We start from the raw sequence: 72,089 nt of genomic DNA, 5'->3' as shown, positions 1-72,089 counted from the left end.
AGCTAACCCATGGGCTGGGGGTTTTTCTCCTAACCCTAATGTTGGGAATCTTCTGTTTAAAACAGACTTGCACCTGAGATTTGAGGATCTGTGTTAAAGGTATCTTTTCTATCACAGAAAATAAAGTTATGGAAGAAAAGAGTGCTAGGCTTGGTCTGCAGAGAAGCCAATAAGAGATACTATGCCAAATATGGCTGTAACACCAATAGCTGCCAATGAGGACTGAGTCAGACACTACGCCAAGCACTTGTCATGGATGGTCTCAGTTCATCCTTAATAGCTCTGTGAGGAGGTACTGTTGTGATCACATCACAGATGGTTTAGAAAGGTTAAGTTACTTGCCCAAGTCTTTTTTTTATTTTAATTTTTTAAATTGAGGTATAATTGACAAAAAATAAAATTGTATATATTTAAAGTATACATATGATGATTTGATACATACATTGTGAAATGATTATCACAATCAAGTTAATTAACACATCCATCACCTCATACAGTTATCTTTTTTGTGGAGGGGGGCAGTGGTGAGAATGCTTAAGATCTACTCTCTCAGCAAATTTCAAGTATACAGTATAGTATTATTAACTATAGTCACCAAGCTGTACATTACATCCACAGAATTTATTCATCTTATAACTAAATGTGTGTACTCTTTAACCAATATCTCTGTTTCCCCCATCCCCAGCCTCTAGCAACTGCCATTCTACTCTGTTTCTATGAGTTCCACTTTTTTTTTCAGATTCCACATAAGTGATACCATACAGTATTTGTCTTTCTCTGTCTTTGCCTAAGTCTAATGGTAAAGAGGGGATGGGATTTGAATCCAGCTTATTCTATACAATAACTTGTGTTCCTACAACCAACGCTGTATTCTCTAGAAGGAGGTAGGGAGGAGGCATTTGACAATTAACCCATCCTCTTAAGAAATTATCCTCTGAGTTAGAAGAACCGTTTCCTGTCTCTAACCCAACTCCTTCCTCAGTTCCGGGTATAGAGGCCACACTCAGAGGTCTAGATGATCTTTTACTCTCTTTGCACTGTGGCTTATTGATGTTAACAGAGCTTATTTGCTTAAAGGGCTGAGGAGTCTCCTGCCAGAGAATTTATCCTGAGAGAAAGAACAGCCAGCAGAGGGGCACCTCTAAGTACAGCGTGGTGTCGGTCACTAGGATTTGTCCCCTAATCCCGTATGTGAGTACTCTGGAAAACAAGGAAAGAGCTGATTATATGGTATATTTCCAGTCTTCTCTTGACATCACTATTGTGTCCGTGTGGCTTGTTAGAGAAGCTTCTTAGAGCATCATAGTAGAAGATACCTTTAGGGTTGTTTGCCCAACTAGCACATTTCTCTGCCACTCACAGCCACTGGGGTGACTCTTGGCAGGCATGGTCCAGCTTTGTAGTGCTGCCCACTCCTTGCCTCACCCCACCCCTACTACACATGAGTGGTGCAGAGGTGGGCTCTTGACTGAAGCTAGGCCAATCAGAGTCCCTTCCGGGCACTTAGGATTGGCACTGAGGGAAGGTTAATGGCCGGACCTGTAACGTGTGAACTTGGGGACCATTTCCACCAAGTAGACTGATGCTCTAAGAGAGCTGGTCTTCAGGTAGAAACAAGCAAGTCAGTTGCTGAGAAGCGGGGACAAAGATGGAGAGCAAATACACATGGCTTTCCTGACTCTGCTTCCAGTCTCCTTCCTCTGGCCCTTGGCTCTGGACACATCCTAGGGTGTTTTTTTTTTTTTAAATAATAAATTTGTTTTTGTTCTTTTTTTTAAACCAACTTGAGATGGCTTCTAAACTTACAACAGATAATTCCAGCTTTTCTGGGTTTTATGAGTTGGGATACCACATAATCTATTAATGGAAGCCATGGTGATAGCTTCATTTCCCCTGTAGGTAAGTTAATTTTGCTCAGTCCTGAAGCAAGAGTTTATATCTTTATCTGTTTTCCCAAGATGGGGAAGGAGGTATGGGTCAGCACCACTGGGAAAGAAACAGCTTAAAAGCAAACACACTTTTGATAGTGAGCATCTATTATCTTGGAATATGGTTGACAGCAAATTATCTAGCTTTTTTTCTCTTCATGTAGCCTGCAACCCCAAAAATGCTAGGAGAACATCTTGTTCACAAAAGCACTTGCTTCTCCTTATGTTCCTAAGATGTGAGCCAGGAAGATTTAGGTTTTGGTACAAATCAGATATGCTGGGAAGCCGGCAAGGGTCTCTGCCACTGGTCATGGGAAAGGGAATGAGCAGGAGTGAGGGTCAGGGGGCTCTGGGGATAAACAGCCCAGCTGTGGCATCAAAGGACTAAAGTCTGATGCAAAATTTCATGGTAGAGCGGCACTTAGTCTCCCTCCTTCCTTTGAATCCCCTGGAGGGATGGTCAAGAAGGTAACTTGGCATCTGTATTAGTTTCCTAAAGCTGCCGTGACAAAGTGCCACACACTGGGTGGCTTACAACAACAGAAACTTATTATCTCACAGTTCTGAAGGTTAGAAGTCCAAAATCAAGGTGTTGGCAGGGCCATGCTCCCTCTGAAACCTGTAGGAAAGGATCCTTCCATGCCTGATCCAGATTCTGGTAGCCCCAGGTGTTCCTTGGCTTGTGGCAGCATCACTCCAATCTCTGCCTCTGTCATCACATGGTGTCCTCCCTGTATGTCTTCACATTGTCTTCCATCTGTGCGTGGTTGAATCCACTTTTGTTTTTCATATAAGGAATCAGTTATATTGGACCAGGGGCCCATGCTACTCCAATGTGACTTCATCTTAACTAATTTCATCTGCAACAACCCTATTTCCAAATAAAGTCACATTCTGAAGTGCTGGAGGTTAAGACTTCAAAATATCTTTTTGGGATATTCAAACCATAGCAGCATCCATGGGGGTTCAGCAAATTTTAGCTTGACTTGAGGCAATGTAAATGTCCCAAGGGGCCTGATGCAGTTGGTCTGTTAAGGTAGCTGATCAGCCTCAGTCCACTTGGTGAATTGATTGGGCAGCTTGTCAGAAGATAATTTTCATGAGGAGTCAAGGATGAGAATTTATCCTAAGAGAAGAAATAGCCAGGCATGTGACTCTGGGAAAAAGTCTTGCTCAAAAAGGAAGAGGGGCAATTCTGAAGACAGTATCTGGTCAGTTTCTTACGTTGCCTCCAGGTCCAGCAATTATCCCAGTGCAGGAGATCCAAGAGTGAAAATTGAATATGTTAAAAACTCCGTGACACATATTGGAACCCATACCTATAACTGTAAATAATACAAAAAATGAGTTATTATGGTTGCTATGATTCCACCTATACCCTCAGATTGGTGAGACCTAGAAAACCCTACTTACATCAAAATCAGACAGGTGGCAGCATGGAGTGGAGAGGAGGAGAAAGCAAGAAGCCATCTCTGTTGGATCCTGGTATAAAGTTTGGCCACAGGAGAATAGTGGGACCTCTTAGTAAGATTTCAATCAAGTGAGATGGAGTTCAAGGCAGGTCTGCAATCCCAGCACAGGGACCGGAGTGTGACTGAGAAATGGAAGAAGAAATCCCATTAAATGGCTTGGGTGTGTGTGGTTGAGATTAAGGAAAGGCTGATACAAAAGAGTGCTCATAATGAGACATTGGATTTAGGGAAGCTTGATGGCTGGAATCCCCTATTTGTCTCTCTACCCAAAGGAGTAGAGATTACGTCCTTCACATCTTTAATCCCATCACATAATATAGGGCATGTTTCAAACCAAGGGCTTAATGAATATTTGTTGAATGAAGGAGTACACGCATGCACAACTTGGTCAGGATTGGCTCAGAAATAGGGCAGGACTGAACCTTTGTGATTAGATCCTACAGTTGAGAGACGCAGAGGGACAGGGACTGACGTGTTCAATCTTAGAGTTTTTGCTATCTATTCCTGGCATGGGGTGAGAAAGATGAAAACGACGTACAGAGAAGGGGCGAGAAAGTCGGAAATCATAACTCCTGCTGAGTTGGCGCTTGCTAATTGTTTCATTACAAGGTTTGTAATATATCAATAGGTGTTCCATATTCAAATGTAAACATTTATTATCTTCTAAACTGAAAAATGAATTTGAATTTTCCTTGTCATTCTTTCTCTCCATTCTTTAATTGGTTATATTGATTTCTTCTGTCTCAGAAATATACCAGAACCTATGTATTATTTCCATGATGAAGCCTTATTCCCGTTAAAGCACTGGTAATATTCCTGGGAGCGTTAACACTCTGTTGAGCGCCTGGACCCCTATTGTTAGTCCACTAGTCTACCAGTCCATTAGCACTAAGGGCAGAGAATATGGGGGAGAAATCCTGACTTCTATTCTAGTCATAGAATCAGAGACTCAGAACATTGGAGGTAATATTAAAGATTTTCTAATTCAAAGTAACTCCCAGTAAAGGAACTTGCGTTGACTTTGCTGAAATCTGATCCTCTAGCCTCTACTTGAATACTTCCAGTGATGAACAGCTCGCCTGTTTGCCACCAAACAGCTTTATTATTGGACAACAGCCTGAGATTCTTACTTAATAATTCTGGGACAAGACCCAAGAATCCGTGTTGTAACATCAATGATGTTGTGATATCAAGGTATATCAGTGTTTGACCATGTTTCAGATTAGTGCTTTTCAAAATTATTTTAGCCAAGTAGTATATGGATAGAAAACAAAATCTTACACAAAAGCAAGACCTTCAAGGGAGGGTAGAGAGAAAGGAGGCCATTAGGCCGGAGCTCTGAGTTCAAGGAATCCTCAAATATAGGCTATTTCTACTAACAAGGGTGAGGTCCGATCATAAATGTTAGTTCTAATTATCGCCTATCAATCTCTAGTAGCTAACTCTAAATAAAGATGGGAAAATAGAGCTACAAGTAAGAGATCTTAAAATTTGAAAATGATCCAGGCATCACTGGGCTATTAGAAGACCTGCATGGAAGTAGAATAGAGAAAACCAATAAAGAGGCGCTGGGGTGAAGCCCCAAGGCCTGCCTGCTTGGGTACCCCCACCTCCACCCCAAGGTGCACACAGTGACAAAGAACCCACTGGTGCTCATGGCTTGAAAACCATTGCTTGAGAATTACTGGTCTGGATGTCTTTCTGTTTGTCAACATCTCTCAATCTGTAGTAGTCAAAATAATTCTGGAACCTCTGGAAGGGTGCAGACATAATCCATTACCAGAGAGAAAAAAATTTATTACCAGTTTGTCACAACCACACAGAACTTAAAGTTTGTCACACACACATTCCAAAGCATTGTTTTCTTCTGAAGATAATTTTCAGTCTTGACAGTCAGCCCCAAGGGCCGCATGGAGTCCCTTCTCTCTCTGGTGTCGCTACCTCTTCGTTCCATGCCCAGCATTCCCTGGGTCCTCCGTGGAAGAAGGGTTGAAAACCCTTACTTTCTGTTATAGGAGTTCCACCTTCCTTAGTATGGAACAATCCCAGTACCACCTTTGGACCATCTCTCGTAGCATATTTTCAAAGAGTTACTATGATAAAAATATTGGCTTTTTTACTGTCTTACAAAAGACCCTCTTCCCAAAAGAGTAAAGTAAGGGAAGGAAAGAAGAAGATGAGAGGAACAAAAATCTCAGCCTCCCAATATATTTCCAGATGGAGTCTGGCTAGACAGTTAGGGGGGAGTATCATCTACCTTTTTCTGGACCTTCATATCATATTTTGTTGATTCTAAGATGCACATTTTCCCCACATTTTGACATTTATGAACTTAGACGACAGCTTAGAATCAGTGGTATGTCTTGGTTTATTTGACAGTGTTTTTTCTTCATTGTATATAAAATAATGCAGCATTTACAATAGATGGTGACTTACATGCAGTGAAATCCAATAATTTGAATTTGCTTTCTCTCTTTCTTTCTGAAAGTAGTTAATTCCAATGACCTCAAATCAACATCCTTGGGGCATGACTCTTCAATTGACTTTGAATTTGCTGTGAACAAATGACAGCCTTTGTCAAATGTCTTGATGAAAGAAAAGATACAGCATTTCCAAGGTCTACCAATCTAGTGACCTATTTTTTTTTTTTTTGCTGAGAGAGATTCTCCCTGAGCTAACATCTGTTGTCAATCTTTTTGCTTTGAGGAAGATTCACCCTGAGCTAACATCTGTGCCAATCTTCCTCTATTTTGTATGTGGGTCGTAGCCACAGCACGGCCGTCGATAAGTGGTGCAGGTCCACACCAGGGAACCGAACCCAGGCCACCAAAGCGGAGCGTGCTGAACTTAACCACTATGCCAGGGGCTGGTCCCTAGTCACCTATTTTTTTTTTAAAGGCAGATCATTAACTCAATCAGCAACTTTTTATTGAGCACCTATTATGAACCAGCTATGGTTCAAAATGTGGATATATATTTATAGTGAACAACACAGATTATGTCTTTATTTTTAAGCTTTTTTCTAGGACACTGCTGTCCAACAGAAATATAATGGTAGCCACATATGTAATTGCATTTTTTGAGTAGCCACATTATAAAAAGTAAAAGTAAATAGATGAAATTAATTTTAAGAATGTGTTGTATTTAACTCAATATATGCAAAATATTTTATTAATGAGGCATTTTATATCCTTTTTTTATAGCAAGTCTTCAAGATCCAGTGTGTATTTTTACAGCACATCTCAGTTAGGACTAGCCACATTCAAGTGCTCAATAGCCACACATGGCTAGTGTCTACTGTGTTGACAGCACAGGTCTAGGGAGAGGAGAGAGATAATAAATAAGTAAACAAACAAATAAGATCATTTTAGATAGGGATCTGATCTATGAAGAAAAGGAAATAAGATCAAGAGTGACTGGATGGGTTTTTTTTTTAATAAAGTCTTTGAGAAGGTAATATTGAGATGAGATCTAATGGATGAGAAGGACCCTGCTATGCTAAAATGAGATGGAAGAGGGCTCCATTTCATGGGAATACTGAAAGCCAAGTCCCTGCAGGTGGATGATTTTGGAGCATCCCAGGAACAGAGTGAAGGTTAGTGTGGCTGGATGTGTGCGGAGGACAGAGGGTGAAGGCGAGAGAGGTGGGATGGCAAGGGACCAGGAAGGAGAGAAAAGCAGGAGCCAGATCATGCAAATCCTTGTCGGCATTGGTTCTAGAAATGATGTTGGTTTTGTATGCCTTGTTTCTATGTGAAATCACACTTGTTTCTAGTAACCAATACATTCATTTTTTAAATATTCGCATCCATTTGTTTAATAATCAGTTCTGGAAACTTGCTGGGGATTAATGTCTAGATTTTCAATGTGAAGTTTTCAAAAGCCACCCCTTTTCCCTTGTTGAAAGATGAGCATTGTCTTTTCGTGTATCTCCTATCTTCCATGATTTTTCGAAGGTGACCTAGAGTGATGCTGAGTCCACGCCTGCAAGTTCCTGCAGTACTCAAGGGTGTAATCCTAATAGGCCTGGAGACGTGAACACATGTTCATTGAGTACATGATTTCTTTACTATGTCACACATCTTCTCTTTCATTTCTCTTTTTATAGTATTTGTGCTATTCTTTTCAGTTTGAAGCTATCACTTGATGCAGAAGGCAGAAGTACAACAACTGAACTAATTTTGCTTTCTACTGGTTGTTAAAATTGTGCCATTTTACCTTCTTTTTTTGCTGTGAACATACCAATCATGGTTGGATTTTTTATGTGAGTTTCAGCTCATATAGTGCATAGTTTTCTAAATATTGGTGTTCATATTACCGCTTTCTCTTTTGTGTTTACAACAATCAGTGGTGGTAATCACCTTCCTCCCAGATCCCCAAACATCAGGGCATTTTGACTCTTCAGTTTTCCTCATTTCCAACATTTGACCAGTTTTTATGTTAGTTAGGACCCTCAGTTGAAAGTTTTAGAAATACAGCTCGACTGATTTAAGCCAAAAGAAAATGAACTAGTTCATATGATAGGGAAGTTCACGATTTCAAGTTCAGTAAGATCTAAAGTCTCAAAGATGTTAACAGGACTCTGCCTCTGTCTTTTCACTTTGTTTTTCCCATTTGTTTTCATTCTCAGAAGGTTCTCTAGCTTGGCCACCCCAGCAGTGGGGAGGGGGGTCTTTTTTCTAAAAGCACCAGCAAAATCAGTACTCAGGGGGACATGGTGTTCTCGTTGGCCAAGTTTGGGGTATGTGCCCCACTCAAGCGATATGGCCTGCAAATAATAAAGGTGGTTCCTCAAGGGAAGATGAATCAGAGTTCTGTCATGAGAAGAAGAGAGAATGGATATTAGGTAAGTGCGAAATTACAAATGATCCCTCCAGTCTCACGTCTTGCTGCTGCTCCCGTCATGGTGTTACTAGTGTTTGTTCTCTTTTCCTCCTTTCCTCTGCCTCTGCTTTAGCTGAGCTAAGCTAGACTTTTGCCTGGATTGTTGAAAAAGGCTCTTAACTAGTCTTACAGCTTCTGCTTTCTTCAGTACAGCTGTATCACACAATTCCATGGGCACAATTTGTATGAAAGTCTGTGTGAATACCCAGTGCAACTCCGTGGATCTGACTCTTCCCAACTCCGCTATCTCCTGTGTGATACCCCCAGAGTGACCAGGATGTGGCAGAGTCTGCAGAGGCCACCAGACCAGGGAGAAAGTCAGAAAGATCATCATTTAAAGGGGGCAGATATACCATAGTTAAGAGGTGGGAACTGGATTTTGACAGGACAATGAGAAAAAATAGCTACATTGTATTGGACCATCTGATGTACGGAACACAAAGCAATACAAGAAATGTTCCCTAACCACAAAGAACTTGCAATATGGTAAAGGGAGACAACCTCACAAATATCTACGATATATACTAATATGTAGGAAGGGGTCCTGTCCATATTTCATAGGTTATTTGTGGTTGAAATGATGAAGGACAGCATCATAATAGAGGTGGCGTTTGAGCTAGCCCTTGAAAGATAACAAGGGTTCTGGCTAGGAGGAGGTGAGGAAGGGGTCACGCCTGGCAAAGTGAGTGGCTCAAGCAAAGACACGGTGAGTTTGACAGGAGGTCAGAGGAGGGTGAATTGCCCAGATTGGCTGTGTCCTGGGCAGCTGGAGACAGACTTGGAGACTAAGTTTAGGCTAGACTGTGGAGGGTGTTGAACGCACCGGGTTTGGGGGATTATGGAGATGTGTCATGTGCTAAAACAGAAGCACAACCCGAGGACAAGCAGACATTTGCCTGGTTGTCTGTAGGGCCATTTGCCCTTTATATGCTTTTAAGAGAGTGAGAAGGAGAGTGGCCTGAGCTCTTGAGAGCCAGCATGGGGAGCCCATTTCCTGACTGCTGTGCAGCTGGCATTCTCCTGCCCCCTGCATGAGGGGGTGGCCTGCACCTTAGCAAACAGGACTCATGCCTCCAGAACACGGGTCCCAGAGCCGTCCTGATATTGAATCCTATTCCAGGTCCCATCTTTGCCCCCCCGCCAGGCTGTGTTTATCCGGGATTTTGTGGTGTAATGGAGGCGGGTCTTGGAGCAGGCGGTGGAGACAGTGGCAGAGAGACAGCGTGGGCCCTATTTGCATGCTCTGCGTGTGGTGTAAAATTCCAGCTGGCCTGAAAGGTCGGCCAGGGGATCTCATTTGTGAGAATAGAAAGAAGCATGAGTTGCTGACTATTTTTCCTAGTTCTTTCTCTCTCCCTTCTACCCCGGGACTGGGAGCTGGGTTACGCTTCTTGCCAGGAGCGTTCCTTCCTTGTCAACCGACTGCCTCTCTTTTTTCCCTTCTCGAAAGGGGAGATGAGTTTCTTGGCTGTATTTCTGATAGCTTCTGAAAGGCCTTCAGTTCTCTGCTGGCAGAGGCTGGCTTCAGTGTGACTTGTGCAATATGTGTGTCAGGACTCTGCCCCAAGGCGTCCTGGGAAACACACTTCAGCAAGGCAGGCCCTGCTGTCCCCTCGGGGTGCCTGGAACGGGTAAGCAAGGCTGGGTGAGTTAGACGACGTCTGTGCGAGGAGGACTGCATGGCCAATTTGGGCGGCTGCCCATTCCCGTGATTCCAGGCCGTCAGGATGAGGTCACATGTGCCTCTTCTCTGATCTAGACCAGTTCAGAGAGTGCTGGGCACTGAACAGATGCCCAGATGTCCTGTGGCAAGGATTCGTTTCTGTAAGGCTTCTTCCCACTCCCAAGCTGCATTCCAACAAGAGCCTACGTGTGCTTTTTCTCCTCATGTTCTATTGATGGTGGAAGGACTGGGAGTAGACCTTACTAAACCAAAATGCAGATGCCTCTCCCCCAGAGCATCAGAAGAACAGATACCAATCTGTTGCTTGGAAGTATTTCTGGACTTTGGTTGCAATATACTAGAGAAACCCCCCTGATCTGTGTGAAGGAAGCCCACCACTGACCCTCTGTAAGAAGGAAGTACACACTGCAGGTTAAGAGAGAGTCTGTGAGAGTCAGACAGACCCAGGCAAAAATCCCAGCTCCCCCACCTGCCCATGAGACTGCGCAAGTCCCATTCAGAGGATCAGTTTGCACATCTGTTAGATAGGATACTGGCAGTGCTCACCTCACAGGGATGCTCACCTCACAGGGATGCTCACCTCACAGGGATGCTGGAAGGACTAACCAAGGTAATGCATGAGAAGGGTTTACACAGTGCTTGGTGCTTAGCGAGCACCCAATAGGTGGCAGGTACAGTTATTACTAAGGCAGTGGTTTTGCCTTTATTGTTTGGTACTGATTATCTAAAGGAGGGAGAATGGTCCCGAGGCAGGGCTCCGCATGCACCCAACTGCTGTTGCTCCCACAAACTGTCCAGGCAGCTGTCACAAAATAGCATTTACATGGGGCTAATTTAACACAATATTAATTGTAAGATGCAGCTGGGTCATCCCCAGGCTCCAGTGCCTTCCCGCTCACGTCTGGCACACTGCCCCAGAGAGACAGTCAGCTCTGTGACTTCCAGCTCGACCTCAGGAGGGTGTTTGTGGCTCAGCGATCAAAGGGTTGTTAATTTTACACGCTTACCACATTAACACATGTTTTAAATAGTCTCATTAATTTTTCCGCTGATATCCAGCTTTGAAATTATTGCTCTGACTGCAGAGCCCCCACAGACATGAGCTCTCATTATTTTTAGGGATAATACCCCACACATCCATAAATCTAGGACAGCTACCATTTGGGATTTCTCTGCTGTTCATCTGGTCCATTAGATGGAGAAATGGTAAGTCAGAAACCACTACTTTGATGTTTGGTTGGGGTAAATGCAGGTAGGGCAAGTCAATTGCACAAATGCAGGAAGAAAGATGGGTGTGAAGGTGAAAAGAATTAGGTGCTACTGTGGACCACAAACTTGAGAGAAGTCAGCAGTGCAACTCAGTTCAAGTGACTGACACTGATTATAGCAATTGTATGAGTGTCTGTCCCTTATGCTCAGTCTAGTTAACCTCTTAAAGAAGAAACATTAGACAAAATAGGGACTCAGCACATCTTACAAAATTTCAAAGGAGATTTTATTTAAGACCAGCCCCAGGGAATATCTTTACAACAACCCCTTTAGCAGTGAGTGCCAGAATGTTACATTTTTAATTTAATCTCTCTATCAGCCTCAGATCATTACTTCTCAGGGATTTCTTTTAAAATAAAAGTTAAAAATTACTTTATAAAACCTTGATTGTTGAAATACCTAGCTGTGTATGGTACTGTGCTGGGCCTCTTTCAAAGAAAAAAGGTGGTGGTGGGGGGCGCAAAGCACACACACAAGGAGATGGTCTGGTGCGCTCTCCTCTATCGGCGATCAGGTGGGCAGTGGCAGGGCTAGTGGTTAACGTTCTCCCTTGTGGCCTCCCCTTACCCCTGCTCTAGGGGCATCCAGTCATCCGGGGGCACTCCCAGACCAGGTGTTTGTGATTCTTCCACCAGCCAAAGAGCAGCCCAGCTATGGCTGGGCAACCTGAAAAACGTTCATCTCCCTCTCTTTTGGGCTGGTGCCTGGAACAGTGACCAGCTCCTTCTGATGGAGCATGGGTGATGTGATGAGAGCTGAAGACACAGGACTGTTCATCAGAATCAGGAGATTGAAGGTCATGCCGCAACTTCACCACAGCTGTCCTCCATAAAAAGGAACCCTCGGCTAACCACGATCCATCCCGCAGGCAGATGGCTGTGCAAACTCTCTGTGTGTGTCTCAGCAGCAAACCCAGTAATAGTCAGCCTTAGTCGTGGGGCCCTCCAGCGAGCAGCCCCCGAGTTGCTGATGCAGAGCCGACACTAACCCCGTGTGTACAGACCCTCTGCAGAGGGGGTCTCCCACGCCAGGTATCACTTAACCCTCACAGCAATTCCATGAGGTAGATGGTATTATTCCTGCTTTACAGATGAGGAAACTGAGAGCTGGAGAGGTGAAGTGGGCTGTTGACTTGGGTCGACACACTAAGTTGCAGGATCAGGATTCAAGCCCAGATTCTCTCAGAAGCAACTCCAAATTTTCTAGGGAGACCCAGGCAGGATTTGACCAGTGGAGAGGTGGAGCTGGTGCCCACCCTGCAGACTCGCTGTTCATTAGGAAGTAGGGCCACTGGCAGTTTTATTAACAACTGTCTGATATACTCTCACCTTTGATATTTTTTTCTGACATCTTTAAGCATTTGGTCAAAGAGAGTCATTACTAACATTTGAATGTGGGATTTTTTTAGATAATATGTCTTAAAATATATCAATGTGTTTGATATATCCTTATCATGGAAAATTTAGAAATGTAAAAAAGTAAGAGAAGAAATTACCAGTCACTTGTAATGCTACCATCATTAGCATTCCTGTCTTTTTTCACTGTATGTGCATATAAACACATGACAAAATACAAATTAGACTATAAATAAAATTTTATTGACTCCCATTTTCCCTCTCAACCTTTTGTAATAAGCATTTCCCATATAATATTCTTTGAAAATAATATTTCAAAAGCTTTGAACAGGTTCTGGGACATAGTAAATGCTCAACAAATAGCAGCTTTTACTATTTATTATACAATATTCCACCGGATGACTGAATTATAATTTATTTTACCTATCTGATTTGGATGAAAATTTAGGTTCTTACCTTTTCCCCTACTATTATAAACAATTATACCAAGAACTTTTTGTATATAAAATTGTGTCTAAGTTTCTCATCAGTTTCTTAGGATAGGTTCCTGGTAAAGAATGACTAGATCAAAGCTTAGGCAATTTTTAACTTTTTATTTTAAATATATATTGCCAAATTGCTTTCCTGAAAGGAGTGTACCTGTTTTAATTCTAACAGTGGTGTGAGAGAGGGTCAGTTGCCTCTCACACTAAACTTGAGCGGTAGTTTGACTTTGGTGAACAGGGCTTTATTTAAAGAGCCTGAATGGACCCATGTGCTTCTCACCTGTGGCAAGACTCAGCAAGAAGGCAAGTTGGCCCTGAGTCAATGCCAGTGAGATCTGGGGATTTCCTCTTCAGGTAAATGGTTCTGAGCCACCACTTTTCTGCCCTAACCTGGCCCTTGTTATGTATCCCGGAGCACCCCTGTGCTTCTCTTTATGTGACGTTTGCCCCACTGGTAAGTCCTCATTTATCATCTATCCTCCCTGTTGGACTGTAAGCTCCATGAGACCAGGTCTCTCATCACCATAAGGCCCAGCAGAGAGTCTGGTACCCGAAGGGCGCTCAGTGAGTATTTGTGATGGAAGAACTGCAGCTGTACACAAACATGCCCTCAATTCAGAGCTTTGAGCTGAATCATCCTCTCGTGGCTGTCTGTGTTTAAAAATGGAAGAGTATTTCTTATATATGATTAGACAAAGAGCAAGTTACAGAACATTGCATCCTTTATGATCCCAGTTTTGCAAGAGAGAGGGAGCAAGACAGAGAAAGAGGTAGGGAGAGACAGCGAGAGATGGAGAGCCCATCAGAGAGGTGGGGAGACCCAGAGCAAGACTAAACCTGGAAATGTTAATAGTGGTCATCACAGGGTGGTGATAAGTTTTTCTTTTTTGTGTTTGTCTGTATTTTCCAAAACTTTTATAATGTACATGAATAGGAAACATTTTTTAAAAAATTATCAGATCTCAAATACCTTGAAACCTGTGTAGTACTACAGCAACTTGGCCAATGTCACCTTATTTACAGAGTCCCTTTCATCCACAAGAGCCCCCTTATTTATGTGCCCGCTTTTCTTCCCAGGGCTGTAATTTTTATTTTAACTTAAAGGACCAGGGTGGAGAGGAGAAAGAAAAAGTCACACAGCTCCCAGCAATCTAGAGGTTGATTTTCTCCAAGCCAGCACATCTCTTTGGGGAGGTGAGGAATGATCTTACTGAATGAAGAGGTGATCTAAGGTCGGCATTAAATAGATGTGTTGCTTTTCTCAGAGTCGGCTGAAAAGATCAAGTGACTTCCTCTACCGAGAAGTTCCAGTTGGATGATTGACAGAATTTCCTCACAGCTTCACAGGCTTCAGTTCTTAGTCCCCCAAGCACTGGCCTCAATGCCTTCTCTCCTCCCCAGGGAGCAGCAGTTAGAGGTCCCAGTCCCCAGGAGGAATGGCAGAGTTGCAGTTTACATGGCGAGACCGGGTACTGACGGGAAGTATGGGAGGGGAGGTCGGGGACCAGGAGACAGGAGAGGGCAGGAAGAAGCATCCAGAAAAGGGAGGGACCACAGCCTCTGTCCCTGAGGGGCTTATAATCTATGTGATACTTCTGTTACTGCTTGAAAATTTCCCTTCTCCCCTCTCTGCCCCAGTGATTGTAGGATCCTATGGCTAGAAATACATAGTCCCTGAAAAGACATAATCCCAGAATTTTCTGAAATCATGTAGAAGAAAATGTATAATTCTTTGCATCTGACATGAGCTAGAACATGTGTTTCCCTTTTCGCCTTAATTTCCAGGCATTTGTGAATTAAACTCATCGCTTAAATGCAGCGACTATCTATTCCTGGATGCTTTTGCATACTACCCCTGCTCCCGGTGTATAATGTCTTATTCATTTAGTCCATCTTTACGTGGTTTTGTATTGTAATTTGTCTCACAAATTATTGTACTCCAACTTAGATGATCTTTTGTGCTAAAGTGTGGCATATATTCATCCATTTATTCGTATATTCTCTGCACTGGGTAAAGGGTAAGCTGCTGTAACAAAAAGTATAGCCCTTTCCTTTCTTATGTACACTCCCAATGTGAGTGGCCCAGGCTGGCAGGTGAGCAGTGGCTCTGCCCCATGGGTTCCTCTGGGGAGCCAGGTTCCCCTGTCTTGCTGATCTGCCATCTAATAGGCTGATGTCATTGCATGATCAAAGCATGTGGCCATAAACACGTCTGTATTTCAGCTTGTGGGAAAGTGAGAGAGAGAGGAATTCCAGGGTAAATGGCTTATCTTTTTTTTTAATTAATGACTTTAATTTTTAGAGCAATTTTAGGTTCACAGCAAAATTGAGCAGAGAGTATAGAAATTTCCTATATACCCCCCATCCTCACACGTGCATAAACTTCCCTGCTATCAACATCCTACATCAGAGTGGTATATTTGTTACAATCCATGAACCTACATCAACACATCATTGTCACCGAGTCCATGGTTTACATTACGGTTCACTCTTGTGTTGCACATCCTATAGCTTTGGACAAATGTGTAATGACACATGTCCACCATTGTAGAATCCTACATGATAATTACACTGACCTAACAATACTCTGTGTGCTGCCTGGCAGCACCTCCTGGCAACCACTGATCTTTTTACTGTCTCCATACTTTTGCCTTTTCCAGATATCAAATCTACAGTATGCAGCCTTTTGACTTTTCACTATGTAGCCTTTTCAGATTGGCTTTTTCACTTACTGGTATGTATTTAGGTTTCCTCCATGTCTTTTCATGTCTTGATAGCTCATTTCTTTCTAGTGCTGAGTAATATACAGTAATATACAATAAAATTGTCTGGATGTGTCACAGTTTATTTATCCACTCAACTACTGAAGGACATCTTTGTTGCTTTCAAGTTTTGGCAATTATGAATAAAGATGCTATAAACATCTATATGCAGGTTTTTGTGGGGACATAGTTTTTTCAATTTTGTTTATCTTAAAAAAAAAAACCAGCTTCTAATTTTATTCATCTTTTCTACTGTCTTTTTAGTCTCTATTTTATTTATTTCCACTCTGATCTTTGTTATTTACTTCCTTTTTACTGACTTTAGGCTTATTTTATTCTTCTTTTCTAGTTCTTTGAGGTGTAAAATTAGGTTATTTCACAACTTTCTTTTTTCCTGATGTAGGCATCTTTATGAACTTCCCTCTTAGAACTGCTTTTGCTGCATCCCATAAGTTTTGCTATGTTGTATTTCCATTTTCATTTCTCTCAAGATATTTTTTTATTTCTCTTTTGATTTCTTCTTTAACCCATTGGTTTTTCAGTAGCATGTTGTTTAATCTCCACATATTTGTGAATTTTCCAGTTTTCTTCTTGTCATTGATTTCTAGTTTCATACCATTGTGGTTGGCAAAGATGTTTGATATGATTTCAATCTTCTTAAATTTATTAAGACTTGTTTTGTGGCCTGATGTATGATCTATCCTGGAAATGCTTTATGTGATCTTGAGAAGAATGTATATTCTGCTGTAGGATGGAAAGTTTATGATCTAATGTGTAGTTTAAGTCCAATGTTTCCTTATTGATTTTCTGTATTGATCTTTTCAAAGAACCAGCTTTGGTTTGGTTGGTTTGGCTTTGTTAGTTTTCTATATTGATTTCTTGTTTTCAATTTCATTGATTTCTTCATTAATTTTTGTTATTTTCTTCTGTTTACTTAGAATTTAATTGCTCTTCTTTTTCTAGATTCCTAAGGTGAAAGCTTAGATTATTGATTTTATTTATTTATTTATTTATTTATTTATTTATTTTTTTTTAAAGATTTTTTTATTTATTTTATTTTTTCCCCCCAAAGCCCCAGTGGATAGTTGTGTGTCGTAGCTGCACATCCTTCTAGTTGCTGCATGTGGGACTCGGCCTCAGGATGAACGGAGAAGTGGTGCCTCGATGCGCACCCGGGATCCGAACCTGGGCCGCCAGCATCGCAGCACGCGCACTTAACCACCAAGCCACAGGGCCGGCCCTAGATTATTGATTTTAGATCTTTCTTCTTTTCTAATATATGCATTCAATGCTATAAATTTCCCTCTAAGCACTGCTTTCACTGCATCCCACAAATTTTGATAAGTTGTATTTTCATTTTCATTTAGTTGACAATATTTTAAAATTTGTTTTGAGTTTTCTCTTTTGAGTCTTGTGTTACTTAGAAGTATATTGTCTCATCTCCAAATATTTTGGGATTTTCTAGCTATCTTTTCATTATTGATTTCTAGCTTAATTCCATTGTGGTCTGAAAGCAGACAGTGTATAATTTCTATTCTTTTAAATTTATTAACGTGTGTTTTGTTGCACACAGTGTGGTCTATCTTGGTGAATGTTCCATGTGAGCTTGAGTATGTGTAATCTGCTGTTCTTGGATGAAGTATTCTATAGATGTCAATTATATCCAGTTGATGGATGGTACTATTGTGTTCAACCATGTCTTTATTGATTTTCTGCCTGCTGGATGTGTCAGTTTATGATAGAGGGGTGTTAAAGTCTTCAACCATAATAGTGAATTCATCTATTTCTTCTTGCAATGCTATCAGTTTTTGCTTTACATATGCTGATGCTCTATTGTTAGGCACATACACATTAAGAATTGTTATGTCATCCTGGATTATTGACCCCTTTATCATTATATAATACCCTTCTTTATCCCTGATAACTCTCCTTCCTCTGAAATATGCTCTGTGTGGAATTAATATAGTTATTTCCACTTTTTTGATAAGTGTTAGCATGGTATAACTTTGTCCATTCCTTTATCTTTAATCTATGTGTGTCTTTATATTTAAAGTAGGTTTCTTGTAGACAATAGATAGTTGAGTCTTGTTTTATGATCCATTCTGACAATCTATCTTCTAATTGGTGTATCTAGACCATTGATTTTAAGGTAATTGTTGATATAGTTGGATTAATAACTACCACATTTGTTCCTGTTTTCTATTTGTTGTCCTTATTCTTTGTTCTTATTTTTGTCTTCCGTACTTTTTCTGCCTTTTGTGGTTTTGCGTATTTTGTATTATTACATTTTTCTCTCCTTTCTTAGCATATCAACTATACTTCTATTTTTTTTTACCCTGTTTTGGTGGTTGCACTAGAGTTGCACTATATGTTTACAACTAATACAAGTCCAGTTTCAAATAAAACTATGCTGCTTCATGGGTAGTGTAAGTACCTTATAATAACAAAATATTCCTAATTCCTCCCTCCTGGCCCTTGTATCATTGCTGTCATTTATTTCACTTATACACAAACATATATATATATATATAATCTGATACATTGTTACTGTTATTTTTAACAAATTGTTATTTGATAGATCAATTAAGAATGAGAAAAACTAAAGCTTTTATTTTTCCTTCATTTATTCATCCTCTAATGGTCTTCCATTTTTATGTAGATTTGAGTTTCTGATCTCTATCATTTTCCTTCTCTCTGAAGAACTGCTTTTATCATTTCTTGCAAGGTAGGCCCATTGGCAACAAATTCCCTCAATTTTGTTTTGTTAGAGAAAGTATTTAATTTTTCTTCACTTTTGCAGTGTAATTTTGCAAGGTATAGAATTCTAGGTTGGTGGGATTTTTTTCTCTCAACACTTTAAATATTTCATTCCTGTCTCTTCCTGCATGCATTATTTTTGAAAAGTCAGATGTAATTCTTATCTTTGCTCTTTCATACTAAAGTGTTGTTTTCCTCTGGCTTTTTTCAAGATTTTTTCTTTATCTTTGATTTTCTGAAATTTGAATATGATATGCCCAGGAGTAGTGGAGTTTTTTTTTGGCATTTACCCTGCTTGGTATTCTCTGAGCTCCCTGGATCTGTGGTTTGGTGTCTGATATTAATTTTGGGAGAAATTCTCAGTCATTATTGCTTCAAATGTTGCTTCTGTTCCTTGTTCTCTTTTTCTCCTTCTGGCATTCTCATTATACATGTTACACTTTTCATGGTTGTTCCACTGTTCTCAGACATTCTGTTCAGTTTTTTTCTCTTTGCATCTCAGTTTTAGAAGTTTCTATTGTCATATTCTCAAGCTCAGAGATTCTTTCCTCAGCTGTCTCCAGTCTACTAATGAGCCCATCAAAGGCATTCTTCATTTCTGTTACAGTGTTTTTGATCTCTAGCATTTCTTTTTTATTCTTTCTTAGAATTTCCAACTCTCTGTTTAACATTATCCATCTGTTCTTACATGCTGTCTACTTTGTCCATAAAGCCCTTAGCATATTAATCATCTGTTACAAATTTCCTGGTCTAATAATTCCAACATTCCTGCTACATCTGATTTTGGTTCTGATGCTTTTTCAGTCTCTTCAGGCTGTATTTTTTTGCCTTTTAGTATGCCTTGTGATTTCTTGTTAAAAGGTAGACATGATGAACTTGGTAAAAGGAATTGTGGTAAATAGACTTTTAGTGATGCGATGGTAAGGTGTGTGAGGAGGGGAAGCATTCTATAGTCCTATGATGAGGTCTCAGTCTTTTGGTGAGCCTGTGCCCCTGGACTGTGAACTTCACCAGTGCTTCTCAGGGTTTTTCCCTCTTTAGATGGGACAAGATGGCTAGAGGGGGCAGGGGTTGGGTATTTCCCTTCCCTTACATGGAATATAGAGCTGGATTGAGGTGGGGATTTCCTTTCCCCCAGTTAGGTCAGGCTCTGATAAAACCTTGGCAGGTTAGATTCTCTCCTGAGACCAGGCCTTGTTAAGAGGAACAGAATGCTCTGGAATATTTCAAAATGGTTCCTTTTCCTTTCCTTTGCTGGAATCATGAGGGGATTTTTCTTTCACATTCACTGTGAGGACCTGGTAGAGCTCCTGGAGGTAGAACTCATAAAAGTGTGGGGCTCCCCCATGACTGGATCTGGAGTTTTTACCTCTCAGACTTGTCCACACTGAGCTTCCAGCAATTCTCCAATTATAGTCAGGTTTTCCTGCCCTGCCACTGGTTCCCAAGGAGGTTTCTGCTCCAATAAGTTGTGATTCTCTCTATCTTCCTGTCTTTCTCTCCAATTTTGGGGACAGTGGTTTGCCCTGTGACCTCACTTCTCTGATGGATCGAAGAAGAGTTATTGATTTTCCAGTTTGTTCAGCTTTTACTTGTCATTAGGATGGAGTGGTGACTTCCAAGCTCCTTCCGTGCTGGACCAGACAGATGCTTATTTTTTAAATTAGAAATGAACTGGAAGCTGTGCTCATCACTTCTGCTCACACCCTATTGGTCCAAATTTAGTCACAGAGCCACACCAAGCTGCAAGGGTGACTGGGAAATGTAATCACGATTCCATCACTTTATAAAATATTTTTTGTTGCCTACTATATGTCAGACACTGTTCTAGGCACTAGGGATACAGTAGTGAACAAAACAGACAAAAATCATTTTCCTCAGCAAGTTTATATTCTATTGGGGGTGAGAGGAGGTAAACATATGAACAAATAAAGAAATAACAAACAAATAAATAAATATACAAATTAATTATATGTTTTGTCAGAAGGTAATATATGTGATGGAAGGAAACCAAAGAGAGGACAGGGGGATAGGGAGTGTGGAGAGTGAAGGTTTCCATTTAAAGTAGGATAGTTGGGGATGGCTCACTTAAAAGGTGACATTTGAGCACAGTCCTGATTGAGGTGTGGGAGTGATCTATGGCTATACTTGAGGTGAAGAATGTTCCAGGCATAGGGAGCAGTTGAGTCCAGAGGGTCTGAGGTTGGAGGACCTGCTAGAATGAGTGAGAAAGAGCAAGAGGATCGAGTGGAACAGAATGGATGAGTGAGGCTGAGGGTGAGGACTAATAGGAAATGAGGTGAATCTGTGCACTGCACTGTGTAGACAATGATCAAAACCTTATCAATTCATTTCAGAAGTAGTTATTGAGGACCCATTTTTCATTTATTTATTTATTCATTAAACAAATTTATTGAACTTCTATTATCTGCCAGGCCCTATTCTATACATGGGCAGTATAAAAATAGGTAAGATAAAGACTTGCAGTAAGTCAATGAATAGGGATATGACCTTGCCCACACAGAGCCTAGAGTCTCTCAGTTGAGAAAAATTATCTTTTAAAGTATAAAGGTTTATCCAGTGTGATGGTTAATTTTATGTGTCAATTTGGCCACAGGATACCCAGATATCTGGTTAAACATTATTTCTGGGTGTGTCTGTGAGGATTTTTCCGGAAGAGATTAGCATTTCAATCTGACTGAGTAAAGCAGATTGCCTTACCCAATATGGATGGGTGTCATCCAATCTCTCGAGGGCCTGGATAGAACGAAAATGTGGAGGAAGTGAGAGTTCTCCATCTTTGTCTGACTGCTTAGCTGGAACATCTGTCTTCAACTGCCCTTGGACTAGGACTTATACCATCAGTGCTCCTGATTCTCAGGCCTTTAAACTTGGACTGCAATCACACCACCAGCTTTCCTGGGTCTCTAGCTTGCAGACAGTAGACTTCTCAGCCCCTGTAATTATGTGAGCCAATTCCTCATATTAAATCTCTTTGTATATGTCCTATTTGTTCTGTTTCCCTGGTGAACCCTGACTAGTATATCCAGAAATACAGAATCCCCATTTTGAGCTTCTTTTCTAGACCCTAAGTTCCTTGAGGGTGGAAATTGTACCTTTATTTATTGCTGAATTCATTCAACTAAACACTTTTTCAAATAAAATGTAATTTACTAATAAGAATAGCAATTAGATAATACCAGTTACCATTTATTTAGTGTGTATTCTATGCCAAGCAGGTGAGCTAGGTAATTTATTTCTCTTTTCTTATTTAATCATCATAGCAAACTGGTAAAGAAGGTAGTAGTATCCTCATTTTACAGATTAGAAAACTGGGATTTGAAAGGACAAGTGATCTGAGTAAGGTCACACAGCTAATAAATGGTAGATATAGAATTAGAAACCAAATCTGCCTGACTCTAAGTCTTACTCTGTTTTGCTACCAATACCCTCGACATACAAAATGGATCTTTTAAAGGTCGTTTATCAAATGAAGAGGCTTCTCTAGATGGCTCAGCCCAGTCCATTGAGCATTTGTTATGTATGTACCGTATACCGGTCAGTGTGCTGGGCATTAGGAATACAAAGTTGAATGGCATGATGTTTCCGTTAAGGAAAACAGGCGAATTAGTAGACATTCGCTTCACTAAGGTGAATGCTCTGAGGGAGACCTGTGAGCACAGAGGAGGGACACATCCTGGGAATTCACGGAAGGTTTCTGAAGGAGGTCTAATAAGACCTGAGTCTTGGAAGACGAGTAGAAGGTAGGCGGGTGGAAAATGAGGGGACAACATTCTAGGCAGTCAAAACAACATGAGAAAGGGCACACAGATATGAGGCAGCATGAAGGGGAGGCTCCTTCTCCATTGCTGTGGCTCATTTCCATATGGAGGGAGTTCCCTTATCATTTTCTGCCTTCTCCCTCTCCCTCTACTTCTCCTCATGGGCAGTGGAGTGAATTCTGATTGGTCAACCTATGAAGAATAATTTGAGTGTGCCTGATTCAGCTGTCTTGTCTTCCTGATGGGAGTGAGCCGTGGACAGGAAGCACAGGTTTGTCTCTTGGTAATGAAGAAGCCGCCTTGTCTGCAAATAGAAGCCACTTTTTCCGGTGTGGGCTTTATCAGTAATAAAGGGAGTATGTTGGCCTTCCATATGAGGTCTTCTTGTCACAATATTTAGTTGATTCTGGACTCCAGTAAGGAAAAGAGGTTCTATGTCATGGGCCTTCTAGAACCCACATAAAGGGAATGTAAGGTATGATGGGGGTGGAGGGCAGGAGATGAGGTTCAACAGATTTGGAAGAGCCAGGTCATGGAATGGCTTTAGCTTAAAGGCCATGTATGGGATCCCTCTGAACTTGGTTTCAAGCTGGAGAGTAACCCACTCAGAATTGCATTCTACAGTTAGTCTCTCTGACAATAGTGTTGGGCGTGGATGTTGGGGAGGATGAGAGAACCAAGATCAAAGACAGGGAGAGCAATCTAGAAGTGTCTGCAGTCACGTCTATCAGGGAAGGTGAGGCCTGAGCTACTTCAGGGGAGAAAGCATAGAGGAGAGGCCTGATCCAGCAAATGCCTAGGAGACCATACAAATAAGATTTAATGATTGGCCAGTTGTGGTGGGATGAATTAGGGAGAATGATCTGGGATGAGCCCCAGTTTTCTGACTTCAGTAACGGAGTAGATTATAATGTCAGTTACCAAGAGAGGAAACAAGAAAAAGATCCGATTTGTGAGAAGTGAGGCAATGATGCACTTAGTTTGAGCCATGTTGATTTTCATGTCCAGGATCTCCAGGTGAGATGTCTAGCAGACTATAGTTGGATAGGAGTCTCAAGTCCAGTGGTGATGTCAGTATTGGAGATTTAAATTTGGAAGCCATCAGCACAGGGAGGGGAGCATTAAAATCATGACTGTGCTGGATAGTGTAGGAAAATAAAACAGTGGAACAGAAGGAAATAAAACAGAAGGAAACCCTTTGGGGAATACAAACATTTAAGAAGTTGGCAGAGGAGGAAGACCCTGTGAAATAGGACAAAAAGCAATCCTCAGAGATGTAGGAGGAGAATCAGGAGAGATGTCAAAGAAGTAGAGAATTTCAGGAAGAATTGAATGAGAAATACAGTCAAACACAGTAGAAAAGCTCAATTAGACTGAGACTCGGAGTGTCCAGTGGCTTTGGCAATTTGGAGGTGATGCTTTTGAAAGCAGTGGGAGTTGAATGGTATGGTCAGAAGCCAGGTGGCAGTGGGTTGAGAATTGGGGAAGTGAAGATCCCAATTATAGGGGCTATTTTCAAGATGCTTGGCTGAGAAGTCAAGGGGAGGTCAAGAGAGACTTTTTCTTTAAAAGATGAATCTTGATGTATTTATAGGGTGAGGTCAATGAGCTAATAGAAAGCAAGAAAGTGAATTTATGGAAGAAAGGGAATTATGGATGGAGCAAGGTCCTGCAGGGGAAAGGAGATAATGAGTGAAAAGCTGAGATAGGGGTAGGGAGGAGGATGTGTGTGTGGCAGTTATCTTGAACAGGGGAAAAGATGCCTTTTTTTCTGAGATCCTGAAAAAGAGAGAAGAGTGTTTATAAATGAGATAGGCACTGCTTTGTTGTTGATGTTGTTTCTGGTGGAGGCTGGAGGAAAGGGGGAAGCAGAAGTTCATGCCGGTGGCTTCCATTTTCTTGATGAAATAACAGGCCAGGCCATGTGCTGAGAGAGTGCTGGGGCTTGAGAAGAGAGTGAAGGTTTGGCATGAACAACAGGCAGGTTGGAGAGGAGACGCTAACCAAGGAAATGGTGATCTACACAGGAGCTGGCCTGGTTAGAGAAGAGAGAGAAGATGAGAGGATCCTGAAGGCCAGGAGAAAATGGAGAGAGTACAGAACTCTGTGGTCTGTCAAACACTAGCGGTGGCAGTGAGGGCATGAGAGCAGGGGGGAGAGACGAGGTCATCAACAGAGAGTGGTATTTTTCAGTTACTCAGTTCTAAAACTATAACTGATATGTGAACAACTCTCTACCTTTTAGAAAATGTTTTTGCAGATATATTTCACTTGGTTTTCATAGCAGCACTATGAGGCACATGTTATTATTTTCCTATTCTGCAGATAGACAAAGTGAGACTGAGCAATAGTGAATTACTCAAAGTCTAACAAGTAGCAAAGGCAGAACCTCAAACTAGATATTTGGTCTCTAGGTTTCATAAGATATGATTTGATATTTAAAGACATTGATGATCCAAATCAGGAATAAAAATACACACCTTGGGTTGATTTTTCTGGGAGTAAGGATGAATCTTTTTTCTCTACATGTGACCCTAAGCACGGTGCAGCCAAATGGCTCACTGGCGTGATGCTTACATCAAGGTGAGTCTTGGCCTGGCTGATCTTTACCTGGCTGATCGTCTCACACAGCCCACATAGATCCACACACACCCTGTGCTAGTTCACAGCTCCATGCTTCTGTAACTGCTGCCCTTCTGCCTAGAATAACTTCCCTGTGGTTGTCTCCTGGCTAACTCTTACATCTTTCAGAACTTCCCAACCACCTTCTTCCTGCAGGCTGAGCCAAATGCCCTATTTTGTGCTCGTACTAGTACCCTGGGCTCTTGCTTTATTCCATCGCATTGACATTGTTGCCTAAACACCTGTCCCCCTCGCTAGACTAAGAGCTCCTTGGGGGCAGGAACTGTGTCTTATGTATCTTTGTATGTTCATACAAAGTACCCAGTACAGTGCTTGGTGCAAATATGGGTCAGTCACCTTCAAATAATGTAAATGAACCTGACACTTTGGCACAACTGTCAGTGGAAATCAACTAAGAGCATGAGTTAGTCCATCACCCAATCAGTCTTAACACAGCCTCATTGTTCTTTTGCTGAGATGATAAGACGTGGCAGAAGCATTAAGGGGGAGATAATTAGCAAAGGCTTTCCTTCCTTCCTTCCCCTGAAACTTGGCTTCCTTTTCACCTTTAAAGGTCAAGTATTTCAATATATCCAGAAATACTTTCCCTCACCTCTACTCCTACTACTCAAAGCCAACATCATCTCTTCCTGGATTATTGCAATAGTCTCCTAACTGGTTTCCCTGCTCTTGCCTTCCCAGGGTACAGCCTATTCTCAACACAGCACCAGAGCCATCTCGTTACAATGTAGGTCAGACGAAGTCCCCCTGCTTTGTAACTTCCGATGGCTCCCATCTCACTCAATGTGAAAGCCAAAATCCTTTCAAATCCTTTCCACGCTCTACACGATGTGGGCCCTGTTAACCGTGACTCCACTTTCTGCTCGGCTACTTTGGTGTCCTCACTGTTTCATAAAGCACCAAGTCCACTCCCACCTCAGGACCTTGCATCAGCGCTCTCTTGCCTGGAATTGTCCTCTGCCAGATTTCATGATCATCCTCTCCTTTCCTCCCTCAGCTCTTTTCCTCAGGAATGTCCTTGTCAGTGAGCCATCCTCCCTGGCCGTCCTATCAAACATTACAGCTTCCTACTCCTGCTCCTGATATTTCTGATCCATCTGTCTGCTTTATTTTTCTACATGTCACTCAACGCCGACCAGAATACTGCTTGTTTTACTTACCCATCTTGTTTATTTTCTGCCTCCCCCAGTAGGGCGGCGATTTAGAACTGTTGGGTTCATTTCTGTATCATTCCCTCATACCCCGAACGGTGTCCGGCACTCAATGAATATTTATTGAGGAGTAAGTACTGATTCAAAGCTAACCTCTTATCTCCTGGTTAGAAATGGGATGGTTCTGAAAGTTCTTCATCTGCATTAATTAGTTTTGTTTAATTAGAGCATATTCTTTTCAAAAGTAGAGACCTGGTTTATACTTCACGCCTGTTATTAATGCAAAGTGATGGCCCTCATAGCTCAACTGCTTCTGCCCTTCGTTGCATCCACTCCCTCCATGCCTGGATGGGCTCGTCCCTCCCAGACCACTGTGTTTTCCTTTATACTCCCTCTTCTCCTGCTGGTGCTTTGTCTCAGGAAAATCTCACCACTCCTGGAGAAATTCTTCCTTTCCACTGCTTCTGCTGGTTTAATCTTTGCTTTTAAGTCAGATATAAAGAGGTTGGGGTGGGAGTGGGGAATGTACTCAGACCATCATACATCATTTTATGGAAGAAAAAGCCTGACATTTTCATTGGCAAATAAATCCTGGAGCTCTGGAATTGGAAAGGACCTAAGAGGTCAGCTCATCCATCTTCACACCTCTGGGCAGTTCTGTATTGAAAAACCATCCCCCACACACATGTCTAGCTTTTTCTCTGACTATTCTCTAAGGAAGCTACTTCTCTGACCTCCTTTGAAAAGACATTTTAGTTTCTTAGTGGAAAATGTGAATTATTAGTAAAGCACTTGCAGTGCAATACAGTTATGAAATTGGGGCAGAAATGTATAATTCTGGAGTTTTAGGCAGGAGTCTGGGCTCCGAGGCTAGAAGAACCTGAGTTTGAATTTTGAATTGACCACTGACCAACTGGGTGACCTTGTGTAAGTTAACCTCTAAAAAAGAGCTAATGTTTTTCAAATCCTAGGACTTTATAAGCATGTGTGTGTGTGTAAATAACAAATGTATATACTCAACAAATATAAATGTACAAATATATCCTCAATAAACGTTTCTTCTTTTCTTCCTTTCTTCTATTCTTCCCCTCGCCCCACCCAGATGCATTTCATGTTTAATAAACCATCTAAGTCTTCATTACAGAATTTTCAAGCCCAAGAGAATCTTTTTTTTTTTTTTTTTTTTTTTTTTTATTGCAGTAACATTGGTTTATAACATTGCAAAAATTTCAGGTGTACATCATTGTACTTCTATTTCTGCATGGACTACATCATGTTCACCACCAAAATACTAATTACAACCCATCACCACACATATGTACCGAATTATCCCTTTCACCCTCCACCCTCCCCACTTCCCCTCTGGTAACCACCAATCCAATCTCTGTCCCTATGTGTTTGTTTATTGTTGTTATTATCTACTACTTAATGAAGGAAATCATACGGTATTTGGCCTTCTCCCTCTGACTTATTTCACTTTGCATTATACCCTCAATGTCCATCCATGTTGTCACAAATGGCTGGATTTCGTCGTTTCTTATGGCTGAGTAGTATTCCATTGTGTATATATACCACAGCTTCTTTATCCATTCGTCCCTTGATGGGCACTTAGGTTGCTTCCAAGTCTTGGCTATTGTGAATAAGGCTGCAATGAACACAGGGGTGCATGTACCTTTGCAAATTGGTGTTTTCAAGTTCTTTGGATAAATACCCAACAGTGGAATAGCTGGATCATATGGTAGTTGTTTCCTTGATTTTTGAGGAATCTCCATACTGTTTTCCATAGTGGCTGCACCAGTTTGCACTCCCACCAGCAGTGTATGAGAGTTCCCTTCTCTCCACATCCTCTCCAACACATGTTGTTTCCTGTCTTGTTAATTATAGCCATTCTGACAGGCGTGAGGTGATAGCTCATTGTAGTTTTGATTTGCATTTCCCTGATAGTTAGTGATTTTGAACATCTTTTCATGTGTCTGTTGGCCATCTGTATATCTTCTTTGGAGAAATGTCTGTTCAGGTCTTTTGCCCATTTTTTAATTGGGTTGGTAGTTTTTTTGTTGTCGAGATGCATGAGTTCTTTATATATTTTGGAGATTAAGCCCTTATCAGATGTATGGTTTGCAAATATCTTCTCCCAATTGTTAGGTTGTCTTTTCGTTTTGTTGCTGGTTTCCTTTGCTGTGCAGAAGCTTTTTAGTTTGATGTAGTCCCATTTGTTTATTTTTTCTATTGTTTCTCTTGCCCGGTCAGATGTGGTGTTAGAAAAGATGTTGCTAAGACCGATGTCGAAGAGCGTACTGCCTATGTTTTCTTCTAGAACTTTCACAGTTTCAGGTCTTACATTCAAGTCTTTAATCCATTTGGAGTTAATTTTTGTGTATGGTGTAAGGTAAGGATCTACTTTCATTTTTGCATATGGCTATCCAGTTTTCCCAACACCATTTGTTGAAGAGACTTTCTTTTCCCCATTGTATGTTCTTGGCTCCTTTGTCAAAGATTAGCTGTCCATAGATGTGTGGGTTTATTTCTGGGCTTTCGATTCTATTCCATTGATCTGTGTGTCTGTTTTTGTGCCAGTACCATGCTGTTTTGGTTACTATAGCTTTGTAGTATATTTTGATATCAGGAAGTGTGATACCTCCAGCTTTGTTCTTTTTTCTCAGGATTCCTTTAGCTATTCGGGGTCTTTTGTTGTTCCATATGAATTTTAGGATTCTTTGTTCTATTTCTGTGAAAAATGTTGTTGGAACTTTGATAGGGATTGCATTGAATCTATAGATGGCTTTAGGAAGTATGGACATCTTAACTATGTTAATTCTTCCAATCCAAGAGCACGGAATATCTTTCCATTTCTTTGTGTCTTCTTCAATTTCTTTCAGAAATGTTTTATAGTTTTGGTGTACAGATCTTTCACCTCTTTGGTTAAATTTATTCCTAGGTATTTTATTCTTTTTGTTGCAATTGTAAATGGGATGGTATTCTTAATTTCTCTTTCTGCTACTTCGTTGTTAGTGTACAGAAATGCAACTGATTTTTGTATGTTGATTTTGTATCCTGCAACTTTACCATATTCGTTTATTACTTCTAAAAGTTTTCTGGTGGATTCTTTAGGGTTTTCTATATATAAAATCATGTCATCTGCAAATAGTGACAGTTTCACTTCTTCCTTTCCAATTTGGATCCCTTTTATTTCTTTCTCTTGCCTGATTGCTCTGGCTAGGACTTCCAATACTATGTTAAATAGGAGTGGTGACAGTGGGCATCCTTGTCTGGTTCCTGTTCTTAGAGGGATAGCTTTCAGTTTTTCACCATTGAGGATGATATTAGCTGTGGGTTTCTCATATATGGTCTTTATTATGTTGAGGTACTTTCCTTCTATACCCATTTTATTCAGAGTTTTTATCATAAATGGATGCTGGATCTTGTCAAATGCTTTCTCTGCGTCTATTGAGATGATCATGTGATTTTTGTTCTTCATTTTATTAATGTGGTGTATTACGTTGATTGATTTGCGAATGTTAAACCATCCCTGCATCCCTGGAATAAATCCCACTTGATCATGGTGTATAATCTTTTTAACGTATTGTTGTATGCGATTTGCTAGTATTTTGTTGAGGATTTTCGCATCGATGTTCATCAGTGATATTGGCCTGTAATTTTCTTTTTGTGTTGTCCTTGTCTGGTTTTGGTATCAGGGTAATGTCAGCTTCAGAGAATGAGTTAGGAGCTTCCCCCTCCTCAATTTTTGGAAGAGTTTGAGAAGGATAGGTATTAAGTCTTCTTTGAATGTTTGGTAGAATTCACCAGGGAAGCCGTCTGGTCCTGGACTTTTATTTTTGGGGAGGTTTTTGATTACTGTTTCGATCTCCTTACTGGTGATTGGTCTATTCAAATTCTCCACTTCTTCTTGATCCAGTTTTGGAAGGTTGTATGATTCTAAGAATTTATCCATTTCTTCCAGATTGTCGAATTGGTTGGCATATAGTTTTTCATAGTATTCTCTTATAATCTTTTGTATTTCTGAGGTGTCTGTTGTAACCTCTCCTCTTTCATTTCTGATTTTACTTATTTGTGCCTTCTCTCTGTTTTTCTTTGTGAGTCTAGCTAAAGGTTTGTCTATTTTGTTGATCTTTTCAAAGAACCAGCTCTTGGTTTTATTAATTTTTTCTATTGTTTTTTTGGTCTCCATTTCATTTATTTCTGCTCTGATTTTTATTATTTCCCTTCTTCTACTGATTTTGGGCTTTGTTTGTTCTTCTTTTTCCAGTTCCTTTAGGTGCATTGTTAGATTGTTTATTTGAGATTTTTCTTGTTTGTTGAGATAGGCCTGTATCGCTATAAACTTCCCTCTTAGAACCGCTTTTGCTGTATCCCATAAATTCTGGCATGTCGTATTTTCATTTTCATTTGTCTCCAGGTATTTTTGATTTCTTCTTTGATTTCTTCGTTAACCCAGTCGTTGTTCAGTAGCATTTTGTTTAATCTCCATGTATTTGTGGCTTTTCTGATTTTCTTCCTATAGTTGATTTCTAGTTTCATACCGTTGTGGTCAGAAAAGATGCTTGGTATTATTTCAATCTTCTTAAATTTATGGAGACTTGTTTTGTGGCCTAATATGTGATCAATCTTGGAGAATGTTCCATGTGCATTTGAAAAGAACGTGTATTCTTCGGTTTTTGGATGGAATGCTCTGTATATATCTACTAGGTCCATCTGTTCTAATGTGTCATTTAAGGCCAATGTTTCCTTATTGATCTTCTGTTTGGATGATCTATCTGTTGGTGTAAGTGGAGTGTTAAAGTCCCCTACTATTATTGTGTTACTGTCTATTTCTGTTTTTATGTCTGTTAATAATTGCTTTATATATTTAGGTGCACCTACATTGGAGTGCGTAGATATTTACAAGTGTTATATCCTCTTGTTGGATTGTTCCCTTGATCATTATGTAATGCCCTTCTTTGTCTCTTTTTACAGTTTTTGTTTTAAAGTCTATTTTGTCTGATATGAGTACTGCTACCCCAGCTTTCTTTTCATTGCCATTTGCGTGGAGTATCTTTTTCCATCCCTTCACTTTCAGTTTGTGAGTGTCTTTAGGTCTGAAGTGTGTCTCTTGTATGCAGCATATATATGGGTCTTGTTTTTTTATCCAGTCAGCCACCCTATGCCTTTTAATTGGGGCATTTAGTCCATTGACGTTTAAAGTAGCTATTGATAAGTATGTACTTACTGCCATTTTTTAACTTTTTTTTTTTTTTTCCTCAGTGTTTAAGTAGTCCTTCTCTGTTCCTTACTTCTTCTATACAGAATTGATGGTCACTTTAGTTTGACCTCTGTCTGAAAGCTGTACTCTTTAACTACCCTCCTCCCTCCTTTTATGTTTTTGATATCATATCTAACCTCTTTTTTGTGCATTTGTATCCATTACGTTCTAATCGTGGAAATAGATAATTTTTCCTATTTGTGGTCTTCTCTTTTCCCCTTAAATCAGTCCCTTTAACATTTCTTGTAACACTGGTTTCTTGGTGACAAACTCCTTTAATTTTTGCTTATCTGGGAAAAATTTGATCTCTCCTTCCATTTTGAACGATAACCTTGCTGGGTAGAGTATTCTTGGCTGTAAGTTTTTTCCTTTTAGCACTTTAAATATATCGTGCCATTCTCTTCTAGCCTGTAAGGTTTCTGCTGAGAAGTCAGCTGATAGCCTTATGGGGTTTCCTTTGTATGTAACTTGACATTCTCTTTGCGGCTTTTAGGATTCTCTCTTTATCTTTAATTCTGGACATTTTGATTATGATGTGTCTTGGTGTGGGCCTCTTTGGGTTTATCTTGTTTGGGGCTCTCTGTGCCTCCTGTACCTGGATGTCTGTTTCCTTCCTTAGGTTAGGGAAGTTTTCATCTATTATTTCTTGAAATAGATTCTCTGCCCCCTTGTCTCGCTCTTCTCCTTCCGGGACACCTATAACACGGATGTTAGTGCGCTTGATGTTGTCCCAGAGGTCCCTTAGACTGTCCTCACTCTTTTTAATTCTTTTCTCTTTTACCTGTTCACCTTGGGTAATTTCTTCTAGTCTTTCTTCCAGCTCACTGATCCGTTCTTCTGTATCCTCTACTCTGCTTTTGAGTCCCTCTAATGAGTTTTTCATTTCCAGTATTGTATTCTTCATTTCTGATTGGTTCTTTTTTATATCTTCCATTTCTTTGTTGACATTCTCACTGAGTTCATCTATTCTTCTCCCCAGATCAGTGAGCATCCTTAACACTCTTAGTTTGAACTCTCTGTCAGGTAGGTTGCTCATTTCTGTTTCACTTAGTTCCTTTTCTGGGGTTTTGTCCTGTTCCCTTACTTGGAATGTATTCTTTTGCCTCCTCATTTTGCCTCTTTCCCTGTGCTTGTGTCTACGTATTAGGTAGGTCAGCTACATCTCCTGCTCTTGGATAGGTGACCTTATGTAAGTGATGGCTTAGGAGGCTTCCAGTGTGCTTCCCTCAGTTCTCAATGTTCCAGGGGTGGCCCCTATGTGGGCTACGTGTGTCCTTCTATTGTGGCCTGTTAGCTCTCCCTATAGGCGCCCAGGGAGGCTGAGTTATGCTCCTGGCCAGCTGTTGTAATGCTCAGCTGCTTGTAGTTGTTATGGGCCCTTCAGTCTCTTTATCAGGTGTGGGGAGCCCCAGCACAGTTGGCTGCAAGTTCTAATACCACATTTGTGTTGCAGTATTTCTTTTAAGTGAGTAGGCCCCCAGTGTGGCAGGTTGTTAGGCTCAGGGCCTTAGAATTGCTGTAAACCTCTAGCCTATTAGGTCTCTTGTCAGCTCTCTGAGGATTGCAGCTGGGTGGGGCTGGCCTCAGGCACAGGAACACCCAATTGTTTCAGGCTTTGGAAGGTGGGGCAAACCTCCTATGTGGGTCTTTGAGAAGCACAAGTCTTCTGCAGCTGACAAGCCCTGCCGCCCACAGGTCCACACACACAGTCAACACAGTCCTGCCCCGTGTGAGCGCCCCGACCTCCCCAAGCGGACCCAGTCTCTCCACAGCGGGAGCCCCACACACTCCGCCACCACCCCACACTCTCCACCCGCTCCTTGTGCACACCCTGCCCCGCTCAAGTCAGCTCAGTTGCCAGGCTGCAGAAAATCCAGTCACCAATCTATGCAGGCCCACACGTTGCCTGAGGGCTTGTTGTTAGGTGGGGCTAGTCTCTAGGGTGGGCTGCCTGTCTTGGCTGAGCTGGATTAAATCGGTGCTCTAGCGGGTGGAGGAGACCCTGGGCTAGCAGGTCTCAGGGAAAACTCCAATGGCGTCTGTGTCAGCACGCTCACACCAGGCCACAACAATGGCCGCCGCCAATGTCCCAGTCCCTGGAGAGGTCTCACCCCTCACCGAGATGCACTCAGGGCCTATTAGGTGAGTCTCTTGTCACCAAAGCAGTGTGCACCTTTCTTTCTGGTGATTTTAGGATGCTTTCTGGAACGGGTGAGTTTGTGCGTGGGCCCTTTAAGAGCCAGTTTTAGTTTCTTTGTGAACCGGGTTTTCTGGGGGTGCTCCCCAATGCTTTAGTAGCAGGCAAGGTCAGATATTATGCTGCTGGTGTCGATTGTGCTGGGTCCACAAAATGCCCACAGCAGGGGCGCTCCCCGGCTCAGGGCCCCGTGCCTCCAGGGAGGCTGCGTACCTATGAGCTGCTCCCGGCGGCCGGCCGTCACGCTGGCGGCTTGTGAAGGCGGCGTTTTTCCTCTCCGGAAGGGAGTCTCTGCCTCTTCCACCCCAGCTAGGACTGTCCGTTGTTGCAGGAGTTCCTCTTATCCAGTTTTCAGTTCTGTCTCAGGGGTAATTTTTCCACGAGTAGTTGTAAATTGGCTGTGTCCACGGGAGGAGGTGAGTTCAGAGTCTGCCTACGCCGCCATCTTGACTCCGCCTCCCCAAGAGAATCTTCCAGCTTGATAGTCCCCCAAACTTTTGTAAGGACTATGCCTAAATCATTCCTACTTGAACATAAATACAATCGACTTAGAGGATAGACAACGCAGGCTATGGAGACTGGATCTGAATCCCAGCTCTAAAAAGTTTCAGCTGTGTGAATTTGGGCACTCCACTTCTTTTTTTTTTTGTGAGGAGGATCAGCCCTGAGCTAACATCCATGCCAATCCTCCTCTTTTTGCTGAGGAAGACTGGCCCTGGGCTAACATCTGTGCCCATCTTCCTCCACTTTATATGGGACGCCGCCACAGCATGGCCTGACAAGCGGTGCATCGGTGCGCACCGGGGATCCAAACCCGGGCCGCCAGCAGCGGAGCGCGCACTCAACCGCCTCGTCACAGGGCCGGCCCTGAGTACTTCACTTCTTACAGTCTTCATTTCCTCATCTGTAAAACGAGCATGAAGTATCTACTATTCCATGGAATTCTTGCAATGATTAAATGAGATTACGTGTGGAAAGAATTTAGCATAGTGCCCTGAAACTTATGTGCTTAATACATGATGATGATAATCATAATAGCTAATATTTAATACATATTGCCCATTTAATATATATCAAGCATTAACAAGTACTTTACATATATTAATTCATTTAATAGTAGATGGTGGAGGAGGTTGTTGCTCTCATTATCATTACCGTGATCATGTTTTAAAGACCCATGAAGGAAGGTGACTGAGTTCTGTCCTCTCAAAGGATCTTTTATTTGCTGTTAAAGTCAATGAGGTGCTTCTAAGTCGATGTGACTGGTTGATGTTCGCTCTGCTAAAGAGAAGCGATGAAAAGGGCTCAGAGAGAAATGAGTGGAAGGAGCAGTCAGTAAGAGGAGCGGGCCCACTCCCCTGAGTGTGGGGCTGTTCCCTACTGTGTAAATGCTGGGCACTGCCGTTCACATCTCTGGACGGAAACAGAGCAGGCTGCCCTTCCCCAGGGCAATTGGGGGGGTGGCGCAACGGGGGAGGCATAGAACTTTTGCGGTGATGTTGCTCAGTTTCTGTGGTTTGTGAGTCCACATCTCTCTGGATGAAGGAAGGGTGTATGATTTTAATCTGCAAAGAAACAATAGCAGGTCAAACTGACCTAACCAAACAAGAAGCTTGATTTGAACCTAACAATGGCATTATTAGTATTGTCACAGGGCTCCAAACACATTTTCAGTTGGCCTGTAGATAGTTCTGTTAAATTGTAAAAAAAATTTACAATGATTATTTTCAAACACATTAAAGAAAATTGAGCAAGAGAAAAGTTTGGAGACGACTGTATTACAATTTATCGTAAAAGAATTGTCCTGCAACATATTAAAGGTGCCTCCAGCTGCTGAATATCCAGATGATTCCTGACACAAAGACGTCTGAGGAGTAATTGTTTTCTGTACTAAAAGGTGGAGATGGATCATTAAAAAATAATAATGCAATTCCAGTTACCAATTCAGGTTACCGATCCTGAAATGTCCTTCCATAAATTGTTATGCTGTATTGAAACTCCCAATTTGCTTTAATAACATATCAATTCTTAAATTATGAAATATATAGGTAGGTGCTTTCTGAGAGCATTTTGTATGGGCTCCTGAAATACTCAGGGAGGCAACAGGAGGAACAGGGTCACATTTCCTAGAAAATGCCTCTCTCACTCACTCCCCAAGCTGCTGACACCACAGCCAGGACTTTCCAACCTCAGACCCTCCCACCTGTAGTTTCCTCTTTATGCCAGAATTTCTCCCTCTCCCTTCCCTTGGTTGTTGGCTTCTTATCCTTTAGGTTCTGAGTTAGATATCCCCCCTTAAGAGGCCTTCAGTGACCACGCTACCTAAAGCGGGTCCCCCCACCACCCCTGTAGCTTGCAGTGTGCTGGTTGTTTCATGGCTCACACCAGCTTATTTAATTTGTTTTCTTGCCAATGGAATCTCCCTACTCGACTCTAAGCTTCATGAGGGCCGGTGGACAAGGTCCACGCCTGTTTCATTTCTCATTACGGCCTTGGCATCTAGCACACAAGCTGTTACCTAGTAGAAGCCCAATAAATATTGGTTAAATGAGAGGAATGAAAGTTCAATATTTCCTTTTAATTTATCACATGCTTATGGAAAATATACTAGAGCATGAGTCCTGTCTCAGCTGTGTTCTTAGATCTATGTAGGAAATTCATGCAACTTCTTTAGCTGAAGGTGGGTGGCATTTGAACTTGGGTTAGTCAAGACCCAGAATAAGATTGTCAAAATGTATTACTTAAGTAAATACAGTCTGATTTAAGGCTCATCTAGATTTGAGTACAGGGTCAGCGTTCTTCTTACCATTTAAAAGAGAAATGAAAATGCCCTCGCCTTGGGCCCTTAGGATCTACAAAGGTATTATCTTATACAGCATGGGGACAAAAGATCATGGTCCCTTCCCTTACAAAACTGTGCAATGTAAAGATCAAATCTCAGACTCTTAATAACAGCTGGATTGAGAACCCACTGTCTGCCAGGTACTGTGATAATGCTGCAATAATACTTGGCATAATTATTCTCATTTTACTAATGAAGAAAATGAGGCCCAAAGAAATTAAACAACTTTCCCCTGTCTCCAAACTTAGCAAGTGGCAAGAGGCAGGATCCAAAGCCAGGTCTGTCTCATGCCAAAACTCGGATACTTAACCCTTATTACAAATAAACAGTCCAATCGTGACTAGCATTGTCTGAGCCTGCAATGTGCAGAACCAGGAATGGGCATCCTAGGAAACAAGAAAAAAGAGAGCTGCTCAGGTGGTTATCTTTCCCTGGAATACATCATCACAACACACACAAAACATCCCTAAAATATACCAAGCAGGGGCAAGCCTGACCTTTCTGAGTAATTAACTATGTGAAGGACAGGAGAATGAGAGAACAGGAGTAGGCAGGGTTGATTGGAGAGCCTTTCTGGAAGATGAATGTAGTTCACTAGGTTTTAACGAGAGAGGAAGAGGGAGGGGGAAGGAGGCGTATGAGCACGGCTTCCTTGGTGGTCACCCCTGGCCCCTTCAACACCAATAGCTATATGATGTTTTGGTCCTGGCCTGCAAGAGCCAGAAAGGATGAGGGGAACAATCAAAATATCACATGGGGCTGGCCCAGTGACGTACTGGTTGGGTTCGTGCACTCTGCTTTGGCAGCCAGCAGTTCATGGGTTCGGACCCCAGGCGCAGACCTGCGCACCGCTTATCAAGACATGCTGTGGCAGGCGTCCCACGTATAAAGTGGAGGAAGATTGGCACAGATGTTAGCCCAGGGCCAGTCTTCCTCAGCGAAAAGAGGAGGATTGGCAACGGATGTTAGCTCAGGGCTAATCTTCCTCACCAAAAAAAAAAAAAAAAAATCACATACCCTGGTACAGCCATTCTTGCCCTCTGGTGTTCAAAGTACCTACGAGCTGCTGCAAGGTTCCTGAGGAACCAGGCTGGTGCCTCTCAGGAAGGGAATACATGTTTGTTTCCTCTCCTGTTGTGAATAACTTGCTCCACTGTGACCAAGGGACATGGGACTGATGGCAGTAGTTCCTGGCACTTTTGCTAGAGTAGGACCCATGCGTGTGTGGCTTCCAAGACTGCTGCACCAAATCTGAAGTCATTATAATTTATTTGGAATGGGGTGGGGGAGAGTCTGTGCCCTTGTACACCTGTGGGTTTCAAGTTAACCTTCCAACCTTGCTGTAGAGGACAATTAATACGAGGGACTTTTGTAGAGAAGATGCCCAAGGAGCTAAAACCTGAAGGCGTATTATAATGATTACTTGGAGAATTTTCCTGTCTAGGTACCTGGGTTGAAAATAGAGAAAATTGTAGGTTGAGTTATAACAAAGGGAACTTTGGTTCCTGCTGTTGAGGAGCCCTCCTAATGCTTTATACGTCCATCCTCTTCTCAAAAATGATGCCACAGGAATGATCTCAGCTCGAGTTGGAAAGATTAATTCTTTATGGTTCAGAACACTGGATTCTGCATAATGATGTTAAGACAAGGAAGCAACAGATTTGTGCTGCCTCGCTGTGCCCTCATCCCTCCCCCAAGGTGGGCTCCAGATGAATAAAAGTATGATTCATTTATTTTGTCTAATTTTTTCAAACTTCATTGACTCTATTTGTGTGTATTCTTATTGTGCCATGCTGTGATTTTAGTATGCACTTAAAGCGGATATCAAAGAAAGGACTTGCTTATTGCCAGCATTTAACACGAATATCTAATTAAGTTCAGGTTATTGTGTTAATTATCATCCAGTTCTATAAAGTTTATTAAGCCATCTGATTTTAATATAATCCTCCTGCAATTAGTGATTATGTATTCATTCAACTGCTCAGAGAAAAAAACATTAAATCTGGATGTGTAAGGTGAATTGTTTCGATTCATCTAACCATTAGATTTGATCATAAAATGTTTATTAGAATAAGACATACAGTTTTAGTTTGAATTAATATCTTTAGTGCACCCACCATCAACTGTTACAAGCAGAATTTTCACAACGAGTCTCTTACTGTCTTGTATAGCGTCTACTCTGTCTTGACCATGAATTTGTCTGAATTTGGGTTTTATGTGTGTGTGTGTGTGTGTGTGAGGAAGATTAGCCCTAAGCTAACATCTGATGCCAATCCTCCTCTTTTCTTTGCTGAGGGAGATTGGCCCTGGGCTAACATCTGTGCCCGTCTTCCTCTACTTTGTATGGGACACCACCACAGCATGGCTTGATAAGCGGTGCGCAGGTCCGCGCCCAGGATCCGAAACTTCGAACCCCAGGCTGCCAAAGCCGAGCATGCGAACTTAACCGCTACACCACCAGGCCAGCCCCCTGAATTTGTTTTTTAAAATACAACATTTTAAGAATTTTCTCTCTCTCTCAACTTCACGAATTTTTTTTAAAAACTTCCTCTTTAATAAATATTTAAGCTTTCACAATGGGTGCATCAAAAAAGGTACCCCTTATTCCTTTTTCCCTCACAGAAAAAATGAGAGTCACCAGACAGGAACACTCTCAAATTTTTGCCCCTAAATCCACAGACGTACCAGGGTCCATACCCATTCTCTCCTCCTTCCTTCCTGTGGCAGTGGAAGTGCGCTCTTCCTTCCATCCAAAGCGAATGTTCTATTTGTGCTCTGCATCTCAGCCTCTCCAGCCTTCTCAATAACCTCCCGCTGGACTTCCTTCAACTCCTTCCACCCAATCTGTCACTTCCTTCAGTACTTAAATATCCTCCAAACTTCTCAAATTAATAAAACACCCCGCACCTTGACCTAATCCCCTACCATCCACTACTGGCTCTATCTTCTCCCACATTTGCAGCTGTACTTGAAGAGCCATCTCCATTTCCTCACCACCATTCACTGTATGTCCCACTGAAGTCTATCTCCCGCTCCCAGCACTCTACCCAAACTTCTTGTGTCAAGCTCGCCTATGACCTCCCTGTGTAAGTGCACTAGATGCTCCTTGGTCCTTAGTTTGTTTGGCTACTTGGCAAAATTTGTCACCACTGACAATTTCCTCCCTTTTGCAGCAGTCTCTCACCTCAGTTCCTGGGAAGCAACATTCTCTTGTTAACTTCATTTCTCTGACTCCTTCCATGTTTCTTTACTGGTTCCTCTTCTTCTGCTTGACTTTCAAATACTCTTTAGGATTCTCTCCTTGGCAATTTTCTCACTCAAGGCACACTCTCTGGACCATCTCTCTCATGGCTCTTATTAACATCTACACACTGCTAACTTCCAAATCTATATCCAGCATGTACAGCAGGCAGCATGATATTATTCATACACAGATCTTATCCTGTCAGTTCACTGAATATGCTCTTCAGTGTCTTCCCATTGGTCATAGGATAAAACCAACCTCTTTGCCGGGCAAAAAAGCCACCCAGGGTCTGGCCTTACCTCATACTCCAGCCGCAACCTCTTTCTGGTCTCCTCCTAGAATTCCACGTTCCAGCCACGTTGACCTCCTTCGTGAAGGCCCTTCATGATCATTAATGGTCCATTCTCTTTCAACTCTCAACCTTCCTCCATCCAATTCTTTCTACCTGGAACCCTCTTCTACTGGCCCATCCACCTGTCACCTTCAGATCTGTAGTTAAGTGTTGCATTCTTTTGGGAGACTTTTCCTCACCCCCAGGCTAGGTCCTGCTGACTTATGATCCATAGCACTTCTGTACATTTGCCATGAAAATATTCACTATACGTGACTGATCTTCCTGTTCAATTGTTCACTGCTCCATCCCACCTCCTAGCTCAATCCCCAATATACACTAGGTGCTCACAACCACTAGTTGAATGAACAAATTTACCTAAATGTTAATAACATTATCTGAACATTCATGTTTGAGAATTTTCACATCCCTTCAGGAAGGTGGTCTTTGCATGTTCTCCCACTTGCTAACCAACTGCTAATTCCAAACCACCCTGTTCATTCAAAACAATTAGGCTTTTTTATAAGATTGTGGAGGAAAAGGCTGCAACACTAAAAGACAGCTGTGTTGCTCTCCTGCTGTAGAGTACAGGGTGTGAGTGTAATTGAAGAGGTGTCTAACATCTGATTTAAATAACTCATGAGTTTTTTTTTGCCATTTAGACCTGCTGAGTAGTTTGCATATACACTCTGAAACCTGCTTTGTGTAATATGATTAATAGCTGATCGTGAAAATATTGTCCTTTAAACATTTAAAAAATATTTACTATACCCCTAACTGTGGCTTTATTAGCTCTTTGACCTATGTTTTTCTGAAGAAGGGGAAAACACTGTGATTTCTAATAGAAAAACAGAATTAGATATGCAGACATTAACTTCGTAGAAAAACTTTCAGGAGCATCCTAGTTTCATATAACTGAAAAAAATCTTTTTCTCTATCCCCTTCTGGGTAGGACACAGATGATGGGAATGGTGTCTTCCTGGAGCCTGGGGGATGTTGCATCTGTCTAAATCCTGCCCTACTGATTTGGTCCTGCCATTTTGTAAATATATTCACCTGATGTTTCCCCCCTCTACATCAGGACCCAAATACCGGGAAATCTCAACCTGAGACAAAATGTTTCATGAGAATCCACAGACGACATATACTGAACAGTCAGAAGGTCGGGACTACTCTGATATCCTGCAGCATCGAGAGTGGTATGTTGTCCCAGGGAGAAGGGACGTGTGCACATGCACATGTTGGATTCTATGTGGCGGTTGTTGCTTTGTGTATTTTGTTGTTGAGCCTAAAATAAATGGCTGGGAATGGAACACTGGAGCTTTAAAATAAGTTAAAGGAACATAGCAGGGAAGATGCATCATGCCAGGCTGGTGCAGGAGCGAGATTTTCTAAAGACAAGGGAGGGACTGGATGACCTTTCCAGAGCCCTCCAGTCTGAAGAGCTTATGATTCCACACACGTCCTCTGTCTAGACATGAAGTGTGGATGCTCCTGATTTAATTGCTGTAACACGAGAAGAAGTATAAGTGCTCCACCTACAGCCTGATCCTAGAAACTACTCAGCCTCAGCCAAGAAAAACAAAACAAAACAAATGGGAGAAAAAACCCTCTGATTTCAGAGTCTGTAACAAAGAGAATTCCCCTGAAATTATACTTACTTTTAGTCCAGACTTTCAAAGCGACTGTAATTTTAATGTCTGTTTTGCACAGTTATCAGTATTCATTCATATATTTAATGTCGAACATGTAAGACGATTTCATGAGAAAAGGAAGAGAGAGAAGATTTGGCTCTTCCTTGGACAAGTGAGGAAAGAAGACCTGGAGAGGTGAGTTAGCTGTCCAGGCTTATACAGTGACCCAAGGTGTTCCGACTGCCAATGAGACAGAGATGTGAGGATTTCTATACTTCTGAGACGGATCCAACACAGCAGTGCTGTCAGCAACCATTATATCTCAAAGTCTTTCTCCTTCCACTCACAGGTCCCGGTACGCACTCCTCTATATCATGTTCCAGGCCACCTGGACGCGCTGGTTCCTCTTCTGGCCTCCTCACCTTCCTTACTTCTGTCCTTATAACCTTCCTCCCAATTCTGTAACGTTCCAGATCTTATCAGGCTCAGGTCACAGCAGCCCTGTTATTCTTTCTCAAACACACCAAACACCTGCCCTGAATGCTCTTCTCTCAGATACCCACCTGGCTGGCTCTTTCTTTTCATTCAGGTCTCTGCTCAAATGTCACCTCCTCAGAGAGGGCTTCCTAAGAATACCTCCCCATGAGTTCTTCATTCATTGTTTTTTTAGCGTCAATTAAATATACTTTTAAGCTTTTATTTATTTTGAGATGTAATGCATATACTGAACAGTGCATGAAGCACAAAGTCCTCCTCAACTGCAGGCCTCCAGCTCCTGGGCCACTGTCACTGACGTGGATGTCTTCCTTACTGGACCCCACCTAATGGCTTCAGGACTGAATTATTGAGAAAGAGAAAGACAGGATGAGGAAGGGAGGAAGCTTCCACACCGCTCTGAGTCCTCGTTCTTGGTCCTAACCAAGTCGTAAGGTTGGGCCCAACATAGGGCTTTCTCCATCACTAAGCACCTAATTTCTAATGACTGCTCAAGCAGCTGGGAGCTTGGCATCCCTGTAGGAGTGGGACCTTCCTGGGCCAGCCCTTAATCCAGAAGTCTGATAAACAAATTCCTTAATTTCCTACAGGATGGTTCTTTGAACAACAGAATTTTGTAAGGATTACCCATAACTACCCACTAAGTGATTTCACGCTCATCAAGGGATCACTTTCTCCACAACTCCAGCATGCAAAGAAGTTTACAGTCAGAATTGCCCCGCGTGATATCATTGGCATAGTTGCTTTAGAGGGAATTTGTACGCCTGCTTTACCGATGTTTTGTCTTTCACTTAATCTTCTCAACAGAGTTATCATCCCAGCCTACAATCTCATTATGTGACATCGAATAATTCATTGTATCTCTTTGGACTTGTTTCTTCTTCTGCAAAGAAAGAATTGAAGTCATAATGTCTTCTATGGTCTAACATTTTGTGATTCCATACAAGGTTCTAGAAGAAGCGTTAAGATATTAGTCATTCACCTCTATGTGTGAATTAAGGAACTTTAACCTAGAGAAAGAGACTGATAGTAGGGAGAGTTGGACAGAGTTTTCAGACCTTCATCACCTGAGGGAAGTAAAAGAAATGGTAAAAGGGCTTTGGTTAGCAGATTTAGAATGAATAATAACAAAGACAACCGCTTAGTGAGTGCTAGCCATCAGACACTGATCTAAGTGCTTTGCAAATGTTATGTCAGGTCATCCTTACATTACAGCAGTGTATCCTAGTGCATAACCAAAAGCTGTGAAATTAAACAGATCTGAGTTCAGATCCTCACTTTGCCATATATTTTCTCCGTGATTTGGGGCAAATTACCTTAACCTTCACAGTCTCAAATTTATTCATCTGTAAAGTATAAAATTTGCCCTTTAGGTTTTGGGGGAAGATCAAAGGAGAGAATGCATGTAAATGGCTCTGTACAAGGTATTGCACAAAATAGTGATTTAATAATGGCAGCTATTTACAATACCAGAAATGTTTTTTTTTTGTTTGTTTGTTTTTTTGTTTTTTTTTAAATTTTTTGTTTATTGCAGTAACATTGGTTTATAACATTGCAAAAATTTCAGGTGTACATCATTGTACTTCTATTTCTGCATGGACTACATCATGTTCACCACCAAAATACTAATTACAACCCATCACCACACACATGTACCGAATTATCCCTTTCACGCTCCTCCCTCCCCCCTTCCCCTCTGGTAACCACCAATCCAATCTCTGTCCCTATGTGTTTGTTTATTGTTGTTATTATCTACTACTTTACAGAAATGTTTAATCACTAAATTATAGATGAAAAAACATAAGCTCAGAACCAGTATCTGAACCCATATTAGTTTTATGCCGCATCTCTTTCTGCTAATCACTGCGGCCCCCATACACTTTGCCTACTACACGGTTTTCTGTTCTATTGGCAAAGGAGGCTCAGCAGAATTTATGGGTTTGAGGTCCCCAGTTTCGCCAAAATCCACCTATATACCTGCAATATTGTGATTTATAATAAGAAATATATATTAGGTCTTCATGCCATTTCTGGCACAGAGTTCCTAAAATCATTGGAATTTCTTTAAGTGATGAGAGTGATAAAGGTGTCTTTTGCAACGTTGATGACATGACTTTTGGACGCTCCTAAGGATGACACCTGGGTGCCAGGAGAACCACCCATGAATCACACGGAACTTTCAGTCCCACCCCCTGACTTCTGGGGAGATGGGAGGGGCTGGAGGTTGAATCAATACCAATGACCAATGATTTAATCATCATGGCTATGTAATGAAGCCTCCATAAAGACCCAAAAGGAGAGGGTTTGGAGAGTTTCCAGGTTGGGAAACCAGAACGCACCCACGTGCCACCATGCCAGACCCCAAACTGCACAAGGACAGAAGCTCCTTTGTTTGGGAACTTGCCCCCTGTATTTCTTCATTTGGCTGTTGATTCGTATCCTTTAATATCCTTTGTAATAAACCAGTAATCTAGTGAGTAAATGGGTTTCTTGAGTTCTGTGAGCCACTCTAGCAAATTAATCAAACCCGAGGAGAGGGTTGTGGGAACCTCTGATTTATAGCCAGTCGGTCAGAAGTACAGGTAACAACCTGGACTTGCAACTGGCATCTTAAGTCTGCTCTAGCAAATTAATGGAACCCAGGGAGGGAGTCATGGGAACCTCAAATCTGTAGCCAATTGGTCAGAAGCATAAGTAACAACCTGGGCTTGTGATTGGCATCTGAAGTGGAGGGCATTCTTGTGTGACTGAGCCCTTAACCTGTGGAATCTGATGCTATCTCCAGGTAGATAGAGTCAGGATTGAGTTGAATTGTAGGACACCAAGCTAGTGTCAGAGAATTGCATGTTGGTGTGGGGAAACCATACACACACACACACACACACACACACACACACACACACTCACACACACACACACACACACACACACACACACACTGGAATTGGAGTGCAGAACCCCTTTAATACCCCTATCTCATTTTCAGAGTCCTACTTCTTCTTAATCAATGCTGTAACCTTAACACACAAAACTCAGTAAGATTGGGAATTCAATTTGCTACCTACACAATTAAACCTTTAGGTGGATTTCAGAAATCTTGATCCTACTACTATAGGAGATAAAGGTTTATTTTAGGACAATCATAGAAGCTTTTGGATTCCTTAATTGAACACTGAACTGGGAATTTAAAGTCATTAACTCATCATTTTCTTTGCCTAAGTTTCTCAGCACACTTAGAAGCAGTCAACCAACCCCATTATACTCCTTAATTTCCACTAAAATGTTCTATGCAACAAACACTTGGTCCTCCAAAGTCTTGCCTTCTATCGGCACTTGATTATAGGCATGTATGGGTGATTATTTAAGTAACTGTTTTGCTACTGCATATCATGGACTTCCAATATCCCCTTTAATATTGGGAAAAAGGTCATTAACGCCTTTAAATCTCATCAAGTCAGAGAACCAATTGCAGATAACACAAGACCAATTCAGAGAACCGATTCTTTAAGTTCTGACCGCTAAAACCACTTCTAGTGCCAAATTCTTTAACAGTGTTCTGTCAGAGAAGCAAGGACTTGACCATAGGCAACTGTGAAAGCCGGTTACACAGTCTATATGAGGTGATTGTTTCTGTGGCTGTTGTTGGAATCTGAAGCCCACAGAGCAGGAAGTCAAGAAGAAAAGATGAATGTGAGGTGAGCGTGAGGGGGTGGCAAGGACAACCCAGAACTTGGAGGTTGAACTGGAATCATGACGGCAGACTGGCACCTTTGTCATTCTCTCACAACAACTTTGAGATGAAGGGCATAAGGACTGGAGCCCTTCATCATGGAGTTAAACACACCTCAGGCCCAGAATGTGGAGAAGCTGAAGATCGGAGAGGAGCTGTAGCTGCTGTGGGCCCGGATGCTGCCTCAGACCAACCGGGTGAGCCAGCAGATGTGACACGAGTGAACAGCAACAGTGTTTCATGAACTGATCCATCTTCCCAAGACTGAAAAGCTGAGATGGTTACTGTTCCACATTCTAAATTTCACATGAAATGACTTGCTAAAGTAATTCTGAGAGACATAGTTTTGGCTCAGCTAAGTTGACACAATACAAGCTCACCATACCATAGGTCAAAGACGAAATCTCATTGAAAATAGAAAAAACTTTGAACTGAATAATAATGAAAACACATCTCAAGATTTGTGGGATACAGCCACAGCAGGCCTTAGATGGAATTTTGTGGCTTTATTTATTTATTTATTTATTTATTTATTTGTGAAAAAGATCAGGCCTGAGCTAACATCCATGCTAATCCTCCTCTTTTTGCCGAGGAAGACCAGCTCTGAGCTAACATCTATTGCCAATCCTCCTCCTTTTTTCTCCAAACCCCAGTAGATAGTTGTAAGTCATAGTTGCACATCCTTCTAGTTGCTGTATGTGTGACGCGGCCTCAGCATGGCCGGAGAAGTGGTGCATTGGTGCACGCCCGGGATCCGAACCTGGGCCGCCAGTAGCGGAGCGCGAGCACTTAACCGCTAAGCCACGGGGCCGGCCCGTGGCTTTAAATGTTTATATTTATAAAAGAAAAAATTAAATCAATGATCTGAGCCTTTACCTTAAGAAGTCCAGGGAAAAAAAGAGAGATTAACTTAAACCCAAAATAAATAGGAAGAAATAAAAAGAGGCAGAAATTAATGAAATTGAAGACAAGCAATAGAAAAAAATCAACAAAGCAAAAAGTTAGTTCTTTAAAAAAGGATCAATAAAACAGATATTCTCTCAGCTAGATTGATCAAGAAAAAGAAGAAAACACAAATTATCAATATCAAGAATTAAAAAGGAAATATCACTACGGATCTCATAGGCATTGAAAGGGTAATAGGGGAATGTTACAAATAACTTTATGGCAACAAATTTGGTAACTTAAAAGAAACGAACAAATTTCTTGAAAAACAGTGTTTCAAAACTGACAAAGGAAGAAATGAAAATATGAAAAGCCTTTTATATCTATTAAGAATTTGAATTTATTATCAAAAGCTTTCCCACAAAAAAAATTCCAGGCTTGCTTTCTTTGCCTATTCTTTCAGGATAGGCAAAGATTTCTTATGTGGGACATAAAAATGCAATAATTATGAAAGATAAAAATTGATAAATTGGTCTTAATAAAAATTAAATAATTTTCCTTATCAAAAACATAATTAAGGAAATGAAAAGGCAAGCCACAGATTGGAGTAAACATTTGTAATACATATATCTGACAAAAGATTTGTGCCAATATATCAAAGATTCCTATAAATCAATAATACAAAGAAAAATCGCCTGATTTTAAAAATGGCTAAAAGACTTGAACAGTTACTTCACAAAAGAAATATAAAACAGCCAAAAAGCATGAGAAAAGGTGCTTTACATCATTAGCCATAGGAAAATGCAAATGAAGTCACAACGAGACTCGACTTCACACCCACTAGAATAGCTAAAAATAAACACTGACACCTGAAATCTATACAATGTTATAAACCAATGTTACTGCAATAAACAAAAAATTAAAAAAAAAAAAGGAAAAAATAAATAAATAAACACTGACAATACTAAGTGTTAGCGAGGATGTGGAGGAAATGGAATTCTCATCATTGGTAATGGGAATGTAAAATGTTTCAACTTTTGAAAACATTTTAACAGTTTCTTATAAAATTAAACATACACTTACCCTGGGACCTAGAAAATCTACTAATAGGTATTTGCCAAGGAGAAATGGAAACATAGATCCATACAAAAACTTGTACATGGATGTTTGTAGCAGCTTTATTGATAATCACCGCACACTAGAAATAATCCAAGTATCCATCAACAGATACACAGATAAACAAATTGTGATATACTACAATGGAATACTATTTGGCAATAAAGAGAAACAAACTATAGATACATTGTGATATACTACAATGGAATACTATTCGGCAATAAAGAGAAACAAACTACAGATACATGCAATAGCATGAATGAATCTCAAAACACGGTTAAGCTAAGAAATCTAAACATAAGAGTACATATATCTGATTTAATTCATATGAAATTCTAGAACAGGCAAAATTCATCTCCAGTGACAGACAGCAGATCAGTGGTTACCTAGGGCTGAGGAGATATTGCAAATGGAGATAAACTTTCAGGTGAAGAAAATGTTGTATATTTTGATTGGGGTGGTGATTACATGGTGTACATATTTGTCAAAGCTCATTGAACTGTACAGTTAAAATGGGTACATTTTATTGTATGTAAATTATACCTCCATTAAGTTGATTAAAAGAAAAAAAACCCTAAGAAAGTAACAGACAAAAGTCCTTACAACAATTGCTGTCAAATATTGGAATGTGCACTGATTTCTAGTTTCCCATTTGTTTCTTTGTTGAGAAGCACATGTCAGGGGGCCAAGTTTTCATCTAAGTAACCGGCTTAGTGAGCAAAATTATAATCTTAAAATAGAGGAAGATATAACAAAGTGATACAAGAAGTGAATAAAAGTCTATAGTATGAATATTTTAAAGTTGAGTGACTTTTGATATCATCATGCTATTTTGTGTTTAAGTATGCGTATACTTGAATCATGAATTGTCAAGGAGCTTAGAAAAATCGTGTCGAGTACACAAATCTGCTGTTATGCGGGATGAATCAAATACATTAAATCTCTTATCAAATGTTTAAGAAAAATATGATTAATCAAATATGTAAATGGTATTAAATGTTTAGGAGAATTTGATTGGTGAAATTTATGAGTAAATTGTTAATCAAACAAATGCAAATGTAATTTCTCTTATTTTTATACAAATTTTACTATACTTATATTTTAATAAGATCTCCAAGTTGAGCTTAGAGATTTAAGAAAAGTTGTTTTATTGTATTTTAATAAGGCAAATATTGATTAAAACAAGTGTTTATAGGTATTTTTCTTTTCATACCAAAATCCTGCTTTGACAGTAAAGCTCATTGACAATATGGTTCACACAACACTTCCTTCTTGCCTTTCTTAATAAATTCATTTTACTTTTCAGGGAACCTAAGTTTCTTCTACTTTACTTCAAAATCTTGTACACTAGCCTTATAGTTTATAGCAATGCATTTTAAAATAAAATTATTTAGCAACAAATAATTTAGATATCTTTCAACTCTTACAAAGAAAATTCACAGTAAATAATGTAGCAATTTTAATTTTACTTATATGATTTTCCTCTGTACCTCCTATCTCTAGTTCACCTCATGTCTTTCACCTCCAATTTTAAAGTATCTAGGCTTTTTGTCCCTGCAATTGATTTCTACTGAGGGTCTATCCTAGTGTAATGACAACAATCATTGAACCTGGAAAGAAGAGGCATTAAGCACAATTTACATGAATAATAGTCTCCACTAACATTTAATTGAGTGTTTCTAAACTTATTTAATCTCATTAGGTAAGCAGTATTTCATCAATTTACAGATGGAGAAAGCAAGGTCATGCAAACTGTAAGTGGTAGAGCCAGGACTCAAAACGGTTTAACTCCAAAGCTCTTAGCTTCCATAATTCCTCTGAGATGAATTACATTCCAGCTGAAGTTACAGATTATCCTCCTTGGTTTGTCATTTCTTGGGGTAATCAACCAATTTAATTTTGAGGATCTTTTTTTGTATCCAGAGCACTACGTTATGTAATAATAACTCGACACGGACTCATTCAACCCTCTAATCAGTATTCCGATTACTGATTCATGTACAGTCAGAATCCAGGGTACTGGTGGGTTTTGTTTGCTTCCAGTGGAAGGTATGACCTTGAGTGAGAAAAAAAGCATACTGTCTAACCTTGATGTAGGGACCGTCTTTGATTCCTCTTTACTTCCCCTTTTGACTCCCCTAAGGCACTCAGCAAATGTCAGCTAATGAATAAATGAGAAACAAATTGTTGGCTAAAAAGACAGTGTTTAAGAGCCTGCAGACCGAATATTTGCACCTAGCGCAGTGTTTTGTACCTAGTAAGGGTTCATTAAATATTGAAGAGAATGACATTTCCACCATTTCTTTAATTCACTTAGCAAAGTATTTATCAAACTTCAACCACGTCTTGGGCATTCTGTAAGGACATGTGGTTTAATACAACAATGATGCACATAGGGTCTCTGCTTTGAAGGAGACTGGGGTCTAGAATAAATAGGGTGCATATAACAATGAGAGATGACAGAAATCAGCAAGTACTGATATAAGACTGCCAGTCAAGTGTTTCTGAGCTTGAAGAAGTTAGGAAGACAAAGAAAGGAAGTTCTTTTCCCCATAAGTTGGTTTGTTTCTGTGAATATCTTTTTTCATGCTCTCCTTGGCAATCTATCTCATGGCCTCCAGATTTTTCTTCTATCTGAGTTAATCCCAAATCTCTCTGTTTTGATTTGTCTCCCTACTTTCCATCTTCCTCCAGACATCATCTCTATACAAATCATCTACCTGCAATGTAAGCTCCATGTATCAAAAACTGAATTCATAATTCTCTCCCAAATCTGTCCCTGACTTGAAGACAGGAGGAGAAGGCAACACAATACAGGGCAATGAGAAATAGGAGATCACAGCATTCAGACACAGGGAGACAGGGACAGAGACCTGAGGGAGGAAGACAAGGATTCAGTAAAGGTCTCTGAGGTTTTGTAATGTGTTCTTGTACCACCTCCATCCATTTTCCAATTTCTATCATAAAAGTGGAAAATGTAATCTTGATTTTCCCTTTCTGTCCTATAGCTATAAAAGGTTTCAAAGTCAAAAGAAAGTCTTTCACTTGATATTCCTATAGGAAGGAATTTAGATTCTCACTTCCATGAATATTCTCTGAATCCCTCTAATGGAGCATAGGAAAATGCGGTGGTAGTGTACAAAAAAATGTTAGGACTACTTAGCATAATTCTGCTTAATAAGAGTAGAATTTAAGAAAAAGCGGGGGAGGGCAAAGAATAGTTTGATTCTTCCTAACACCTTTGAGGAAGCTTCCCTCTCCCATAAATTATGTCCTTTCTTTTCTACTAGCTACACAGTAATAAGAATCTGGAAGAACCTGTAACCCTCATAATGGAATTAAGGACACTAATGGAGTTATGGAATTAAGGACACTGAGACAACCAGTGCATGGATAACTTGAAACACTTTTGAGCTCATTCATCTCTTTAATATCTTTATTGGGACCCTCAAAAAGAGGTGAATAAACTTATGGGTATGGCAAATTGGCTAACCGTTCAACAAACTGGTTACCCCGTCCACCCAGGAACACAGTTAGGCACACTTCCTAGAATCTCTTCCAGCTAGACGGGCCATAGGACTGAGTGTGGGCCACAGGAACAAGGGCAAAGGATATGCACCACTTCCAGGCCAGACCATAAAAATTCTCCATGTGTCCTTTACCCTCTTTACCTATGTGTTCCTTCAATGAAGACTTTGCAGATGGGAGAGAGGCACAGCCCCAAGATGAACGGAGCCTGGGTCTCAGAACGACTGTGGAAAGCTGCCCACTGACCAGAAATACCCACACTGGACTTTCTATGAGAGAAATAACCTTGGAAAAGTTACATAACTGCTCCCAGTTTCCTCACGTCAAGGACTTGCAAACAGGGCCTGGTCAAACGTAAAGGCTCAATAAACATTAGCTGTCATTATTACTAGGAAACAAAGTTTACTTCTCCTTAATTTCCTTCTTTTTCTGGGGCAAAGTAGAGTGCTGGGGACGGAGTGGGGTGGAGAATTAGTGAAAAGCACTCAGCTGCATTTACCAGTTACAAATTACTAATTGGTACACTGGTATATTGAGGTAAGATAATTCTGTAACAGTAACTCAGATAACGCTGTAACAGTAACTCAAAGAGAAAAAACATTTTCATCTGGATCCCAAGCATTACATTTTGTGACTGATCTCTTCCTAAAACACTCAAATCTAATAAAGATGGGAGACATAAAAAGAATGTGATAGCCCTTTCTCTCTTTTTCCCTTGACATTGAGCATCTGGGGACATTCTAAAACAGTTTTGACAATCCATATCATCTCTGATTTCAAATTGACACAGAATTTGTACAAAGAATACTTTGTGCTGTTACAATACTTAACTGATACAGTTTAATAATAGTCATAATCAACTTTTATTGATTTTATATAAATAGCTTATAGAATGCCTTCGCAAATCATGTTTTTCCGATATATTTATGTTACAACATACAACATTTCTTTATGAAAGTATTTGTTAAATCTTTTTGCAGAGGAAGCAGGGAAAAGTGAGGGGAGAAGAGGGAGAATAAGATCTCAAAACTAATCTTCAGTGACAGACCTAAATATTTGGCAATTATTTCCTTTTATAGGAAATTATAGGTTTGTAACTTTGAAACATATCAAAAGTGCAGTGCATCAATTTAATTAAAAAATCAGTAGCGTCAAATATATTATTTGGACATCAAATTTGCTTTCTAACTATATTCAGATTCACATATTTTTACTTATTAAATAATCATTTTAAATAATAACCATCAAAATCTTTACTTGAATAATCCCAGATAAATGAATGTCAATTATTTTTTTAAATTTCAATTTATGTATTCATCAGTAAAATGTAACATCAGTAAAATGTAACAATGTCCCCAGAGAAAAAGCTTCCTATGCATAGGAAGATGATAATCTTATTATATCTGCTATTAATTAGGTCACTTAGCCACTAATACATCAGAATTTTTTCTCACACTGATGTTTCCACTTGAACAAATCACACTAACACTGAAGACTTAACCATTCCTGAAACAAGGAACCATCTTTATATTAGTATTTCTTTGTTATGGTGCTTAGTCTTGGTATCATTAAGCACAACGAATTTTTCTTAATGAATATGGTGGATTAAGGCAAAAGGACATAACCTAGTCCCCTCAATAATGTATTCTCTTTCTTTCTAAAAATTGTTGTTGAGGCTATACAAATTACAGATTTGCTGGCTAGAAAGACACAAGTTGTCCCTTAGACTAACACCTAGTATTTTAAGCATGAGGTTAAAACCCTGGCGTTCACAGCATCTTCCCTGGATCTACCATTATGATCATTCCTCAGCAGGACCCACAATGCTGATTTTCAAATGATACCATTTACTCGCTATGTCTCTCAGTTGTATATAGATTATTTTTCCTTATTAAAAATATTTAACAATTGGGCAATAATCTACTCAGTCTTTGTAAACTCTCCATTGGATAATTTTTCATTTTTACGACCATTTCCTGCATGCCCATTGCACTTTTCTTCTGTCATCTTCTTCACATAACTAAGTGGTCCCTTCCCTTCAAAGGAGGAAGGATTTTTGAATGAGCCTCCAATTCTATCCCACAATGTGAAATACTGTCCATAGTTATAGTCAAAATACATGTGGTGGTCTGTATGATGAGCTGAGCCATTAATAAATGGCCTTAAGAATTGGGGGACACGAAAATCACCATCATGAATGGAAATTGTCCAGATATTGACCAAGACGTACAGGCCTAAATAAACCACCTTGTGTAAAGGAAAGACGAAAGGGTATATATGGTAAGGTAGACTCTGAAGGAAGCCATCCACAGGGTGAAAAGCATGACTTGCAAATGGAGTAGGAATCTTCCAGACATGATGAGGTTTGTGTATGCGCTACAGAAGAAAAAGACACTATTAGCACCACAAACTTTACCTAGAGCAACATTCAACTTAGGTTTTCATACCCATGTTGTGGAAACGAGCTAACTAAAAAAATCTCTTTGAAATTAGCATAATCTCTTTATAAAATAGCCCTCTCTTTACCCCCAAACAGTAAAATTTTAACACAACCCCTCCAGACCCATAAAGGAGGATAAAAACAAAATATACCTGGTATCTCATAGCCATGACTATGGCTACTTAGGTATTTAATAGAGTTAGAGGAAATTCTTGGAAATAGAGAACAGAATTTATAATCACACACTGCTGAAATGGTTAATATTTTTTCTCTTTCCCCTACAAATGACTCTACCTTATAAACAAGTCTATGATGAAGGCCTCTGTGAATCCAGTAGATCAGCATGTCAGTGAAAAAGAGGAAGGACAGTACACTAACAATGAGGTGAAACCAGCCTAGAAAAGACAACAGGTATAGCAGAATCAAGATTTGGCTTCCAGGATCAACATTTACTTTTTGTTTGTTTGTTTGTTTGTGAGGAAGACGGGCTAACATCCATGCCAATCCTCCTCTTTTTGCTGAGGAAGACCGGCCCTGAGCTAACATCTATTGCCAATCCTCCTCCTTTTTTTCCCCAAAGCCCCAGTAGATAGTTGCGTGTCTTGGTTGCACATCCTTCTAGTTGCTGTTAACATTTACTTTTTACACATGTAAGTGCAACATATGATCCTACACTCAAACACTATAAACTATCTGTTTTGGCTCATTCAGTATGTTATAAATTAATCTCCCTTGACTGTCTAGAATCTGCTCATTTCCACATTTCCCTCACACAAAACTTGAAGTGTACCACTTAAAATATGTCTTAAACTATGAAGATATTTACGAAACAGAAAACAGATACTCCCGAGGCATCTTTATTATTTGAATCTCTGAGAATAATGCTATTTAATCATTTTCCTTCATATTAATCTTCTTAAACTTCTCTTTACATATTATCTCCCTGCTTAGAATTTTATTTTGCACTAAATATCTTAAGCCTAGCATTTACTCCATAGCCCAACCCTTTCTGATCTTTCCAACCTTATCTGTTCTTGTACTAACCAGGCTGGTTTACTCAACATCCTCCTCACATCTTGAAAATCTTATCTCTGTACCTTTGCTCATACTGTTCCACGTATCTAGAACGCCCTTCCCTTTCCCCTTTTATTTTTTACTCATAATCTTATCCACTTTCCCAGGCCTAACCAATTCATCACCCTAGTGTATAATTTTTGTTCCCTCCCTTAAATAACTAAATAACCTCTTACTTAGAGAGCAGGGGTGCTGGTGCCAGCAAGCTGGGTTCTGGTCCCAGAGCCATCACTTAATTTGTTGAGTGACCTAGGCAAGTTACTGAAAGTCTGTACATTTAATTTACTCACCTATAAAAAGAGCATAATAATAGTACCTGCCTCATAGAATTGGTGTAACAAAAATGGATTGATACATGGGAAAAGCTTTGAACTGTAGCTGGTACACATTAACACTCAATAAATGTTAACTACTATTCTTACTTTCTAATACTAGACACTGGAAATGCATCTTGATCAGATAACTTCAGAATTCCACAAAAATTTAGTTTAGTCACTGCAGGACTGTTTTAGTAGAAAAAAAGGAATAATCTAAAGGTCTAAAAATTAGAGCTCATTTAAATAAACTATGGATATCTATACAATGAGATATTATAACTAATATACTATAATAATGTCAATATTTATTGACATGAAAATATGGGTATATACATTGCTAAGAGAGAAACGACACCAAGCCAATCCAGTAATGTATCATTAGGTTTCATTTTTGTAATGTAAATAATGAAGTATACAGGCATAGAGAAGTGGGAGGATATACATTAGAAGATGTACAGTTTCTAGGTAGGAAGATAACTGATTTTTAAAAATCTGTATTTTCTGATTTTCTATAATTATCATTTACTAGTTGAGTGATTTTTTCAGAAGTTTGATTTAATAAACATAATGGGAAACCAATTCGAGGGCCTATCTCTGATCCCTCCAGTCTTCCCCCTGCACTATTTCCTCTACAACAAAGACTTTAAAATCGATAGATAAAACTAAAGAAATGCACATATGTGGCAAGACATGAATACATAAAAGTAGAACATGAAGAACAACTGAACAATTTGCAATTATTTTAAAAGAAACACAGACAGACTTGGTTCTTTCGAGAAACCAATCTGTCCCTGATATTCATATTATTTACTCACCATTTGGAAACTCTCCTATGTCATCATATAATTTGCTGTACCCTTTCAGCTCTAGCAGGAATAATGAAATAGTGGGAATACTTATCCATGGCAATGACTGGAGAGTAAACATAATCTCTCGATAGACTTGATTCTGAAAATGAAATTTCCAATACTTAAAAATCACAAAATCTCTATTAAATAAAACTAACATAAAATTGTTTTGAATTGGATTTTAAAAATCTTTTTTACATGAAGGAGCTTACCTCCAAACTGTTTCTATTAAAATTTTAATATGTGGGAAGGGGTATGTAAGAAAAACATTCCTTTTGTACCGAGCAAATGCAATAAATATTTTAAATTCTGAAACTTTGTCTCCTTCCCACAAAATCTGTATTCTAAATTTCTTTTACAGAATAATCACTTCTTTCATAATTAACTTCCTCCATCTCCAACCCTCTTTTTTTCAATCTTTGAAGTAACTGACAAATACAAATAAGTTAAATAGAAAAATGATTGTAAAAAAACCTAAAACTACTAAGTTCAAAACTTCCATCTAGTCTGGGCCGGCCCCGTGGCTTAGCGGTTAAGTGTGAGCGCTCCGCTACTGGCGGCCTGGGGTCGGATCCCGGGCGCGCACCCACGTACCGCTTCTCCGGCCATGCTGAGGCCGAGTCCCACATACAGCAACTAGAAGGATGTGCAGCTATGACATACAACTATCTACTGGGGCTTTGGGGGAAAAAAAAATAAATAAAATTATAAAAAAAACAAAAACTTCCATCTAGTCAAAGAAAAATATACATAGATAACATATTTCAGTTTGTGAAAGTCAAACATTAAAATAATTACACTAATGTGTGAATTTATTTATTCATCACTATTAGCAAAAAAATTCTTGTCCATGTTTCTAGCAAGATACAGACTTACAGTTTAAAAAAATGTTGGATTCATTTATTTGTTTAAATTAAGAATAGCCCTATCAAAAATATCTAATCCATTTTGTGCTGGTTTCAAAAGCTTTATGTAATGGTTAAAACCAGTTTAATCTGAAAAATCTCACAAATATATCATACTGTTATTTTTACTGTAAGGTAGAAAATAGGTAAGAAAATCACTTACCTTTAAAAACTGTGGATGTTTCATTAACGAATGATCAAAGATAAAATAATAGCTCAGTGTCGCAAAGACGAAATAAAGGATGAAGGCACCAACATTTGTCACAAGCAGGAGACTGATAGTTTGTCGGAAGATGTCCTCCTCTGGCCACGTGGCTGGATATACGTATGGTGTGAAAAAATAATAATCTGCAGCACTGAGAACAAGATCCATCTTAGCCCCTAAAAGACAAAAATGTGCAACAATTATTTACCCACATTGACATTTCTCAAAGCAAAAATGTTTCAGAAAAACTAGTCACGCATCGCTAGATGATTTCGTTGCTGCGTGAACATCATGGAGTGTACTGAAGGGGAACACAATTTGCCACCCCAAAATGTGTCTCTTTAACGTGAGGATTATTTCAGACTTATTATTTTTAAAAAACAAAAGACTCAGAAAGTTTTTCTTGTTACCTCCCCCTTAGCTACCTAAGGAAAAAAACCTGTCCCAGGAGGTGAGCTATCACCTTAGCATAAGGTGAGCATAAGGTGAACTAGGAGGTAGACAGGGAGGAACCTAGAAAAGCCTGTTTGTTGGGTTCCCCTCTGTGTTCTTCTGTTTCTGCATGGCCAAATAAACACTTGCTTTCCTTTTCACCTACCTGTGAATTGCCTTCTTTCCCTATGAAGTCACTGACTCTTCCCACCCCCAACTTCTTTTGTCTTTAGCTGAGGATGGTATTATTTATTTATTTATTTATTTTTTCCCCAAAGCCCCGGTAGATAGTTGTATGTCATAGCTGCACATTCTTCTAATTGCTGTATGTGGGACGTGGCCTCAGCATGGCTGGAGAAGCGGTGTGTCGGTGCACACCCGGGATCCGAACCCGGGCTGCCAGCAGCGGAGTGCATGCACTTAACCGCTAAGCCACGGGGCAGGCCCTGAGAATGGTATTTAAGGTGAGGGCTTTGGCCCTTGTAGTGATTTACTCGGTTTTCCTGGGTTTCTCCCATGTACACATGTTATTCAATTTTTGTTTGTTTTTCTCCTGTTAATCTGTCTCATGTCCATTTAATTCTTAGACCAGCCAGAAGAACCTAGAAGGAGAGAGGAAAATTTCTTCCTCCCCTATAGTATTTACACAACCCTAGATGGTACAGCCTACCATGCACCTAGGCTATATGGTACTAATATTATGAGACTACCATCCTATATGCGATTTGTCATTTTCCATTGTCATTACGTGGCGCGTGGCTGTATATGAAGCTCCTGCTTTAATAAGCCATGTAATACAAGTCTGCTGCTACCAGAATGCCCTTGTGGGAGATCAAGATTTGGCCGCCCTGAAATATATCTCTTTACCTTGATTGTTTTCTCTGATGGACATTTGACTTCCCCCACTAACTGCCTAAAGAATTTGACATAGTAACTCCTTCCTGGAACAGATCTTCTATCTGATGGCTGTAATATAATGTAAAATAGATGTTACAATAGAAAAGGCACCAACAAGCCCATCTTATCGGAAGTTCTGTCTCTCTGGCCACATTCTCTGGATGGCCCTGAGAGGATCTGCCAGACAAACATTTACATTTATAAGGGAAATCTCCATTTGTAAAAGTATATCCCTCTCTGTATTGAGAAGGGGGGGGGGCGCGAGCTCATTTCTAGAAACTTATCAATGTGGAAGGTGAGGCCTTAAATCTGCATAATAACCTTACTCTTGTCTTCTGTGCTTTAGTGGTAATCTCCTGTAACTGACTCCCCCCAACCCCCAACATCCTCCTTTGTCATTGGCTGAACATGGTATTTAAGACAAGAATTTCTGCTATTGTGTTGAGAAACGCAGTGTCCCTGCTTTCTCCCATGTATACATGTTAATAAACTTGGTATTATTTTCTCCTGCTAACCTGTCTTGTTAATTATTTGGCCAGCCATAAGAACCTTAAGGGAAAGGGCAGAGGGGGATTCTCCCTCTTCCCCCAACACCCTAAATGCCATCTTTAGAGCCAGATTGGATCTTAAATATCATCCCTAGTCCAATCTCATCTTATTATACACGGGGACACCAAAACTCAGTTAGAGACACTGAGGCCCAGGAAGTTTTTTCTCTAAGGTCATCAAGCTGACAAGCGGCATAAGTCCAGATCTAATTCTGTCTTAGTGTTCTTTTCTACTATGTCCTATGGCACATGGCAAGTTGTAAAGATGTGGAACACAGGGTACTAGGTACTCAGGCAAATGTTTTACTCCTTCAGCTACAAGTTTCAGTGGCATCTCTCTCCTAAAACGACTCATATTTCAGAGATTTTTGCTTCAGTGCTGAGACTTAAGATGAATTTCCTAAAAGGTATCTATGCTGTGACCACAACCAGAGGAGTCAGGGACTATCTGTTCTTGTGACAGAATGAAAGGCCCCTCCCATTGACAGAACAACGGGAGACATACTCCTGGCATTAAGAACTAGAATACATTTATTCCTCACCCCCTAATCAATACAGTAGATCAGGGGCTGGCAAACTGGCCCACGGGCCAAGCCTGGAGCCCGTTTCTGTAAAAAAGCTTTATTGGAACACAGCCACGTCTCCATGTTTATATGTTGTTTATGTCTGCGTCCCTACTACAAAGACAGGGTTGAGTCATTGCAACAGAGACAGCACGGCCCACAAAGCCTAAGATATTTACGATCTGGCCCTTTAAAGGAAAAGTTGGCCAACTCCTGCTCTCGATGCTTCAATTTTTACAGACATTTCAGTCAACTCAGTAAACACTTAAGTCTATTCTATATTCATGATCCTGTTATATAGTTCAGCAACATTACGGTCAGCATTTGTGAGCCGACCACTGAATCGATCATTTATGATCCACTCCCTCATCCTTCATTGCTCTATTTGTAGAAGAAAATGTGCCCAGCATTCTAATACATCTCTCATTGATAAGTAAAACTTCTGAACAATAGCAACAAAAAAACCAGTCTGGAAACTGCCTACTCAAATTAGATTTCAGGTCCTCAAATTGGCTTTATCAGCTACATATAAATACTATGTAAATAAACATCCATTTATGAAATAAAATACCCTGTAGAGGGCGGGCCCAGTGGTGCAAGCGGTTAAGTGCGCGCTCCGCTGCGGCGGCCCGGGGTTCGCCCGTTCGGATCCCAGCGGCGCAATGATGCACCACTTGGCAGGCCATGCTGCGGTGGCATCCCATATAAAGTAGAGGAAGATGGGCACAGATGTTAGCCCAGGGCCAGTCTTCCTCAGCAAAAAAGAGGAGGATTGGCATTGGATGTTAGCTCAGGGCTGGTCTTCCTCACAAAGAAATAAAAAATAAATACAATAAAATAGCCTGTAGAAAAGAAAAAATATATATTTATTTACTTATTTGTAGCCTATTTCCTTAAGATAAGCCTTGAGAATGAAGTTTTTCAGGGAATGGCCAGAGAGGTCAAATAGTGACAATTCTCTGGGTTGGGGCTTTTGGGGGAACTGCAAATCTGTTCTGTCCCTTCCAAGGTTGTTAGGCTGATGTTTTTCAGTTACAGTAGATGCAAGCCTGCTAGTTTTCAAGGCTACCGTGGAGTTGGGAAAGGGGGATGGAAACAGGGCAAGTTAAAATGCCACAAAGCTTGCTCTTCTTACTGAGATTCAACCACTTTTCTAGAATAAATATTTCTGGGAGTGTTGTAAACTTTTCATTTCTAGAGTTCTAAAAAAGCTGATTTTGACAACTTTTGTCAGCGTTTTGTTTCTTTTATTGAGAAGCAGATTTTCAGAGGCTCTGACTTTGCTATTCTGGAAGTCACCACCGCCTCCTTTTTCATCGTACAAGTCTACCGTTCTTTCTTAAAACATTTGGCGTCAAATGTATTTTTGAATCCAGAATTTCTAGATTTTTCAAAGGTCATATCATTACCCTATTAAATGCATTAATATTTGCCTAGAAGATGTATGAAATTCACATTAAGTGGGATAAATACATACTGTAAATAGTATTACAGTTCATTTGTATGGTAATAATTTATGTAGCAATAAACTGATAAATGAAAAATAGTCGAATTGGTGCAGACTATAAATACTTTACTATTTCTAGTTTTAAAGGAAAATATTCAGTAAGCTTTCAAATACATACTAAAGTTAAATATCTGTGTATATATGTATTTACATACGTGCAATACTCATTACATCTATTTGCTTGAGGATCTTAGACAGAAGGGTCCCTCAGGTTGGAATTAGACATTGATGATGGGGTAGGATCAGGATTCTCAAGTGATGAAGCAACACTACCCAAGATGGCCTTTTGAAAAGATTTCTACCAATGTCTGTCTTATTAACATGTTTCTGCCTATGCAATTGCTCACCATAATGCCTTCAGCAGTTTTTCCTTTTGTGCTCACAATGTAGTCACTGTTGTCACCATCATTAATGTATCATGACTATCTTCATGCTTAAGTGTGTTTAACCGCCTTTTAGCAATTTCCCCGTCACCCAAAGAATGCATAATACAAGCATCATGATCAATGTTCACCATTTATTCAACTTTAGCTTCTCCTGACTTATTTATGGTTTGGGCTGTTAAAATATATGGTGTAATTAAAGAAGTCAGGTATCATCTTCTCATTGGTGATGTAAAATCCTTCAAAATCTTTATCTCCAGGTTTATTTTCAAATTTCATTGTCAGCTAAAATGTTAAGCGTTTATTAATGCTAATTTATCAGTACCATTTCATGCATTGGCGATTTTGAAAATAAGATCTTTATGAGGGAACTCTTAAGGGAAGTTTTGATTTCTAGGCCTCTGTTAACTACTGTAGACAGTACAAAAACTTGCTTTTCCCAAGTGTAACACTCCTTGGTGAAAAACATATTCCAGTCACCGTGGGGGGAAAGTAAATGCTAAAAACATTACTTTTAACAAACAGTTGAGGGGAATGCATAAAAGAGTTGTCTAGGAACAATTAAAAATCTTCAATTGTCTTTCAGCCTGCCTACCAGCATAGGTGTCACTGAACCAGCCTAAAGATCTTCGCATAAAGATGCCCAGGAATTTTGTGAGGCTCATTCAAACACTATAGATGATGGCTTTTTCTAATCGCTGCCAACTTGAACTTTTACCTGTCTGGAGCACTGGCACCTTCCAGCAAAGGCAACTTTTACTTAGTATTAAAATCTGGTGCTGCTCCTGCAGTATAATGTTTTCCAGGAATGAAAAGCAAGTACAGAACTATTTCATCACCATTGCGAATTTATTCAGCTCTCAGGTTTTCATCGATATTATCTTAGCAAATTCATCAGGGTAATGTTTAGCTGCTTCATGATCAGCAGAATAATTTTCACCATACTTTTAGATATTTTCACCATACTGCTTCCTAAATTTCTGAATCCTCCCTTCTTAACACTAACATTCATCTTCAGCAGTAGTTCACGATATATTCTAGCTTGTTTCATGAGCAACAAAGCAACCAGTGGCATTTATTTACTTCCTTATCAAATTCACTTAATCAAAACACGGTTAGGATCTTTACTTTCTGCCCCATGCAATGGTTTCCTGTTTTTTGTTAGCTCTCGATCCCCACTGCCAGTGCAAAGCTCCAGCAATCTGTCTTCCTGTGCTTTAAGTCACATATGGTGGTACTTACCATGCTGTCTTCTCCTGTAGGCTGCCTCACAGACACGCCACGCACAAGCTCCAGGATAACGCCCTGTTCTGTGCTTTACTAAAGGCAGAAGCTTCCATTCATTCTGTTATTCATAGGGCTACCCTTAACTATTTTGTTTTTATATTTTCACATGCAATTAAACCCAAAGTAACAAAACAGTACCAGCAAACAGCAGAGGCAAGAGTACCCGGCAGGTGCACCAAGACACAACAGGCACTTCAGTCAGTTGGAGTCAGACTTTGCCGTCAAATGAGTTTGAATGTCAAACTTTAAAAAACCAAAAACTTTTGAGGGGCCAACCTGGTGGCATAGTGGTTAGGTTCATGCACTCTGCTTTGATGGCCCGGGGTTCACAGGTTCAGATCCTGGGTGTGGACCTACGCACCGCTCCTCAAGCCATGCTGTGGTGGCATCCCACATATAAAGTAGAGGAAGATGGGCACGGATGTTAGTCCAGGGCCAATCTTTCTCAGCAAAAAGAGGAGGCTTGGCAACAGATGTCAGCTCAGGGCTAATCTTCCTCACCAAAAAATAAAAAAAAAATTTTTGGTTTCAGGGCTTTCCAGACTTTGAAACTGTAGCTAGGGACTGTGCACGTACGCTCCTTTGTGTGATTTCACTGTTGTTTATTTAACCCACAAATAGATAATTGAATAGATACTAATCTTTTGCTATTATAAAAAGTGCTATTAATTAATCCAGTATTGGATAAACTTCTACAAGAAGAGCTAGGTCAAAGATTAACTGCACTGGTTACCTTTGGTAGATGTTGTTAAATTGCTCTCCATAGGATCTGCACAACTTTGCAAGTCCACAGCAATGTAGGATACTGCCTATTTCCCTGCAACCTTACCAACAGAGAATATCATCAAGCTTTCGAATATCTGTTAATCTAATAGCAAAGAAATGATATCTCAGTGTACATTTAATTTACATTTATCTTTTTTTTTTTTTTAATGATAAAGATTTTTATTTTATTTATTTTTTCCCCCCAAAGCCCCAGTAGATAGTTGTATGTCATAGCTGCACATCCTTCTAATTGCTGTATGTGGGACTCGGCCTCAGGATGAACGGAGAAGTGGTGCCTCGGTGCGCGCCCGGGATCCGAACCCGGGCCACCAGCATCAGAGCGCATGCACTTAACCACCAAGCCACGGGGCCGGCCCCAAATTTACGTTTATCTTATTATGAGTGAGGTTGAGCATCATTTCACATATTCAGAATTACTTATATTTTTCCTGTGAATTATCTGTGTGTATCCTTTGCCCATTTCCCACTGAGTTTTTAGTATCTTAAAATCAAATTCTAGAAGCTCCTTATTAATTAGGACATTTAGCCCCTTGTTTGTGATATGAGTTGCAAGCATTTTTTCTCACTTTATCACGGAAAGAAAATTTTAATTAATTAATGCCAAATGCCAGATATTGACATATATCCTTCATCATATATTATTAATTCATTCAAATAACAATTAAGTATCAAGCACTACACTAGGTAATGAGCATACAAAGATTAAAAAGATATAGTCTAAATCCATCTTAAAGGTAAGGCAACTACAGAAACAAAAAATTACATCCATAAGACCAGCACTATCATAAAGGCATCTATACAAATTCCATGCAATTAGAAAAGACAGCACAACTAGCTCAGCTTACAGTAGAAGGCTTCACAGTGAAAACATTTGATTTGGGCTTTGAAGGCCATTACCTGAAAGAAAAGGTTAGGGATAGCCACTTCAAATAGAAAGAACAACTGTGAAGGCACGACAAGGACACGGCCCATTCATGGCTCACTGGGTGTGGCTGGTGGGTGCCGAACAGTGTGACAGGGGTGAAGCAGAAGGAAAAAAATGTTCCAGGGTGAATCTGGTAAAAGGAAATTGGTGTGAGACCGTGAAGGGATCTGCTTGCCTTGCTAAGGAATCTGGACTTTCCCTCATTCACCATGGGGAGACACTACAGATTTTTGAGCAGAAAACAGGAATAATCAGACCCTTATTTAATAAAAACCATTGTTGGGCCGGCCCTGTGGCTTGGTGGTTAAGTGCGCGCGCTGCGATGCTGGCGGCCCGGGTTCGGATCCCGGGTGCGCATCGAGGCACCACTTCTCCGTTCATCCTGAGGCCGAGTCCCACATACAGCAACTAGAAGGATGTGCAGCTACGACACACAACTATCCACTGGGGCTTTGGGGGGAAAAATTAAAATAAATAAAATCTTTAAAAAAATAAAAACCATTGTTAGGAACATGGAGTACTGATGAGAAGCAGGGAGACCAGCATGATTGCTCCTGTGGTAGACTAATCCAGAGAAGGCGACAGCCTGACCTGAGGCAGAAGCTGTGGGAATAGACACACTCATTGGAGATCTAACAAGCAAAAAAAAAAACTCACATGACTTGAAAACTGATTTGATACTGGAATGTGAAAGAGGAAGAAACCTAAGCTGACTGCGAGATTTTAGCTTGCCTGAGTGGATGGTGATGTCATTATAAACGAAATAGGAATCTTGGGAGAAGTAGGATATATGGGTGTGATGGGATAGGGGGTGCGTGAGGAACGGGGGGTCCAGCTTGGGTCTTAAATCTAATTACCTGTGACTCATCGGGTGCCTAGACTTAAGCAATTGGCAACATACAAACACGAATCTGACGTTCAAAAGTGAGCCTCGTAGTCACTGAAGTTGAAGCCTAAGAGGTAGAGACCGTCAAGGGAGACTGTAGCAGGGGGAGTACACTGAGTGAGTGATACCCGGAAACATCAACATTTGAGAAGAACCTAACAATTGAAAAGGATATTGCGACACCACTAAAGGTCAGTAAGAGTTGACGGACTAATCTGCGTGCTACCCGCACTGCCACATAGCCCTGATCCAATTACAGTACCTGGTAGGGCACGCTGCAGCGGAAAAGAACTCCAGTGTTAACCACGAATCCTTAACATCAGATGGAAGCAAAAACTTTAACAAGATCTCAGTCCTTTAAAAAACTCTTTAATTTTGCTTTTACTGAAGATCATGCTAATTGTGTTAATTTGTATATTTCCTGTCCAAAACTGCTGTAACCAATGCCTGGGAGGGAGGAGGAAAAGCACTTCGGTCCTTCTACAGGCCGTTTAGATATGTGAAATTCAACCTGTTTTAAGTGTTTTTAGAATTGTGGTTTCAATTAATTCTACTTGTTGAGTGTAGTAATTAGGTATTCATGAACATATTGCTGTAATTTCTGACATCTCACATAAAATCTTCTGAAATCAATAACGATGTGATCGAAAAACTGCAATTCAATTTTGAAGTTTATATTCAAACCCACACCTGTAAAATGGAGATAACGTATCTACGTTATAGAATTTGTATAAGACTCAGAGACTAACTACATAATCTTTCGGCACCATCTGACACACGGAAGGAAGTCAATAAATAGGAGATATTATTATCACTGTTAAGGGAGCCAACGCTGAGTCAAAATTACTTTAACCTAAGGGAGAAAAAGGTGCCATTTGATGTTTCTTTGAAAAATAATGGATAATAGCTACTACTAATATTTACTATATACTAGGTACTGTAAATATTAACTAATTTAACCCCTTGCAGGAAACCCCAAGAGTTAGGTACTAGTGTTATTCTTTTTTTTACAGATGAAGAAAATGGGCACAAAAAATTCAAGTAACTTGCCCAAGGTCATCCAGTAAATAAATGCTGGGTCTGGGATTCAGACACAAGTGGTTGGGTTCCAAAGTCCATGAACCTGAACCGATTTCCACTGCCTCTTCACCACTATCTCAACTCTTCAGCTCCCTAATTTTTCAAATTCTCAGTGACTCTACAAGCTCACATCATCTTGCATATCATTTTAAGGGGCTGAAGTCAGGGCCTCCACAGACCCTAAGTTAAGCACCTCTGACTGAAATAGAAGCTTATATTAAATATTATTTTACCTTTGCAGAAACAAAGAAAGTTTTTCTTAAAACACAGTTACCAATAAAACACAATTAGGCTTGGAATGACAGAGTCTACTATTACTTTTTTGCTTTACTTTAAAAGTATAGATAATAATAGCTAACATTTATTGAGAACCAGGTATTATTTAAAGTACTTTTTATGTATTATGTCGCTTAATTCTCACAACCCTATGAGGTAGGTCCTTCCGTAACCCCCATTTTATAGATAGGGAAACTGAGGTCAGGAGTATTTAAATAACTTGCTCAGTAACAAGTAACAGCTGAGATGTATATTCCAGAGCCTGTTCTCTTAGCTACTACATTATATTATTTCTCAAGGTGTTACACATGCAAATGGAAAATTCCGAGTATCTCATGTTAATTACATTACATAATGAATGAAAAAGCACTCTGTAAACGATCAAGGTCATGTATTTATTATTTTTTAGGTGCTTATCACTACAGATTTAAAAAAAAAAAAGAAATGATGGTGATAAAAAGACAAGCAACCTACCAGGTTTTGGCTAAATATACGTGGCTACCACAAACTTTCCAGTTTGGAAACTATCTACCAAGGTCATGTTTTCTTCTCCTATACCATCTCCAAATTTACTCTGCTATTACATAGGGAAGGTAGTAGACATGATTTTTCCTTTTACAATGCTAAAGTAATAGATTCCCTTCTCTTCTAGTCTTCTCCAACAGTGGATTGTTGTCCCTCTATCCTAATTACGTTGCACAACTGGGGCTTGCACAACAATGGTAAAGAGGTCACAGATAACGACCAGTTCGTCAGTCTAATTCCTTTGTCCTTTAAAAAAATAAAATCTGTAGCAAAGTAAAGCATTAGTGTTCAGTGGACCTCCCTGGGATAAGAGATCCGCAACAGCAAACACCAGATACTTCCTTTTCTTCACGCCCATCCGTGTGTCTGTTTCTTTCACGTCCAGGCCTCCTCGGCGCCCTGAAATACCTCCTCTAGCCGGGCAGAGACCCTCAACCAGAGGTCTCTGGCCGCAACCCTCCTGTCTCCAGGCCCGCCCAGCGTCCGTCCCCTGCGCCCCGCACTCGCCGTCACAGCCCTCGTCCCAGTTTTCGGGTTGCCCAGCTACCTGCCAGTCTCTGCCACGGTCAGCGCAGGAGTGCTCGGGTCAGTTGCCTTCTTATGACCCCTGCTCCTGCCCACCATCTACGAGGCATTCAATAAACGCCTGCGGCATGTTGGCCAAGAAAGATCCAGGCGCACTCTCAACTTCCCCACCTGGGCCCCAACCTGCTGATTTCTCTCCATCACCTTTTCTCCCTTTCCCTTCCCGCCCTGCTCTGGTGCCTTCTGCCTCCTTTCCCCGCCCTCCTGCCATCCCTACCTAGAGACGGTCCGCCGCCGATCCAACCGCTGCCGGGTCCGAGGCTGCCCGGGCGGGTCCGCAGCCGCTGTCAAGTAGAGGGCGCTGCCTGGAGGGGCGGAGCTAAACCCCACGCTCAGAGCGGCAGGAGCCGCCCACCAATCAGGGGCCGGCAGCATAAGCTGATATGACGGTGGATCGCGCGACTTGGCGGCGCACGGCTCTCGGCGGTCACGTGACGCCGCGAGCTCGGGGCTCCTCCCCAGGCAGCTTGGCCTCCTGTGGGAAGGGAGGGCGGAAACCTGATTCAGGTCCTGAGGCGCCAGAGTGTCAGGGTTTTGTTTCTTTGCTTCTTAACTGGCGCTGACGTCTGCAGCTCAGTCTTGTAGGAAGCGGGTTTACCGTATTTGTGGAAACATTCCAAGACATGATGCTCTACCTTGAGGGAAATAGATGACACTTCCTTTGAAGTGAATGTCGGAGGCATCTTCCCACTCAAGTGAAGGAGGCTCAAATATGTCAGACAATTGCTAATATTTCTCTCCAGAGCCTGACCTTGTACATAGCTTTGAATGGCCAGAATCTGGCTGAACCAGTTTACGTGTGTACTTAAACGACAGAAACCCTTTCACAGTGCAAGTGAAGCAAATCTATGCAGACCAAACGGGAATATCTGTAGATTCCTAGTGGTTTGGTTTGTGTGCCAGTGTGTAGTTTTTATTTTTGTGGTTGTTAGCTTTTCTAAACATGAATTGCAGTGGTCACACTTGTAAATCAACCTTCCTGGGAGCCTCAGTGTGGTGGCTGTCAGAGCCCAACCAGCAGCCTCAGCATCATCTGAGAATTTACCGGAAATGCAAAAATTTTGGGAGCCACCCTAAACCTGCTGGATAGCAAAGTCTGGCAGGGCTCCAGGAATCTGTGTTTTAACAAACCTGGAGTGAGTCTAATGTTTGTTCAAGTTTGGGAACCACTGCTCTGGTGAACTTGACCAATCAGAAGAAAATCTGACTATGGTTCAATTTTGCTCCCTCCAGAGTGATAAGGAGACGAAAATACTGGACAGTGCGAGGTGACTAAGTTTGACAAAGATCATTTCTATTTCCTTGTAGAACCATCAGAAGTGCTACAATGTAAGGAGAGACATTATTAGACTCTAATCATTAAAACCTTCTATATGAGTATTGTTTTAAATATCTGTGGCTTGCCTCCTGCTTTCTTTCTTTTTTTGTTAACAAAAAAATGTTAATTTCAGGTGTACAGCATAATGACTCGGTATTTGTATGTATTGTGAAATTGCCTCCTGCTTTCTAAATCACATTTCTTCTCCTTTGTTTGCTTTGCTATTGTTCTTATCTCATCCTTTCAGTTTTGAGATTAAGATAGTTACATTCGGGCCAGCCCCGTGGCTTAGCGGGTAAGTGTGCGCGCTCCGCTACTGGAGGCCTGGGTTTGGATCCAGGTCGTGCACCAATGCACCACTTGTCCGGCCATGCTGAGGCCGTGTCCCACATACAGCAACTAGAAGGATGTACAACTATGACATACAACTATCTACTGGGGCTTTGGGGAGAAAAAGGGAACCAAAAAAAGGAGGAGGATTGGCAATAGATGTTAGCTCAGAGCTGGTCTTTCTCAGCAAAAAGAGGAGGATTGACATGGATGTTAGCTCAGGGCTGATCTTCCTCACAAAAAAAAAAAAAAAGAACAGACTTCTCTTGAAGTCTTGATTAGGAAATCTGACATTGAAATTATAAGTAAACTTCAAATATAATATCCTGAATAGCTAGAATTTTATCCTTGACTACATACTAGTGGTCTTTTGGCACTTAGAGGTTCCCAAGGTTTGAAAATGTGCAACTTGCTCCTGGCAACCGAAAATAGAAATAAATTAATCCCAAGAGAACAATCTTTTTAAATTTTAATTAATTTTAAATATATTAATAGAGTATCCTAGGATGCAGCTTTTCCATATGCTTTCTCTGTCCAGGAATAATGTTCAGGATAATTTATTTATTCATTATTTGCAAAGTTCTATAAGCTATAATGCCTGCCTACATGTCTGGTTGGGACATAAACATGTAAACAAGCCAGTCAATCATTTATTCAATAGATATGGAATAGCTGATAAGTGCCAGGCCCTGTTCTATGCACATGAGATAAATTGGTGATCAAGAGAAATAAAGTCCCTGCCTCATGAAGGTTATACACTAGTGGAGGAGATGGAAAACAAACCAATAAATAGATAGGTAATATAATGTCAGTGATCAATGCTATGAAGCAAACAAAACAAAAAGTAATGTGATCAAAATTGATGAGGGCTGTTCCTTTGGACAGCATGGTCATCTTCTCTGAGTGGGGGAACATTTGACCTGAGTGGAGTGAGGGGGCCTCATTTACTTAGAAGATTCTAAACAGAGATTTAGAGTCTGAATGTTTTCGATGAATTGGTAGGGCCACTGGTTCACAAACATCTATTTGCATGAATTAATTTTTTAGGGGGAAAAGAGTATTCAAGAAAAAGGTAGGTGCACAAATGTCCAAAAGCAGATCATAGGAAGAGAAGGTATTTATTCCTCACCCTGGCCCCATGGATTAGGTTTCAAGTTAGAGTATGGTACTTAACATTTTAGGGATCAGAGATCCCTCTGAAAATTAGATGAAAGCTCTGGTCTCTGTCCTTGGAAAAGTCCACATGTGCATACAGTAGAAGCTCTTCCTAACCACTATCCACTTAACTAGTGTTCTCAATTCCCTTTCTGAAGTACCAACTAATCCCTGCAAAATACTGAAGACTCACAGGGAGCAGCCTTCTTCCCTTTGGTTCACCTGTGCATATCTGCTTTCACCAGTTGAGTGGAATGCTTACAAAGAGTCAATTGTGTTTGTTTCCAATCTATTTATTTCCCTTGTATTCTTCAAACTTATGTAATTAAATTACTTAAGTTGGTAAAATTTGAGTCTGCGAAGAAAAAGAGTTATTGTTTCTATGAAAACCAAGAAGAATGCTTTGGAAAGACCAGATAAAGATGAGTGCTAATAAAAATAGCCATTGAATTAAGTGTAGGCAAGGTGGTTATAAAAGACTAGAGAAAATTTTAAAAGCCAAAAATCTAGTAGGATTCTGCATTTAATTTGCTTTGCAAGGGTCTTTAATTGTTTCCACTTTGAACAAAATAAAACTGAAAATCCAACACAAAGCACTAGAGATGTAGTTTATGTAAGAAAGACTACCCAGAGCTCCAATCAGAGGAACCATACCCAAAAGAAAGGCCTTAATGACTGGGGAATAAATATTTAGGGAAAAATAAAATTCTTAAGGTACACATATTGATAAGGATGTAAGTTAGACTTCATGTGACAGAGACTCAAAATAATAGGAGTTTACTGCAAAAAGTTTATTTTTCTTTCATATAAAAGTGTTAATTGGGGCTGGTCCAGTGGCACCAGTGGTTAAGTGTGCATGCTCCGCTGCAGCGGCCCAGGGTTCGCCAGTTCAGATCCCGGGCATGCACCGACGCATCGCTTGGCAAGCCATGCTGTGGCGGCATCCCATATAAAGTGGAGGAAGATGGGCACAGATGTTAGCCCAGGGCCAGTCTTCCTCAGCAAAAAAAAAAAAAAAAAAAAGAGGAGGATAGGCAGATGTTAGCACAGGGCTGATCTTCTTCACACACACACACAAAAAAGTGTTAATTAGGGCCAGCCCCAGTGGCCTAGAGGTTAGGTTCGGTGTGCTCCAGTTTGGTGGCCCAGGTTCGGTTCCTGGGCGCAGACCTACACCACTCATCTGTCAGTGGCTGTGCTGTAGCGGGTGGCTCACATACAAAAAGAGGAAGACTGGCAGCAGAAGTTAGCTCAGGGAAAATCATCCTCAGCAAAAAAAAAAAAAAAAAAGTGTTAATTAGCATAGTTGTCAGTGATAAACTCCAACATTATAAAGACTCAGATAAGTAGAAATTTATTTCTCACATAACAGTTCAAATGGAT

General features: G+C 40.5%; 1 protein-coding gene and 1 long non-coding RNA gene across 7 annotated transcripts; one reads left to right on the top strand and one right to left on the bottom strand.

The window, feature by feature from the left end:
- The first annotated feature begins 33,481 nt into the window (after positions 1 to 33,481).
- On the top strand, positions 33,482 to 43,644 carry LOC147916705 (uncharacterized). 5 transcript variants are annotated; one of them, XR_015552736.1, is made up of 4 exons: positions 33,482 to 33,574; positions 38,041 to 38,190; positions 41,128 to 41,245; positions 41,760 to 43,644. It is a non-coding gene; the product is annotated as an uncharacterized LOC147916705 (long non-coding RNA). The 5 variants fall into 5 exon arrangements; XR_015552735.1 differs by having other exon boundaries at positions 41,128 to 41,875; positions 42,983 to 43,644; XR_015552737.1 differs by having other exon boundaries at positions 41,128 to 41,875; positions 42,766 to 43,644.
- Positions 43,645 to 47,952: 4,308 nt separating this feature from the next.
- SC5D (sterol-C5-desaturase) lies at positions 47,953 to 68,213 on the bottom strand. Of its 2 annotated transcripts, none has more exons than XM_004427197.3 (5): positions 68,121 to 68,213; positions 57,182 to 57,399; positions 56,081 to 56,213; positions 54,169 to 54,269; positions 47,953 to 53,810 (listed from the first exon to the last, which is right to left on the bottom strand). In XM_004427197.3, exons 2-5 carry the CDS (start codon positions 57,389 to 57,391, stop codon positions 53,355 to 53,357), a joined length of 900 nt encoding a protein of 299 aa, XP_004427254.1. In that variant the 5' UTR covers positions 57,392 to 57,399; positions 68,121 to 68,213; the 3' UTR covers positions 47,953 to 53,354. The 2 variants fall into 2 exon arrangements, with proteins under 2 accessions (XP_004427254.1, XP_087289951.1); XM_087433825.1 differs by lacking the exon at positions 68,121 to 68,213 and adding an exon at positions 67,866 to 67,980.
- Positions 68,214 to 72,089: the final 3,876 nt, after the last annotated feature.

The sequence above is a fragment of the Ceratotherium simum genome, chromosome 7, assembly GCF_057802395.1.
Source record: "Ceratotherium simum simum isolate JZ-2026a chromosome 7, ASM5780239v1, whole genome shotgun sequence".
NCBI lineage: Eukaryota > Metazoa > Chordata > Mammalia > Perissodactyla > Rhinocerotidae > Ceratotherium > Ceratotherium simum.
This window is presented reverse-complemented; position numbering and strand designations above follow the sequence as displayed.

Excerpts from the sequence above, each read along its gene's own strand:
- SC5D (XM_004427197.3), bottom strand. The coding sequence starts at position 57,391 with ATGGATCTTGTTCTCAGTGCTGCAGATTATTATTTTTTCACACCATAC. Across the intron at positions 56,214-57,181 it reads AACATCCACAGTTTTTAAAG|AATCAAGTCTATCGAGAGAT; the intron begins GTAAGTGATTTT and ends TTTCATTTTCAG. Across the intron at positions 54,270-56,080 it reads CATAGGAGAGTTTCCAAATG|GCTGGTTTCACCTCATTGTT; the intron begins GTGAGTAAATAA and ends TGTCTTTTCTAG.